General features: G+C 48.0%; 1 protein-coding gene and 2 long non-coding RNA genes across 3 annotated transcripts; 2 read left to right on the top strand and 1 right to left on the bottom strand.

The window, feature by feature from the left end:
* The first annotated feature begins 45,253 nt into the window (after nucleotides 1–45,253).
* LOC125128223 (uncharacterized) lies at nucleotides 45,254–53,451 on the top strand. The gene is made up of 4 exons (XR_007135182.1): nucleotides 45,254–45,457; nucleotides 46,002–46,195; nucleotides 49,316–49,508; nucleotides 52,547–53,451. It is a non-coding gene; the product is annotated as an uncharacterized LOC125128223 (long non-coding RNA).
* A 473-nt stretch (nucleotides 53,452–53,924) lies between these two features.
* On the bottom strand, nucleotides 53,925–70,047 carry RPN1 (ribophorin I). The gene is made up of 10 exons (XM_047782371.1): nucleotides 69,740–70,047; nucleotides 66,114–66,178; nucleotides 64,582–64,888; nucleotides 60,560–60,769; nucleotides 59,034–59,226; nucleotides 58,049–58,148; nucleotides 57,123–57,261; nucleotides 56,825–56,944; nucleotides 55,178–55,423; nucleotides 53,925–54,521 (listed from the first exon to the last, which is right to left on the bottom strand). The coding sequence occupies exons 1-10, from the start codon at nucleotides 70,001–70,003 to the stop codon at nucleotides 54,339–54,341; spliced, it is 1,827 nt and encodes a 608-aa protein (XP_047638327.1). The 5' UTR covers nucleotides 70,004–70,047; the 3' UTR covers nucleotides 53,925–54,338.
* LOC125128219 (uncharacterized) lies at nucleotides 54,515–56,212 on the top strand. Its single transcript, XR_007135177.1, has 2 exons — nucleotides 54,515–54,798; nucleotides 54,880–56,212. It is a non-coding gene; the product is annotated as an uncharacterized LOC125128219 (long non-coding RNA).
* Nucleotides 70,048–71,324: the final 1,277 nt, after the last annotated feature.

The raw sequence follows: 71,324 nt of genomic DNA, 5'->3' as shown, positions 1-71,324 counted from the left end.
TCTTGAGGAAGCTCCCTTCTATTCCAAATTGTTTTGTGTTTTTATCATGAAAGGTTGTTGCATTTTGTCAAATGCTTTCTGCATCTATTGAAATGATCATGTGTATTTTGTCCTTCATTCTTTTGGTATGGTGTATTATGTTGATTGATTGTCAGATGTTATACCAAATTTGCATTCTTGGGATGAATCCTTCATGGTCATTGTGTATAATTCTTTTGTACATGTTGCTGGATTCAGTTTTCTAGCATTTTATCTAGGAGTTTTACATCTATATTCATAAGAGACTGTAGTTTTCTTTTCCTGTCATGTCTTTGGTTTTGGTGTAAGGGTAATGCTGTTTTCATAGAATGAGTTGGAAAGCGTTCTCTTTTTTTTCTCCTTTTTTTCTTCTTCTTTTCCTTTTTTTTTTTTTTTTTTTTTTTTTGTCTTTTTGCTATTTCTTTGGGCCGCTCCCGCAGCATATGGAGGTTCCCAGGCTAGGGGTCTAATCGGAGCTGTAGCCACCGGCCTACGCCAGAGCCACAGCAATGCGGGATCCGAGCCGCGTCTGCAACCTACACCACAGCTCACGGCAACGCCGGATCGTTAACCCACTGAGCAAGGGCAGGGATTGATCCCGCAACCTCATGGTTCCTAGTCGGATTCGTTAACCACTGTGCCACGACGGGAACTCCTTCTTTTCCTTTTTATGGCCAAACCTGAAACATGGAAGTTCCTGGGCCAGGGGTCAGATTGAACTGCAGCCACAGCAACACTGGATCCTAGTTGCATCTGCGACCTACACCACAGCTTGTGGCAGTACCAGATTCTTAACCCACTGAGTGAGGCCAGGAATTGAACTGCATCCTCACAGACACTATGTCGGATTCTTAACCCGCTGAGCCACAGTGGGAAGTGTTCCTTTCTCTTCTATTTTTTGGAAGAATTTGTGAGAGATAGGCACTAACTACTCTAAATGTTTGGTAGAATTCACCAATGAAGCTATCTGGCTCTGGGCTGCCTTTCTTTGTGGGTAGGTTTTTTTTTTTTTTTTAATTATCATTATTATAATTCAACCTCTTCACCCATTATATAGGCCTATTCACATTGTCTATTCATTGTTGAGTCACTTTTGTTATGTCTATCTAAGAATTTGGTCATTTCATCTGAGTTACCTACTTTATTAACACACAGTTGCTTATAGGATGCCTTTATAATCCTTTTTGTTTCTGTGAGGTCAGTAGTAATGTCTCTTTCTTTTTTTTTTTTGTCTTTTTGCTATTTCTTGGGCCGCTCCTGTGGCATATGGAGATTCCCAGTCCAGTTGGAGCTGTAGCCGCCAGCCTACGCCAGAGCCACAGCAACGAGGGATCCGAGCCGCGTCTGCAACCTACACCACAGCCCACGGCAACGCCGGATCGTTAACCCACTGAGCAAGGCCAGGGACCGAACCCGCAACCTCATGGTTCCTAGTCGGATTCGTTAACCACTGTGCCACGACGGGAACTCCTCTCTGTCATTTTTGATTCTAGTCATTTGAATTTTCTCTCATCTTGTCTTGGTCAGATGAGCTGAAAGTCTACTAATTTTCTTGATTTTTTTCAAAGAACCAGCTTTTGGTTTTGCTGATATTCTCCACTGTTTTTCTAATTCTGTGTTTCCTGTGTGTGTCCTCTCCTTTTGTTCCTCTAGTCTTCCTTTCATCTGCATTGAGTGAAGGGAGCATTTATGTTTCTTTAGTGGTGTTTTCACTCTCTCTTTCTGAGGCGTTCCCTTAGTGGTTGCTCAGGGCTTACCAGCAGCCTCAGATGGATCCTAACTTATTTCCAGTGGTGTAGACATCATTCATGAACAGCTCTACTCCCTTGTCCTTTCTGTGGCATTATGTTATATATACTGCATTCTTAAGTGTTCTAAACCCAACATTAATAAGTATAGTTATTACTTTGTATGATTTCATGTCAGCCTGGCCCTCCTGGCCATCTCCCCCCATGGAGGCCCAGGTCCTTGCCCAGAGGGACTCTCACCACACTTGGATTATGCACTTGTCTGTAAGTACCTCCATATCTATATGTTTATTGATATATATCTATAGACTTGGCAATACTATCAGCATTTTATGTATCAATAAAGCTTCACTAAATTCCTTTTTTTAGATGAAGGTTTAAACAGAAACTCTGTGATTGTCTGCCCTCCCTTGTGTTTTACTCCTGCTTTAGAGACCTCAAGTTGGGGGGTGCTGTGGTGAGGGGGGCGGAGTGTGAATGGAGTGTGGTGGGAGGGGGAGTGTGGGTAGGGGTGAGATGGGGCCATGGCCTGGCCTCTCCTTCCCACTGCCCCCCACAGGCTTTCAATATTGTGAGTAAAAGGAGGGGACCTCCTGGGGGAGGCTGGTTGATTCACCCTGTGGAAATATTGGCGCCCTGGGCTGGGGGCAGGGTGGGCCCAGTTTCCAGGAAGGGCTTGGGCAGGAAGCCAGGCAGGAAGGGGCTGGGAGTTTCTGGAAGGGCAGCCTGGAGAGGCCAGGCTGGGCAGCCATCGGCCTCACCACGCTGGCCTTCTCTTTTAGAGATGGGGAATCATTGGCACTTCCTGGTACATGCCAGGAATGGGGTGGGAGGGCAAGAGGCTCTGGGCCTGACAACAGGAGGGAGGTGGTGGGCCACTCCTCAGCTGGCCTCTAGGGGTTGTGGCCATGGGTGGAGAGATGAAGGTGGGCAGGCTGAGGGCAGTGGCTGAGGACTCCTGGGCCTTACTGTTAGCCTGGCCCCCCACTCTCAGCCTGTGCTTTGGGCATAGGAAGGGTTGGCAAGGAGGGCCCAGGGGCTCTAATTGGTCAGGGGCAGGTCGGAAGCATCCTTGGGCAGAGAACCCACTGAGGTCTGGGCAGGAGCTGCTCTGTGGAGGCCCCATCTCAGCCTCTGTGCCCATGACATCCAGCCCTGGAGGTGCCTCCAGCCTATGGCCACTGAGGCCTCCTAAGTCCAGCCTGCAATCAGGGTCCTGCCCCCTCCAAACCTTGTGCTCCAGGCCGGTCCTACCCACCCCCCAGCACCCCAGCTGGTTCATGCAGGTAATACCAGCGCTCAGGCAGGCAGTGCAGGACAAAGATTTGAAACCTGGGAGAATGAGGGCCCTGGGGTATTCATCACACTGCAGAGAACTATACTGAGAGTGGACCTGCTGGAGAAGGAAATGAGTCCACGAGTCAAGCTCTGGTGTCTGAGCTCCTGGGAGTTGGTGCTGCCCCTGCAGCAATTTTTGTTCACAGAAGCTGGTTTGCTGTTACCTGTGATCCAGGTGGACTGCTGTCCAGATAAGGCACCAGAACTCTCAGGACCAGTGGGACAGCACAGCTGTGGTGGGCACGCCACAGGCTCCAGTCACACCATCTCCCAACCAAGATTCACCTGCCAGGGCCATTGGGTCACAGACAAGTCCCCAAGGCCTGTGGCTTTTCCAACTGACAACCAAGCTGTAAAGTGAAGGTTGACACAGACGCAGCCATGGGAAGATCTGAGGGAAGGACAGTCCAGACAAAAGGAACAGCCAGTGCAAAGTGCTCCGAGCAGGAAGGGATGTGACAAGTCCAGGGAGCTCACAGAGGCAGGACAGCCGTGACAGGGTACACAGGGGAAGAAGGGGGGAGACAGTCCCAGAGGCGGGCTGGAGAGGGCGCGAAAACTCTCACAACCAGAACCTCCAACTAACCAGAGGCAGCCCCCGCACCAGCCATGTTCACCAACAGAGCTCCTGCCATTAATCTGACAAATAAGTGAATAATGTGTTAAAATTCAGAACTTCTAAGTTCTGGTTCCCCAAAAGGGCAGGAACTGTGAACACTGGCCACCAGAGGCCAGACCCAAAGAAAGACAGGAACCAAACGCCAGACAGAGAGGCCAAAACAGGGCCTCTCAGATGACAGGGAGGGGAGGGTAAGGAAGGCAGTGAGGGAGAAAAGTTCCAGAAGGTTCCAGTTCAGCTTCTAGTTGAAGCAGGACTTTTCTATGGCAAATGACAGTGACCTGACCTGAACTGGCTTAACTAAAATGGGCATAAGCAGCTGGGAAACCCAGAGGTGGGCTAGGCCCAGATGAAGATTACTCCAAATACCATCACTGTCAACCAGCTTGGCTTCTCCCCACCTTTCAGCTTGGCTCGCTTCCTCTGATGACGTCACTTTCCTCCTGGTGGAGAGATAGTTGCTGCAGTTCCAGCCCTTACATCAGGAAATGGGAATGTCTCTGGTCAACTTTGTATCATGCCCAGCTCTGAGCCCATTGCTGTGAGTGTGAGGAGCAGGAGGGGCCGCTGTGGCTGGGGCGGGAGCTGAGGTCAGAGGGGAGGGGCAGGGAGGGAGGGCTTTCCCTCTGAATGACACAGGAGCCTCAATTTGGAGCAAAGGGGAGACATTGGTTTGAACAGTATCCTGCCTCCTGAGCCTGCTGTCCATGTGGAAAGAGGCTATGGTTGGGACAAAGTGGGCCTAGGGAAGGTTGAGACTGGGGGACAGCAGAGGGTCGGGCAAAGGGCCCACATTCAGGGGTGCACCTTGAAGGTAGAGCCAGCAGGATTTGTAGACAGCCTGGATGAGCAGGGAGGAAAAGAGATCCTCACATGCAGATGAGAAAATTGGGGCACACGATCTTAAGAAACTGGCTCTGGGCTCTGAGTCACCACAGCGGACTGTGTGCAATTACGGCACCTGCCTGGCCGTGGCGGCACCCAGAGAAGGCTGTCTATTTCTTATTTGCTGATGTGGCCCCCTGTCTGTGAGAGGTAGGGTCCTGCTGCCTGTCCTGCTGCCTGACCCCACAGGCTACTGCAAACTACCCCCGACCCATGGGCCAGTCATCCAGGGGGACCACAGCTGGAGGCTGAGTGGGGGTGTTTCTGGAGAAAAAAAGTATGAGGGACGGAAAGCAGAGGCTAGTATGTTTTTCAGGAAGGAAATCTTCGCTGCTGTAACAGTCTGGGAGTCTCGGCCTGGCCTACAGTCCGGCCCAGCCAGGAAGCACCCCTCCCACTGCCCTCGGGTCAGAGGCAAACACTTTTGAGGACAGGAAGGGAAGAGGTGAGCTGAGCATCAAAGCAGCTGTGGAATTTGGGGGCTGGTTGAGTGAGGGGCGTCCCCGCCATCTTATGTGCGATGGTGACTTCCAAGCCCCCAAATTGTGAACAGGCCCACTGAGGTGAGGGTGGGGGTGGGGTTGGTGCTGGGGAGGGCAGGGCACCCGGCTCTACACTGTGGCCGGAATTCCTGCAGGACGCTCTGTTCTCAGCCGGCAGCCCTGCTAGGCCCATCAGATCTGTGCCCTGGTCTCAATGGTGGACAAGAACAGGCCCCAGGAAGCCCTCAGCTGGCCACAGCCAGGCACTGCCCCACAGTGCCTGCCCGCCCACCACCAGGCACCCTGCATGCAACCCCACCCCATCGGCACCACCACCCATCCTGGGCCCTCCCACCCCTCCCCGCCCTGGAGCTGCCTGGAAATTGGGCCCTGTCCAGCCGGACGGTCTGTGTAGCTCCAGCTGGTGGGCTCCACTGAGGCCACCCATTTCCTGCAGCCATGCCCACTGCCCACAACAGAGACGATGCATCCTGCTTCTCCTCTGCTCACTAAGTCCCCCCAAACTGGGCCCCACCATGACCCCCTCCCCCCATAGCAACCTCCTAGGGACATTCCCTGGACGGTTCACAGTGGAAACTCTGCAGGCCTGCCCCGGTCTCTAGAATGCTGTGCAACATCAGGAAAGCGACCTAACCTCTCTGTTCTCCAGCTTCCTCTGCTTTCCGGGAGGCCTCAGGCTTCACAAGAAGACAAACATTCGGCTTCAGGGAACTGATTCAGAATGACGCAACCAGAAAAGTCTGGAGGATAATCCAGATTTCAGTATTGAGTTTTGATCTTACTTTGATTTGTTGGAATTTTTTTAAACAAACACACACAGCACTTACCCTGTACTGCCGTGCAAAGGTGGCAGCCACGGCCACTCCTCACCATTTAACAGAGGAGGAGACTGAAGCCCAGACAGGTGGACAAGTTGCTCAGAGGTGGAAGGTTATAGAGTTGGGATGCAGCCTTAGCATCTGGCTCATAAACAACTCTCTATTTCCCCAGGGCCTGAGGACCGCTGATGCTCTAAGCTGCCCCTGCCCACCTCAAAGGGGTAAGGTCCCCATCCTCAAGTAGGATGGGTCATTCTTCAGAACTGTGTAAGGGAGAGGTGTGTGAGTGGGTGTATGGGCGAGTGTGAATGTGTTTGGGGTGTGAATAAGTATAGAAAGTCATGGGGGGGTGTATGTGTATGCATGCATGGCAGCCTAGGGACTCCTGAGAAGAGCTGGCCAGGAAAGAGGGAGTGGGGCAGGGGTGAGACTTTGGGATGCGCCTGAAAAAATTAAAGAGCAATTAGTCAAAGTCGGATTGTTTTTCTAAACTCCTAGTGCAAACAACATGTGGGGCAGCGCCCAGATGGTGCCCAGGAGCCCCTGACAGGGTCCTCAGGAAACAGGTGCTCCTGGAATGTTTCCTGCCGCCGGGCTGTGGCGGGTGAGCGAGGTGGCCGTGATCTTTATTACCGTCAGGCGGGCCCAGCTGCAGCCCCGTCCAGCTGGGTGGAAGCCGTGGCCAGCAGTCACAACAGCACAGGCCTCCTCTGAGCCCGACCTCACAGCCCTGCATGCCGGCCTCACCGGCCAGCATGAGGGGCGTCCCTGGGCCGGGCCGGAATGTGGGAGCAGAGCTCTGTTCAACTCTGCAGAATTGCTGGCAAAAGGTTTATGGGTATCTTTACTTTGGAAAGCCATGGCCCATTAGTCTTCCCACATGTTGTACCAACGAATGATGCCACCAGCTATGAACACTCAAAGCTGTCTCCCTACACTTCCTATAGCCATGGGGCCTACTCTACCCTTTTTATCCTTGCTCGTCTGATAGAGGAACGCAGCATCTCCCAAGGGATAGATTTTAAGCAGAAGAGGAGCAAGTCATGACTGTTTCAGGAAGACCGTTGTGGGAGTTAAGCTGATGATAAACTGGGGTAGAGCCTGGATTACGCTTAGGCACAAAAAATATCTCAGCATGAGTATGTGGTGTTTAAAAACATGAGACTTAGAGTTCCCGTTGTGGCTCAGTGGTTAATGAATCCAACCAGGAACCACGAGGTTGCGGGTTCGATCCCTGGCCTTGCTCAGTGGGTTAATGATCCAGCGTTGCCGTGAGCTGTGGTGTAGGTCACAAACAAGGCCCTGGATCCTGCATTGCTATGGCTCTGGTGTAGGCCGGTGGCTACAGCTCCGATTAGACCCCTAGCCTGGGAACCTCCATATGCCGCAGGAGCGGCCCTAGAAAAGGCAAAAAGACAAATAATAATAATAAAGACATGAGACTGAGTGGGACTACCAAGATGATAGGTAGGTAGATAGGTAGGTGAGCAGGTAGACAGACATACAGACAGACAGGTGATAGATAATAGACATATAGAAGATAGATAGGTAATAGATGATACATACATACATATGCACACAGATAGATGCACTGACGTGCTATGTTTTCCAGTTTCCATGGGTAACACTCCCACCATGGTTCATTTTAAGCTACCATTGTGGTGTCACTGAACAGGTCATTGGCACACAACCAACACTTGCAAGCTGATATGAGCTGGCTCCTGCTCACCACTGCCTAGAAATCAAGTGAAGAAAGAGTCACAGGAAAGAATGAGAAGAATGGAAGAGTGATCTGCCATATTAAATGCTGTTGAAATGTCCAACTAGATGAGGACTTCTGCCGTGATGTATACAACATTTTGTCATAAAAAAATGTTACTTCATACAGACAAGATGCAAAAATAGCATGACCTCATACCCTGTTCATAAAGTCACGTTCTCTCAGTGCAACTTAAAAACCAGAGAAAGATAAATAACTGCTTAGTCTGTTTATTTCCAACCCTTTGCCTCTTTTCTAATATATATAATATATATACTATACATAATATACATTAATGTATATGCTATAATTTTCCCTTTAAGCATGGCTTTAACTGCATTCCACACATTTTTATATTTGGTATTTTATTTTTTATTTTTTTTAATTTTTTTGTCTTTTTAGGGCCCCACCCGCAGCATACGGAGGTTCCCAGGCTAGGGGTCTAATTGGAGCTGTAGCTGCCAGCCTATGCCACAGCCACAGCCACAGCAACTCAGGATCCGAGCTGCCTCTATAACCTACACCACAGCTCACGGCAACACCAGATCCTTAACTCACTGAGCGAGGCCAGGGATCGAAGTTACAACCTCATTGTTCCTAGTCGGATTCGTTTCTGCTGCACCACGACAGGAACTCCTATATATGGTATTTTAAATATCATTTACTCATAACATTTTTTTTTTGCTCTTTTCTTAGGGTTTCAAGTACAGCATATGGAAGTTTCCAAGCTAGGGGTCGAATCAGAGCTACAGCTGCCAGCCTGTGCCACAGCCACAATATCGTGGGATCTGAGCCACATCTGTGACCTATACCACAGCTCACAACAACGCCAGATCCTTAAGTCACTGAGCAAGGCCAGGGATTGAACCTACAACTTCGTGGCTAGTAGTTGGGTTCATTTCTGCTGATCTACAATAGGAGCTCCCTCAAAATATTTTTTTAACTGCCATAGTGTTTCTCTTTGGCCCTTGGGGTTTGGTTTTTGTCGTTGTCTTGATTAATTTTTTGCACAAAAAACACTTAATTTTTAAAAATTGAGAGACAGACTAACACAACTTTCTAAGTCAACTATACTCCAATAAAATCTATTTTTTAAAAAAATTGAGAGGAGTTCCCGCTATGGTGCAATGGGTTAATGAGCTCATGTGTCTCTGTGGCGTTGCCAGTTTGATCCCTGGCCTGGCCCATTGGGTTAAGGATCTGGCATTGCTGCAGCTGTAGCATAGGTTGCAGATGCAACTTAGCTTCAAACCATGGCCCAGGAACTTCCATATGCCAGGGGTACATCCAAAAAAGGAAAAAAATATTGAGATACAGATGGAGAGGAAATATTCAAAGAAATGATGGTTTGACCCCAGGCTGATTCATTTTTACCTGGGTCCACTTTTTTCTTCAGTTTCCTGAAGAAACCATCTCATACACTCTTTCTTTTATATGGAATTTCTCTTAGAATCTTGTACTTAGTTCACATATGGAATTTTTAGTCAGATTTAGAATTATACGTTCAATAATTCTCCATAATCTTTAGATTGTTTTAGGATGTATTGTTTTATCATTGCAAAGGCTATGAACTTTTTTACTGTAAGTACTAACAACATTTCTACTATATAAGTATCCATATAATAAATGCAAAACTTTTTCTTTTTTTAGCTATTTGGGGGTTTTGGGGGTTTTTTGTTTTGTTTTGTTTTTGTTTTTGTTTTTGTTTTGTCTTTTTAGGGCTGTACCCATGGCATATGGAAGTCCCCATGCTAGGGGTTTAATCAGAGCTGCAGCTGCCAGCCTATGCCACAGCCACGGAAACCCCAGATTAGAGCTGCATCTGTGACCTACACTGCAGCTCACAGCAATGCCAGATCCTTTACCCCCTGATCAGGGCCAGAGATTGAACCTGCATCCTCATGGATACCATTTGGGTTCCTTTCCACCGAGCCACAATGGGAAATCCCTTTTTAGTTATCTTTAAAACCATTATTTCTGGAGTTCCCTTGTGGCCCAGTGGGTTAAGGATATGGTATGGTCACTGCAGCAAATTGGGCCACCACTGTGACATGGGTTTGATCTCTGGCTTCCACATGCCACAGGCATGGCCAAAAAAAGTCATTATTTCTAATTAATTATATCATCATATGGGAACACGTCCTAAATTATTTCCATTCTTTGAAACTTTTTTCAGTATAATTTAATTTTTATTTTATATTGAAGTATACTTTATTTACAATGTTGTGTTAGTTTCAGGTATAGAGCAAAGTGATTCAATTATACATATATACTTTCCTTTTCAGATTCTTTTGCCATATAGGTTATTACCAGATACTGAGTAGAGTTCCCTGTGCTATACAGTAGGTCTTTATTGATTATCTAGTTTATGCATAGTAGTGTGTATATGTTGGTCCCAAATGCTTAATTTATCCCTCCCCCTAACCTCAGTCTTTCCCCTTGGGTAACCAGAAGTTTGTTTTCTAAGTCTGTAAGTCTGTTTCTGTTCTGTAAATAGGTTCAATTTTTTTATATTCCACATATGTGATATCATAAGTATTTATCTGTCTTTGTTTAACTTATTTCACTTAGCATGATAATCTCTAGATCCATCCATGTTACTGCTAATGGCATTATTTCATTCTTTATTGTGGCTGAGTAATATTCCATTGTGCATATGTACCACATCTTCTTTATCCATTCTTCTGTTGATGGACATTTAGGTTGCTTCCATGTCTTGGCTATTGCAAAGAGTGCTGCAGTGAACATTGGGGTGCATGGATATTTTCAAATTAGGGTTTTCTCCAGAGATACACCTAGGAGTAGGATTGCTGGATCATATGGTAGTTCTATATTTAGTTTTTTAGGGAATCTTCATACTGTTTTCCATAATGGTTGTACCAATTTACATTCCCACCAACAGTGTAGGAGAGTTCCCTCTCCTCACACCCTCTCTAGCATTTATTTGTAGCCTTTTTGATGATGGCCATTCTGACTGGCATGAGGTGGTAACTCATTGTAATTTTGATTTGCATTTCTCTTATAATTAGTGGTGTCGAGCATCTTTTCTTGTGCTGTTTGGTCATCTGTATGTCTTCTTTGGAGATATGTCTATTGAGATCTCTTGCCCATTTATTGAACGGAACTTTTTTTATGTTAATACTGCATGACCTGTTTGTCTATTATGGAGATTAACCCCTTGTCAGTTGGCTCATTGGCAAGTATTTTCTCCCATTCTGTGTGTTGTCTTTTTGTTTTGTTTATGGTTTTCTTTGCTAAAGCTTTTAAGTTTAATTAGGTTCCATTTTTTATTTTGTTTTAATTTTCATTACTCTAGGAGGTGGATCCAAAAAGATACTGCTGTGATTTATGTCAAAGAGTGTTCTGCCTATGTTTGCCTCTAAGAGTTTTATAATATCTGGTCTTACATTTAGGTCTTTAATCCATTTCGAGTGTGTTTTTGTATATGGTGTAAGAGAATATTCTTTCTTTCTTTTTCTTTGTTTTTTTCTTTTCGGTCTTCTTAGGGCTGCACCAATGGCAAATGGAGGTTCCCAGTCTGGGGTCAAATTGAAGCTGTAGCCACCAGCCTAGGCTACAGCCATAGCAACTCCAGATCCAAGGCGCATCTGTGGCCTACACCACAGCCCATGACAATCCCAGTTCCTTAACCCACTGAGCAAGACCAGGGATTGAACTTGCATTCTCATGGATACCAGTCAGATTTGTTTCCACTGAGCCATGACGGGAACTCCGAGAATGTTCTAATTTCATTATTTTACATACAGCTCTCCAGTTTTCCAAGCACTACTTATTGAAGAGACTGACTTTTCTCCATTTTATATTCTTACCTCCTTTGTCATAGATTAATTGGCCATAGATGCATGGGTTTATTTCTGAACTTTCTATCCTGTTCCATTGATCTGTATTTCTTATTTTGTGCCAGTACCATACTCTTTAATTACTGTAGTTTTATAGTATAGTCTGAATTCAGGAAACCAGATTCCTTCAGCTCCATTTTTCTTTCTCAGGATTGCTTTGGCTATTTGTGGCCTTTTAGGTTTCTATACCAATTTAAAAATTTTTGTTCCCGTTCTGTGAAAAATGCCTCTTTTTTTTGGTATGCCCTTCCATTTATTTAGACTTGCTTTAATTTTTTCATAATATTTTATAGTTTTTATGTAAAGGTCTTATGTTTCTGTCATTAAATTTATTCTAAGGTATTTTTTATTTTTTATTACTCAATGAACTTATTTCATTTATAGTTATATAATGATAAATGCCATTGATAATTTGACAGGATTGCATTGAATCTTGTAGATTGCCTTGGGTAATATAGTCATTTTGACAATATTGATTCTTTTTTCTTTCTTTTTTTTTCCATCTTGAAACTTTTTTTTTTTGTCTTTTTGCTATTTCTTGGGCCGCTCCCACGGCATATGGAGGTTCCCAGGCTAGGGGTCTAATCGGAGCTGTAGCCACCCTCCTACACCAGAGCCACAGCAACGCGGGACCCGAGCCGCGTCTGCAACCTACACCACAGCTCACGGCAACGCCGGATCCTTAACCCACTGAGCAAGGGCAGGGACCGAACCCGCAACCTCATGGTTCCTAGTCGGATTCGTTAACCACTGCACCACGACGGGAACTCCCGACAATATTGATTCTTCCAGTCCAAGGACACAGTTTATCTTTCTGTCTATTTGTGTCATCTTTGATTTTTTTCCTCAGCATCTTACAGTTTTCAGAATACAGGTCTTCAACCTTCTTAGGTAGGTTTATTCCTAAGTATTTTACTCTCTTTCGATGCAATGGTTAATGGGATTGTTTCCTTAATTTCTCTTTCTGATCTTTTATTGTTAGTGTATAGATATACAAGAGATTTCTGTGAATTAATTTTGTATCCTGCAATTTTACTGAATTCATTGATGAACTGTAATAGTTTATTGGTATCATCTTTAGGATTTTCTATGTATAGTATCATGTCATGTGAAAACAGTAAGAGTTTTACTTCTTCTTTTCCAATTTGGATTCCTTTTCTTTCTTTTTCTTCTCTTTTTCTTGCCATGGCTAGGACTTCCAAAACTATGTTGAATAACAGTGGTGGAAGTGGATGTCCTTGTCTTGTTCCTGGTCTTAGAGGAGGAAATACTTTCAGCTATTCATCATTGAGTATGATGTTAGCTGTGGACTTGTCATATATGGCCTTTATTATGTTGAGGTAGTTTCCCTCTATGCCCACTTTCTGGAGAGTTTTTATCATAAATGGGTGTTGAATCTTGTCAAGAGCTTTTTCTGCATTTATTGAGATGATCACATGATTTTTACTCTTCAATTTGTTAATGTGGTGTATTACATGATTGATTTTCAGATATTGAACAATTCTTGCATCACTGGGATAAATCCTACTTGATCTTGGTGTATGGTCCTTTTAATGTATCATTTGATTCGGTGTGCTAATGTTTTGTTGAGGATTTTTACATCTATGCTCATCAGTGATATTGGCCTGTAATTTTCTTTTCTTTGTGGTGTCCTTGTCTAGTTGTGATATCAGAGTGATGGTGGCCTCATAGAACAAGTTTGAGAGTGTTTCTTCCTCCGCAGTTTGTTGGAATAGTTTCAGAAGGATAGGTATTAACTCTTCCCTAAATTTTTGATAGAGTTCACCTGTGAGGCCATCAGGTCCTGGAATTTTGTTGGAAATTTTTTTGTTGTTGTTTGTTTTGTTTTATTTTGTTTTTTAGCTATGCCCACAGCATACAAAAATTCCTGGGTTCCTCAAACCTGAGCCACCACTGTGACAACACACAATTCTTAACCCAATAAGCCACAAGGGAACCCTTATTGGAAGTTTTTAAGTCACAGTTTCGATTTCAGTACTTGTGATTGGTCTGTTCATATGTTCTATTTCTTCCTGGTTCAGTCTTGGAAGATTGTACCTTTCCTTTATTTATTTATTTATTTATTTATTTATTTATTTAGTCTTTTTGCCTTTTCTAAGGCTTCTCCCACAGCATATGGAGGTTCCCAGGCTAGGGGTCTAATTGGAGCTGTAGCCGCCAGCCTACATCAGAGCCACAGAAACTCGGGATCTGAGCCACGTCTGTGACCTACACCACAGTTCATGGAAACCCTGGATCCTTAACCCACTGAGCAATTCCACGGACTGAACCTGCAACCTCATGGTTCCTAGTCGGATTCATTAACCACTGAGCTACAACGGGATCTCCTCCTTTTTTATTTATTTTTTAATGGATACACCTACAACATATGGAAGTTCCTGGGCCAAGGATTGAATCTGAGCCACAGCTGCCACCTATGCCACAGCTGCAGTAATGCCAAATCCTTTAACCCACTGTGCCAGGTTGGGAATTGAACCCACACTTCTGCATCAACCTGAGCCACTGCAGATTCTTAACCCACTTTGCCACAGCAGGAACTCTTTCTAAGAATTTGTCCATTTCTTTTAGTTGTCCATTTTATTGGCATATAATTACTTGTAGTAGCCTCCTATGATCTTTTGTATTTCTGTGCTGTTGGTTGTGACCTCTCCTTTTTCATGTCTACTTTTATTGATTTGATATCTCTCTCTCTCTCTCTTTTGGGAGGGGGGAGAGTAAACCTGTGCCACTGCAGTGACAATGCCAGATCTTTATCCCACTGTGCCACAAGGAAACTCCTTTTTTCCCCTTTTATTTTGATGAATTTAGCTAAAGGTATATCAATTTTGCTTGTCTTTTCAAAGAACTTGCTTTTAGTGTCATTGATTTTTTTCTATTGTTTTCTTCATTTCTATGTCATTTATTTCTGCTCCAATATTTATGATTTCTTTTCTTCTACTAACTCTGAGTTTTGTTTGTTCTTCTTTCGCTTGCTGCTTTAGGTGAAAGGTTAAGTTGTTTATTTGAGATTTTTCTTGTTTTCTGAAGTAATGAGAAGAGAACTCTTAGAATTGCAACTGCTGTGCCCCACAGATTTTGGATCATTGTGTTTTCATTTTTGTTTGACTCTATTTTTTTATTTCCTCTTTGATTTCTTCAATGATCCATTTGTCGTTTAGTAACATTGTTTAGTCTCCATGTGTCTGTGCTTTTTACAGTTTTTTTTTTCTTCTTATAGTTGATTTATAGTTTCATAGCATTGTGGTAGGAAAAGACACTGGATATGAATTCAATTTTCTTAAATTTATCAAGGCTTACTTTGTGGCCCAGGATGTGATCTATCCTTGAGAATATTCCATGTGTGCTTGAGAAGAATGTGTATTCTGCTGCTTTCAGATGGAATGTTCTATAAATATCAATTAAGTCTATCTGGTCTAGTACATTGTTTAAGACTTGTGTTTCCTTATTGACTTTCTCTCTGGATGATCTATCCCTTCCTCTAAGTGGGGTGTTATAGTCCCCCCAAATTTTATGTTACTGTTTATTTCTCCTTTTATGGCTATTAGCATATGCCTTATATATTGAGGTGCTCCTATGTCAGGTACATATGTATTTATAATTTTTATATCTTCTTTGGATTAATCCTTTGATCATTAGGTAGTGTCCTTCTTTGTCTTTTGTAACTTTCTTTATTTTCATGAGTTGTTTGTTTGTTTTCCTGCTGCCCCCATGGCACATTGAATTTTTGAGCCACAGCTGCAGCCAAGAATTGAATCAGTGCCTCCACCAAGACAAGCGAGATAAAAAATCCACTGTCCCACAGCAGAAACTCCACATTCTTTTGTTGTTGTTGTTGTTTCTTTTTAGGGTCATGCCCCTGGCATATGGAAGTTCCCAGGCTAGGGGTTGAATTGGGGCTACAGCTGCCAGCCTACATCACAGCCACAACAACACAGGATCCAAGCTGCATCTGTGACCTACACTACAGCTCATGGCAATGCCAGATCCCCAACACACTGAGTGAGGCCAGGGATTGAACCTTCATTCTCATGGATACTAGTTGGATTCATTTCCCTTATATCATGATGGGAACTCCCACATTCTTTATTTTAAACTCTATTTTTGTCTGATATGAATATTGCTACTCTAGCTTTCTTTTGATTTACATTTACATGGAATACTTTTTTCCATCCCCTCACTTTCAGTCTGAATGTGTCCCTAGATCTAAAGTGGGTCTCTTATAGATAGTATATATACAAGTCTTATGTTTATATCCATTCAGCTGGTTATATCTTTTGGTTGGAGCATTTAATCCATTTACATGTAAGTTAATTATCAAAATGTATGTTTCTGTTGTGATTTTGTTAATTGTTTTGAATATTTTTTGGTAAATGTTTTTTCTTCCCCTCCTCTTTTTCTCTCTTCTCCTGTGATTTTTTTTTTTTCCTCTTTCAGCCATACCTGCAGCATATAGAAGTTCCCAGGCCAGGGACTGAATCTGAGCCACATCTGCATCTCAGACCTAAACTATAGCTGCAGCAATGCAAGTATTTTTTTTTCTTTTTAGGGCCACACTTGCGGCATATGGAGGTTCCCAGGTTAGGGGTCCAATCGGAGCTGTAGCTGCTGGCCTACACCACTACCACAGAAACACCATATCTGAGCTTAACCTGCAAACTACACCACAGCTCACAGCAACCCCATATCCTTAACCCACTGAGCGAGGTCAGGGATCAAACCTGCATCATCATGGATGCTAGTCAGATATGTTAACCACTGAGCCATGACAGGAACTCCAGCAATGCCAGATTCTTAACCCACTTCATTGTGCTAGGGATCAAACCGGCAATGCCACAGAGACAAACTCACTGTGCAGTGGGAACTCCCTTTTTTGAGGGATATACATTAGTGATCCCATTTTTTTCTTTGTGTTTTTTTGACTATGTTTAATGTGGTGTTTGGATTGCTTTTTCTTTTTTGTGTATATATGTATTTTAAATTCTTGGTTTGCAGTGACCATGAGGTTTTGATATAGCAATCTATATCCATGGAAGATTGTTTTAATTTGCTGGTCCCTTAATTTTAAATGCATTTCCAATATACTGCCTTTGTACCCTCCTTTTCTCATGATTGATTGTTTTGATATCATATTTGCATGTGGGTGACTTCCTATGTTTGCTGTATGTTTGCATTTACCAGTGAGCTTTCTCATTTATAATTTCCTTGTTTCTAGTTGTGGTCTTTTTCACATGGAGAAGTTTCTTTCGCATTTGTTGTAAAGCTGGTTTGGTGGTGCTAAATTCTCTTAGCTTTTTCTTATCTGCAAAACTTTTGACTTTTCTATTGAACCTGAATGAGAGCCTTGCTGTATAGAGTATTCTTGGTTGTAGGTTTTTCCCTTTTCATCACTTTAAGCACATCATGCCATTCCCTTCTGGCCTGTAGAATTTCTGCTGAAAAATCAGCTGATAATTTTATGGAGATTCTCTTGTAATGTTGTTGCATCTTCCTTGTTGCTTTTCATACTTTGTCTTTAATTTTTGTCAATTTGAATAATATGTCTCAGCATGTACCTCCTTAGGTTATAATGTGTGGTACTCTCTGTGCTTCCTGGACTTGAGTGAGCATTTCCTCCCCTATGTTAGGGAATTTGGGGGCTGGTTCAATCCCCAGCCCAATGCATTGGCTTAAGGATCTGGCATTGCTGCAGCTGTGGCTTAGGTTGAAGATGAAGATATGGCTCAGATTTTATCCCTGGCCTGGGATCCCTTAGGCCTTTTCTCTCTCTCTTCTCCTCCTGGAACCTCTATAACACAGATGTTTGTGTGTTTAATGTTGTCTCAGAGATCTCTTATACTATCCTCATTTTTTTCTTTTTATGGCCACACCCATGGTATATGAAAGTTCCTGAGCTAGGGATTGAATCCAAGGTGCAGCTCTGACTCACTCTGCAGCTGTGACAACACTAGATCCTTTAACCCACTTTTCTGGGCTGGGAATTGAAACCACACCTCCACAGTGACTCAAACCACTGCAGTCAGATTCTTAACCTACTGTGCCACAGTGGGAACTCCTGTCCTCATTTCTTTTCATTCTTTTTTCTTTATTCTTTTCCACAGCAGTGATTTCCACCAATCTGTCTTCCAGCTCACTTATTTGTTCTTCTGCTCATTTAATATGCTGTTAATTCCTTCTACTATATTTTGCATTTCAGTTATTTGTTTGTTTGTTTGTTTTGCTTTTTTAGAGCTTCATCTGAGGCATATGGAAGTTCCCAGGCTAGGGGTCAAATCAGAGATGCAGCTGCCCACCTATACCACAGCCATAGCAATGCCAGATCTGAGCTGTGTCTTCGACCTATACCACAGCTCATGGCAACAACAGATCTTTAACCCACTAAGAGAGACCAGGTATTGAACCCACATCCTGATGGCTACTAGTCAGGATTTTAACCTGCTGAGCCACAATGGGAACTCAGTTATTGTACTCTTCATCTGTTTGTTTGTTCTTTAGGTCTTCTAGCTCTTTGTTAAACACTTCTTGTATCTTCTCAGTCTGTGCCTCCATTTTTTTTTCTGGTCATGCCTATGGCATGTGGATATTCCCAGGCCAGGGATTGAACCCTCATAACAGTAGTGACCCCCACCACAGCAATGACAATGTTAGATTCTTAACCAGCTAGGCCACCAGGGAACTCTGGTGCTTCCATTCCTTTTCCAAGATGTTGGGTCATTTTTACTATCATTACTCTGAATTCTTTTTCAGGTAGATTGCCCATTCCCATGTCACTTAGCTATTCTTCTGGGGTTTTATCTTGTTCTCTTTTTTTTCTTTTTAGGGTCACACCCATGGCATATGGAAGTTCCCAAGCTAGGGGTCAAATGTCACAGCACAGCAATGCCACATACAAGCTGCATCTGTGACCTACACCACAGTTTGTAGCAATGCCAGATCCTTAACCCACTGAGTGAAGCCAGGGATCAAATCCACATCCTCATGGATACTAGTCAGGTTCTTAACCCACTGAGCCACAACAGGAACTCCTATCTTATTCTTTTGTCTGGGACATATTTCTCTTCCATCTAATTTTGTCTAATTTTCTGTGTTTGTGCTCTCTGTTCCACAGGTTGCAAGAATGTAGTTCCTCTTGCTTCTGGTGTCTGCTCCCTGGTGGGTGAGGGAGCTCCCCATTGGTCCCTGGGCTTCCAGAGACTTCCTGATGAGAGGGAATGGTGCCTTCCCACTGGTGGGTGCGGCTGGGTCTTGTCTTTCTGGTGGGCAGGGCCATGTCAAGGGGTATGTTTAGAGGTGAAGCAGTTGTGGACCCAGGGAAACTTTAGGCATCTGTGTTCCCACCCTGTTGGTTGTTTGGCCTGAGGCCATCCCAGCACTGGAGCCTGCTGGTTGTTGGATGGGCCAGGTCTCGGTATCAGAATGGCAATCTCTAGGAGAGCTCACACCAATGAATATTCCCTTGGGCCTCTGTGACCAGTGTCCTTCTTCCCATAGCGAGCCTCAGCTGATCCCTGGCTCCCCAGGAGACCCTCCAGGACCCACAGGTAGGTATGGCCCCGGTGACCATGCAGTCACTGCTTTGCTGTGGGTCCCAGTATGTATGAAACCTTGTGTTCGTCCTCCAAGAGTGGAATCTCTCTTTTTTCTAGTTCTGTGGAGCTCCTGCACTCAAGTTCCACTGGTATTCAACAACAGATCATCTGGGAGATCCTCCTCCCAGTGCCAGATCCCCAGGACAGGGAGCCTGATGTGGGGCTCAGAACTCTCACTCCCATGGGAGAATGTGTGCAATATTATTATTCTCCCAATTTGTGTGTTGCCCACACAGTGGGTATGGGATTTGATTATATCACAAAAGCACCCCTCCTATCATCTCATTGTGGTTTCTTCTTTGTCTTTGGATGTAAAATACCTTTTGTGGTAGGTTCCAGTCTTTTGGGTCAATGGTTGTTCAGCAGTTAATTGTAATTTTGGTGTTTTCATGAGAGAAGGTGAGCTCAAGTCTTTCTACTCAACCATCTTGTCGCCAATCAATTCCAGCTGTATTCTTGAGGTTTCATGTACTTCCTGACCTACCCTTCTTTCATATGTAGGATTCATCCTGAACTTCCACAGGGTTATTATTATTATCTGTCATTTTAGGGCCACGCCTACATATGGAAGTTCCCAGGCTAGGGGTTGAATCAGAGCTTCAGCTTCCAGCCTACACCACAGCCATAGCAATGCCAGATCTGAGCCGCATCTTAGACCTATACCACAGCTCATGGCAATGCTAGATCCTTAACCCCCTGAGCAGGGCCAGGGAATCGAACCCACATCCTCATGGATCCTAGTTTGTTACTGCTGAACCATGACAAGAACTCCTGCCACAGCATTATTATTTTGGTAAATTTATCTTGATTCAGGATTTTTCTTCAACCTTAAAAAACACCAGCCTAGGAGTTCCTGTCATGACTCAGAGATAATGCACCTGACTGGTGTCCATGAGGACACAGTTTTGATTCCCTGGCCTTGCTCGGGGGGTTAAGGATCCAGCATTGCCATGAGCTGTGGTATAGGTCACAGAAGCAGCTTGGATCCAACATTGCTGTGGCTGTGGCATAGGTCAGCAACTGTAGCTCCTACTCTACCCCTAGCCTGGGAACTTCCATATGCCACAGGTGCAGCCCTAAAAAACATAAGGAAAAAAATCACTAGCCTGTAGTAATCACATTCCACATCAATAGGGCTTCTGAATAATAACAGGGCATTGCAGCTGAAAAGAATTCCAAGGCTCAGACTCTAAGGATTCTCTAGGAAAACTAGGTCACTGATTTATTATATAAAAGGATATAATTCAGGAAGATCCAGATGGAAGAGATGCATAAGTTAAGGTTTGGGGACAGGGTGCAGAATTCCTACACCCTTTCCAGTGCACCACTCCCCCAATCTCTATAGCTCTTTGAAACTTTTTGAGAGTTGCTTCCCAGAATGAGTACATTTTTGGTAAATTTCCAATTTGTACTCTAAAGTAGTCATGTGTTCAATATGTTACACATGTTCATTAGGTCATGTTCACTGATCATGTTATTTGAATCTTTTTTATTCTTATTGATTTTTTTTCTGCTTGTTCTATAGGTTACTGATAGAAGTAAGAGATGAATTAATACTTCTCACTATAGTTATGGAGAAGCAACAGACAATAACAGAAAACAGAGCTTCTTCTCCTTGTCTGTTTTCTGTTGTCTGTTTTTTCTCCTAGTATCCGTTAATGTGGTCTTTTCTCTTTCTGACCTAGTTACTTTCTTTCTTTTTTCTTTCTTTTTTTTTTTCTTTCTTTCTTTCTTTCTTTCTTTCTTTCTTTCTTTCTTTCTTTCTTTCTTTTATTATTTATTTATTTTTTATCTACACCACAGCATGTGAAAATTCCCAGTCCAGGAATTGAACCAATGCCACATGAGTGACCTAAGCCTCTGCAGAGACAACACAGAATCCTTAACCTGCTGCACCATAAGAGAACTCTGGCCTAGTTACTTTTGTTGTGTGCTTGATATTAAAATTTTAAACACTGTAAGGAGAAATAAGTTGAGGCCTAGAGGGCTATTATCTTCCCTCAGAAAGGCATTTAAAGGTATTAAATACCTCCAGAAATTTTCTTCTAATGCCTTAGCCTCTAAATCACAAATCTAGCCTTGGGGTTTGAGAGTACGTGAGACTCAACAGCTGTTCCTAGGGGTGGTCAATGTCTGCTTGCAGGGCACCCTCAGTCCCAAGAGTACTGCTTCAAGACCCTGAACTGCACACCGGTCCTACACTAGTTCCACCAGTCCTTCCCTTCCTCACCCCACGACTGCCAAAGGCAGCACTTAGCTCTTAGCCACCTCAGCCAAAATCAGCGAACAACCCCAAGGAAAAGGTGGTCCCAAATGTTGAACTCACATTTTTGGAATTTTTACTTTGTACTGGATTCCTGGCCCAGTAATTCTTCATGATGTTTTTAGTTCTTCAGGGCCTTCAAGGAGGTGTTAAGCTTTGTTTTGTTTTGTCCAGCTCTTCTTTTCTTTTTTTTCTTTTTTTTTTTTTTTTGCAGTGCTGTGGGATTTTCTTTTTTTATATAGTGATTCTTATTTTTTCCATTATAGCTAGTTTACAGTGTTCTGTCAATTTTCTACTGCATGAAAAGGTGACCCAGTCACACATACACTTATACATTTTTTTTCTCACGTTATCATGCTCCATCACAAGGACTAGACATAGTTCCTGGTGGTATACAGCAGGATCCCATTGCTTATCCATTCTAAAAGCAATAGTTTGCATCTATTAACCCCAAATTCCCAGTTCATCCCACTCCCTCTCCTTCCCCCTTAGCAACCACAAGTCTGTTCTCCATGTCTATGATTTTCTTTTCTGTGGAAAGGTTCATTTGTGCCATATATTAGATTCCAGATATAAGTGACATCATATGGTATTTATATTTCTCTTTCTGACTGACTTCACTTGGTATGAGAGTCTCTAGCTCCATCCATGTTACTGCAAATAGCATTATTTTGTTCTTTTTTATGGCTGAGTAGTATTCCATTGTGTATATATACCACATCTTCTTAATCCAATCATCTGTCGATGGACATTTAGGTTGTTTCAATGTCTTGACTATTGTGAATAGCGCTGCAATGAACACGCGGGTGTGTGTGTCTTTTTCGAGGAAAGTTTTGTCTGGATATATGCCCAAGAGTGGGATTGCTGGGTCATATGGTAGTTCTATGTAGAGTTTTCTAAAGTACCTTCATGCTGTTTTCCATAGTGGTTGTACCTTGTCCAGCTTTTCTAATTGCCCTCAGTGGAAAGGTTAGTAGAAATCACTCAGTCATCTTTATGAAAATCTAAACTCTTGCTTCATTTTTTTTTTAAAGAAAAAGTCATAACTTCCTACTCCTCTAGAAGAAGGAGTACCTTATTTTAATTTCCATAAAGTTCTCTTCCATGATGAATATATCCATAGATGAGAATTTGAGGGAAGGGACTTGCTAGTCAGAACTCTTAGAGGCAGACAGTACTAAGGACAGAGTTGGTGGGAGTTCCCACCGTGGCACAGTGGGTTAAGGATCCAGCATTATCTCTGCAGCAGCACAATTTTGATCCATGGCCCAGCACAATGGGTTAAGGATCCAGCATTGCTGCAGCTATGGCATAGGTCGGATTTGATCCCTGGCACAGGAACCTCCATATGCTGCGGGTTTGGGGAGGGGGGGGGATAAAAAAGAAGAGACTTGGCAACTACCAGCCAAAGTGCTAATACATATTTCTGTTTCCACACACACAAAAATTGTTAGGCCAATATCTTCAATTCCTGTAAACCATAAAACTCCCAAGGATGTAGGCAAGATAGAAATGGCACTGCCACTTGCTGACAGCATGTCCTAATTATCGGAAATACACCCAAATAGGAACCAAAGGTGCAAAATCAAGTCACAGGTTAAGATAGTATCACTGTAGGAGGTTTGAAAGCCAATCTGCTGCCTCAGAATCTGACAGGGAAGGATGATATAGAAGACAGATTCTGGAGAAGAAAGACTGAGCCCCTGGCCAGCACCTTCTCTCCCTACACTCAGCTCAGCTGGTTTGCCCACTGTCCTCGCACCAAAGGGAGTGATTTATTTGCAGTTGAAACCCTAGTATCTCAGAAGAAATCTTGGTCAGTTTTAGCCATTTCCTTACATTTAGCCTCATTCAAGGTCTTTTCATGACTGCCTTGTCCTAACCCGCTTTCCCACTGATAAAAATGCTATTTCTGGTTCTTGTCCTAACACTCAGAGGAACTTAGCATTGGAATTACTATCAGAGAGTTACTAGTGGCCCTTCACGTTAAAGAAGGAGGAAGGGGTCAAAGAGGCTGACCGACTTGCGCACAGTCAGAGTCCTTGAAAGCAGGGCTAGGAGAGCTGCTGTCTCCTGGCCACTCTCCATGTCACCTCATACCTGTCCAGGCTCAGCCACCCTGGGCAGTGGGTGCCCACCTGGGGAACTAACTTCCCAGGGGCTATTAAGTAGGGCCTGCCGAGATAGAAAAGGGGGGCAAGACCAAAGACCCTGAGGCAGGGAGGGCCTTACTCTCCCGCCAGCCTGCAGCCCGGCCCCACCCCAAGCCACCCACCAGCACTGCAGAAGGGATGCAGCTGGACATCAGACCCTGGCAGTCAAGCCCCATGGGAGTCTATGCACCGACCCTCCTGACCTTTCCCGTCAAACAGCAGCCTGACTTGGCCTTTAGCTTGTGGACTCTAGGCAGGGGCTTCCCCCTGCTGTGGAGGGGGTAACAACACCCATGCACCTCTGCGGCGAGACTCATGTGAGTTACAGTAGGTGGGTCACCTGGGGCCGGGCTCAGAGCACGCAGTACACGGTGGCTCTGCTGCAGAAAATGAACATTGAGGAAGCTTTAATGGCTTTGGCTAAACCTGGAAAATCACTGGTCAAGGGCCTACTCCAGGCCAGGTATTTCTCTCAGAGGCTGCTATGTGTTCACTTTTTCAGTAGCCTCTGCTTCAACACGCTCAGTGACAGGGGTGCTCACTGCTGGATGTTCTGTTTTCGAACAGCCTTGATGGATTAGGTCTACTTCATGAGAAAGTCACCACCAACAACTCACTGGTCCCAGTTCTGCCATCCTGAGCCACACAGATTTTGCCTCCACATGAAGCAACAATCACAACAATAATAATACAAGGGTAACTTTTTTGGAGTTGGTCTGATGTGCCTGGCACTGTGCTGCAGGCTTCTTAATGTATTATCTCACTTAGTGTGGAAACCAGCTACCCGCCCATCCCCCCACCCAACAAAGACAGGAAGCTCCCAATTTATGAACTAATTGTGTTCTTAAAATTCTTTCGTAAGACTCTTGTTTGGATGGCGGAACCGCTTTCCCACATAAACAATGTCCTAACGGGCTGTGGGTGCCCCAAGGAGGCCCTGAAGCCCAGCTCACCCACCACGCCTGGCGGACCACCAGGCATTCACGGTGACAGAGAGCAGATATAGTCAGGTTACAGTTCCAGCCATGAAACAATGCAGGAAACACCGATGTCAGGAAAGAGATGTTTGTTCTTCAACACAGCTGCTTGAGGAAGCGCGGGCCTGGGAGACACAGCCAGCTGCCCATGCCAGGGCAGGCATGGCCTGGGAACCAGCCTGAAGCCAGCTCTCTGCCACAGAGAGACCCACAGAGCTATGGCCAAGAATTTTACCCAAAGACTGGCCCCTGGTGGCAGGGATGGTGTGGGGTCTTGGAGGAGTTGGCTGGCCTGGCTTTGCTGCATCCTGCATGTGTGGCCCTGAGCAAACTTCCTGTCATCTCGAGGTTCCCACATGGAAAGTGGGGCCACCATGATCCTTCCTGGGGGCAGTGATGATTCAGAGACAGTATGTGTGTCAAAAACTTGGGGAAGATTTGGCACAAAGGAGGTTCTCAATAAATGGCAACTCATGTTGTCAAAAATAAAAGTTCTACAAGGTCTGTGTGGAGGAGGAAGGAAGAAAGAGGGAGGGAAAGGAGGTACCCCAAGTGCCCAGGGCAGTGGGCAAAGCCCATCATCTGAGGAGAGGTTTTCTGATTTGCACCTGGCCCAGCAGTGACTGAGGACCCAAAGCAGGAAAGCAAGGGCTGAACAGTAGTCTCAGAGGGACTCAGGATTCTAAAACAGGACAAGCAGCTGGCCTCAGGTAGCCCAAGGTGATTGAGAGGCAGGAGAGCAACTCTAGGCAAAGCTAGCATCACAGGCCGGAGGAAGCTGCCGAAACAGGAGGTCAGACCAGGAAATCTCAAACTGGGGCCTATGCCAAAAGCTTCAGATGCTTCTAGTTCCTCAGGAGCTTCTAACTTTCAGAATTCATCTCCATAATCAAATATACAATTTCCTAACCAAGGGCAGCCAGAGAACCAGTACCAGTGATTGAGTTAATCATGGTCTTATAGCCACTGGGTACAACTTCAATGGCCACAGGCTACCAAGGAAACAGCCAAGGTGGGAATAAGATGTAAGATGACAAGAGAAAGGCAAAGAGCATTTGTGTGTGATACAAAAAAACAAAGTCTTTGCAATAATTCAAAATAAGAAAAGTGTAGGCAAATTGAATCCTTACAAGTGGTTAAAGAACTTGCCAGATTCCACAGAGCCTGCGTGGAAGCAGCCAGCACCCTCTTCCTGTTTTAACCAGGATTCAGCAAGACAACATCATCCAGCTGTAAGTTAATGTTGTTCATTTGAATTTCTTGGAGTTCCCGTCATGGCTCAGTGGTTAATGAATCTGACTAGGAACCATGAGGTTGCAGGTTCAATCCCTGGCCTTTCTCAGTGGATCCGGCATTGCTGTGAGTGTGGTGTAGGTTGAAGATCCGGCTTGGATCTCAAGTTATGGTTGTGGTGTAGGCCAGCAGCTGTAGTTCCAATTCGACCCCTAGCCTGGAGGAACCTCCATACGCTGCCGAGGGTGCAGCTCTAAAAAGCAAAAAAAAAAAAAAAAAAAAAAAAAAGACAAAATACTATACAATTCCACTTGTATGCAATTCATGAAGTAGCCAAAAGTTGTAGAAATATAAAGTAGAATGGTGGTGGCCAGGGGTTGGGGGAAAGAATGAGGAGTTAGTGTTTGATGGGGACAGAGTTTCTGCTGGGTAAGATGGAAAGGTTCTCAGGGAGGATGGTGGTCATGGCTGTACAAGAATGTGAATGTGGAGTTCCCATCGTGGAGCAGCAGAAACGAATCCAACTAGGAACTATGAGGTTTCAGGTTCGATCCCTGGCCTTGCTCAGTGGGTTAAGGATCCGGCGTTGCCATGAGCTGTGGTGTAGGTCACAAACGCAGCTCAGATCTGGCATTGCTGTGGCTGTGGCGTAGGCCAATAGCTCCAGCAGATTAGGCCCCTAGCCTGGGAACCTCCATATGCTGCGGGTGTGGCCCTAAAAAGACAAAAGACGAAAAAAAGAAGAATGTGAATGTACTTAACACCGCTGAACTGGACAATTAACAACAGTTAAGGTGGTAAATTCTGTTACGTGTATTTCACCATGTTAAAGATAAAATATAGACGAAGTCAACACTGGGAATGGGTGAGTTTTTTGTTTTGTTAAAAGATGGCCACATGTAAGAGTTCTTGGGTTGTCTCAGCAAAATAAACTGGGTGCTAGAACTCATCCTCTAGGTGAGATTTTTGAGTTACTCTTCCCCCAGCACCATGATCTCAGCTGGACCACAGAGGAAAGCAAAGGCCAGGAGAGCCGGTGACACAGTGAGTCATCTTCCAGTGACTTGGAGAGCTGTTTCTCATGGCAGTTGCCTGTATGCTGTTGGAGTGAAGGTTCCTGGGGCCTGCTGTGTCAGAATCTCCAAGGTGAGGCCTGAAACCTATGCTTTCACACACTCTCTGAGACCCTCTGACGCCCAGGTCTTTGTGACTCCAGTGGGGCATCCAGCCTCTCTGGGCCTCAGTTTCCCATGTCTGAGCCAGGCACAGATGTGCTCTTCTGCAAATACCTGGTCGCAAAATGAAATACCTACCTTAGAAAGCTGTGGTCAGGCAAGGGGGCCTCCATTGACTTTTTAGCACCAGAATCCTGTGTTCAAATTAAGTCTTACACAGAAAGTGGGCATGGAAAATAGATCAAAGGGAAGCTGCTTGGAGGGTCCCAGGGGTTTGTCTGGGACCCCAGGCCTTCAAAGAGCATGGCTGGCAATGGTGCTGGGGGGGGAGGGAGGCAACATCTGCAGGTAACTGAGCAGCTCCAGCCCTGATGTTGTCACCTCTCTCTAGGAGAGAAGAGGGCACCATTTCAAATGGTGGGGGCAAGACACTGGGGCCTGACTCGGCCCTGGACCCTGGCGTCACTCAGTTGGTGGAGCCCCCATCCCAGCTGAGGATGCCTGGGGGGCTGTGAGTCAGGGTCACCGGGTGGCGGGGACACGTTGATACTGGGGCACTCATGCTGGAAACCGGCTCGCTGCAGTGGCCGATTATCTGATGGAGCGCTTCCTTCATCAGTGCTAATATCCATGTAGCGAAACAATGAGAGGGTTTCCTATCAGCCCCAAATAGGACGTGAAAACTCTCGGTGCTAAGAGTAGAGGATGCTAGAATAGGGCAATGGGAAACGCCTGAGTCACCAGAGGGCCTCTTTGATTCCAACGGCCAATCGTTGAAAGGAAAGAGAGAGAGTGGTTCATTAGAGGGAGGGACAGGAAGGACGGCCCCTCACGTGGGACCCTACCTCCAGGGAGGAGAGCTGGAGGAGCCCGGCTGTGGAGATGTCACCCAGAGAAAGGCGTGAGGTCCACTGTCCACCCAACCCCACCCCCACCCCCACCCAGCCTCAGAGAACGTTCTCGAGCCACACTCCATGGCATCTCCAGTTTCTCCAAAGAGAGGCTTCTTTAAGAGGAATTTCCAGATACATTAGTCTCAGAGTGCTGCTTGCCCAGGAGCTGGGCAGCTGCTGGGCTGACCCAGGGCAAGGAGGCCTGTCCACCACCACCTCATCCTGGGGCTCCAGCAGCCCCCCAGACCCCACCCACAGCTCAGATTTTCTGCAGGCAAAATGGGAGAGCACCTCGGGCCCAGGTCCTGCCCAGACCTTTCAGAGGATTCCCCAGCTCCCTGTGGCTGGACAGGGCCTCTTCTTCCTCTTCTCTGTGAAGGCACTGGGCCGTTTTGCTTGAAAGGATGAGGGGCGCCTGCCCAGGGAGGGTGGAAAGGCTCTGGGCCTCGTGGCTGGGGCGTGCGCTCATATCTCTCTTCCTCAAGTTGTCTTTTAACGTCAAACCGCAGGCCAGGTTGTCAGCCTTGGAAGGTAACGGAAGGGAGTCTGGCGTCTTCAAGCTTACGGGCGTCTAGGCCTTCACTCCACTCCAAGGAGCCAGCCTCACCGGAGCTCACAGGGCACAAGGAGTCGACTCAGGCCTGAGTTCTGCTTCCTCAGTGATGTTCTCCGGAATCAGAGATTATTGTAATGGCCCTCCCTCACTTTGCGGGTGATGTCAGACTATATGTATCTTAAAGCTTCCCACTGAGACGTGAATGTTTGAACCTGTCCTCATGCATATCACTTGGGTGAGGGGCCGGGAGCCCGGGCTAGGGGAGGGGGCACACCAAGCTGTGGTCTCTGAGCTGTGGTAACAAGGCTGGTAGAAGCCCATTGATGATCTGCCAGCACGGGTCCAGGTCCTGTGCACCGAAGGGAACAGAGCCGAAGGAAGCTTACTCAACGTGTGTCATACAGGGGTCCCTTTCCCCGGGAAATGCGTGTGTCAGGGCGGAGTGAAGGCTCCTTGGGCTCCATTCCAGAACGAGCTAGAGGCTCCTGAGAGAAAGGGGCCCAACTCAGCTCCAAGCTTAGAACAATGCCGAGCGCTCAACATGCCGCAGGTGTGTGTGTGTTGGAAACTTCTTCCTGAAGTCTCTGAGGTCAGGGGCCAGGGCCCAGAGGGCTGGCTGCGTTTATTGTCCATTGTCCCAGGCTGGGACAGGAAGCACTTTCTGTTCCCAATTGCCCGGGTGGATTAATTTACAGTGGGGAGCTCGGGGTTGGCGCACCAGCACCTGTTTTCCCTCCGCGGGGCCAGCTTCCGGGCTTCAGGGCTTTCAGGAGGGGTCCCCCTCTGCACAGGCCCAGCCTCCCAGAGCTCCCACGGCTGCCCCTCTGCTATGCTGGCCCATGGGGCACCCAACTCCTGGGCTGCTGCTGCAGGCCTGGGGGCTGTGGGCCTGCCTCAGCTCTGTGCTACCCTCCAAGCCCCCCACCACAGGGGACAATTTAGCCCATGGGGTACATACCACACTGGTCCAGTGACAGACAAGGACAGCCAAACCTCAGTGACCATGTCCTCCCTTTTGTTGAGAACGCTCTCTCCGTGCCAGGTGCAGAGTGAAGTGACACTTCCTCTTGTTTTCACTTGATGGGGATTGTGCATCCCATTCTACAGATGAAGCAACTGAGACTCAGAGAGGCTGACTATCCAGGTCGTAAATAGAAGTGGCGGGGAGCTCTCTTGTGGCACAGTGAGTTAAGGATCCACCATTATCACTGCAAAGGCTCAGGTCACTGATATGGCATGGGTTCCATCCCTGGCCCAGGAACTCCCATATGCCATTGGCACTGCTAAAAAAGAAAAAAAAAAAGTGGCAGGGTCCAAACACAATTCTGTCCTGGGCCTCAGAGCTCTCTTGCAAACTCAAACACCTTCAGGGTCCCAGCAAATCACAACATGAAGTGTGCTGGCCACAGGCAAGTGAGCAAATGTGGGGGTGGGTGGGGGCAGTGGGGTGAGAGCCAGCTGCAGCCTTGAAGCAGGGTGGGCTCTGTGTGACCAGATTTCTATATGGAATCTCCACAATTTCCCATGTTAGTAACTCACGCTAAACAGTGGCACGTCAGAGCAAAGCTGTGTGCAGGCCATGCAGAACACCTCTGCTCTGTGCACCATAGCAGTGATAGCAGTGAGCACCTACTGTATGCACAGAGGTCCCCCAGTCTCTCTGTGTCCCCTCTCCAACAGATGCTGGTTCCCTACCAGACAGACCAGGGGACTGAGGCAGAAGAGGCAAACCAGCTGACTATGGGCACACAGCCAGTCCTGCCCGGTCAAGTGGAATCACATCCATCTAGAAAGAGGGGACAAGTTTAGGAGTCTAGTGGAGGATGGGGACACTGACCTGCTTTCGTAGGTTGTTTTCACATTTCTGTGATGGCCCTGAGACTGCCACTGAGACTGACCACCTGCTGGGACCTCTGAGGTTGGCTGCTGTCCCAGACACTCAGCCACGACACCTTCCCAGCATAAGCTCGGCTCCCTGACTCTGGGGCCCAAGATAGCTGCAGCCCTGCCTCCTCCTACCAAGACAGGGTGGATGCATCCCTGCGTCCCCAGATCCAGGTTTGCCCGCTTCCCCTGAATGACAGGGCTGCCCTTTGCAGAGGGGGAGATTAGAGGCAGGTGGGGGGCGGCACAGCCCTCCCTAGATGACAGGAGCCATCAGCCCCACACGCTGCATGGCCCAGAGCGAGGAGAGCCTTGACAGGCCTGGAGGGGATCCAGGAGGGAGCGTGAGGGGGGCTCACTCCTCACACACAAAGGCCTGGCCTGTCTTCACACCTGCGGGAGGAGCTGGGGCGGTGGGCCGGGGGGGCATGAATAATTCGCTCTGAAAGAAGCATGTCACGGGGAGATAGCTCAGCCAGACACTTCAAATAAAGGCAAGCAGTCGTGGTGACAGGGGACATTCTTTGCCACCGATGCGCTGCTGGGACCTAAGTGCTGAGATGCCGTGAAAGAAAGGCATCTCGAAACCTTCACGGTTATTTTTATTACAGAAAAATGAGAGTAAGAGAGAAAGAATGAAAAATACCACCATGATGCGGGGATGTGTTTGCAGCCCTGAGAAAGGACAGACAGTGACCCTGGTACCTTATTCTACCTTTGCTGGGGCACTTGGGGCAGGGTTAGGCCTGGAGAACCAGGTCTGCTTGCCCCCTACCCCGAACCATGCCACCCTGCCCCACCCACCTGCCCAAACCTGCAGACTAGCCTTGGTGAGGCCCACCACGGCCGGCCAGCCCATTCTTGCCCCCACCTCCCCAGACTCCTGTAGTGGTGCTCAAGCAGGACCTCAGCCAGCCAGCCAAGCCCTCAGAGCCAGGACCTGCCCAAATCTGCTCCAGGTCTTCATCAGGGCAGTGTCCTGTATACCTTGACCACCACTAAACATCAGCCGATGAGGATAATGACTGTGGCTTCTCTTGGGAAAAGGAGGCAATGAGGCTATAAACAATAATATTGTGGAGTTACCATTGTGGCGCAGTGGTTAATGAATCTGACTAGGAACCATGAGGTTGCAGGTTCGATCCCTGGCCTCGCTCAGTGTGTTAAGGATCCAGCATTGCCATGAACTGTGGTGTAGGCTGCAGACGCGGCCCCAGACCCGGTGTTGTTGTGGCTCTGGCGTAGGCCGGTGGCTACAGCTCCAATTAGACCCCTAGCCTGGGAACCTCCATAGGCCAAGGGAGCGGCCCAAGAAATGGCAAAAAGATAAAATAAATAAATAAATAAAATTGTAGTTAAAAAGTGACTCTCTCACTGCCCACTTGTAGCAGAATAAGTAAGTAAATAACACTAGAGCCAGCGTGGGGTGATGCTGGGATCCCCCAAGGTGGAGGCCGACCTGTGTGCGGCCAGTCGATGGAGGCCACAGAATTCAGCAGGAAAGGGTTCAGTGCAGCAGTTGTGCGCAGAAAACGTGGAGGGCTTCACCCCAAAATGTTAACTGGAGCTGCCTGGGCAGAGTCAGATTTAGGGAAAAGGGGCTTGAGGGACTTTCACTTTTTACTACACATATTTGGGTGTATCTGGACTTTTTACATTGAGTATGCATTACTTTTGTAACTAAAAACATATATATATACACTTTTTTTGTTCTTTTTCCCTTTTTTAGGGCCACACCTGGGGCATATGGAGGCTCCCAGGCTAGGGGTCAAATCGGAGCTGTAGCTGCCAGCCTACACTAGAGCCACAGCAATGCGGGATCCGGGGCCGCGTCTGCGACCTACACCGCAGTTCATGGCAACGCTGGATCCTTAACCCACCAAGCGAGGCCAGGGATCGAACCTGCAACCTCATGGTTCCTAGTCGAGTTCGTTAACCACTGAGCCACGAAGGGAACTCCAAAACATATATTTTTTTAATCCATGTGGTTTAGCAAGAGCTAAATGCCTTTCCAAGCTGTGCCACAAGCATGTCCTTGCTGGAGGAAGAAAGAAGAGGGGATGAAAACAGTTGACCCGGCCTCAGGATCCTTCCCCGACACCTCCACTCAGGGGGCGGCTTCTGTCCCATTGGCCAGAACCCTAGTTGCAAGGGAGGCAAATGGCCAAGCAAGGCTCAGCCCAAGACTGCAGCTGGTCTCAGGGATGCCCTCCTGCAGTCCAGACCCCCTCCCGCCCCCTCACTTCTCCTCTTGCCTCAACTCACTGCAACTGGAAAGCAGGGTCCAGCTCCAGCCAACCCCTGTCCTGCACAGGGTTCTGCTGGCATTATTCAGCAAGATTTCCTTGTTTGTTTCTAATTTCCCAACACTTCAAAATTCTGCATTTCAGTCTCACAGCCACAGGGTGGGCGTGGAGGGACACCTGCTGAGAACATGGCCAACAGCAGAAGCCTGGGGTGGGGGCCTGAGCCAGCCATGCCCAAAATGACCCTGGCTTTTTAAGTGAATAAAAATAAATTACTTTCCCCGCTCCTTATGTCAGTTTGGGTTGTTTCTGTCTCTTAAAGGCAAAAGAAGCCCTGACTACCATGGAGGTAACGGTGCTGACACAGCAGCCTCACCCATGCGGGTAGGCGTATACAGTGAGCCCTCCTCATGTCCTCATAAAACCCAGGTATCTGCCAAGGTTGCCCTCCCCTCAACAGAAGTGTGCTGGGCTGTCCGACTCTCTCCCCCAAATTTCTGTGGGTCCCAGGAGTTCCTCTCCTCCTGACAGTTCATGGTTCCACGCTGCCTCTTGTTCTCCCCCATCTCAACCTGGACCTCGAGGTGGGACTGCACCATCTGCCCTCACCCTGGGGCTCCTCAACCATACACATGAGATGCCGGGAACACTGTGAGGTTTACTGAAACCCTAGGGCAGTTTAAATGACAGACAGCAATGGACATGTCCTCAATCACACAGGAACACCCTAAGGGTAATTAATAGAAGTAATTAAGAGGCCAGTGACGATCCCATCACCAGCAATTTCTTGTCATCTCCCTTTCCCGTGGGCCCCAGTCCTCCCTTTCCCATCTTCTCTCAGCAATCTGCACATCCCCCCCACCCCCAGATTTCAGCACAATTCTTAGCTGACTCTGTGCTCTGCCTATTTTCTCATCTCCTTCCACAGGGGAGCAGGGTGTGCACAAAAGCCCTCCTCCGGTGGAAGTACATAGCTGGCTGTGAACACTCAAAAAACCAAGATCGGGAGTTCCCGTCATGGCGCAGTGGTTAACGAATCCGACTAGGAACGATGAGGTTGCGGGTTCGGTCCCTGCCCTTGCTCAGTGGGTTAAGGATCCGGCGTTGCCGTGAGCTGTGGTGTAGGTTGCAGACACGGCTCGGATCCCGCGTTGCTGTGGCTCTAGTGTAGGCCAGTGGCTACAGCTCCGATTCGACCCCTAGCCTGGGAACCTCCATATGCCGCGGGAGCGGCCCAAGAAATAGCAACAACAACAACAACAACAGCAAAAGACAAAAGACAAAAAAAAAAGAAAGAAAAAAAAAAGAAAAACCAAGATCGGCCTGGGCCGTTTGTCTCTGGAGGACAGAAGGGTATTGTGAAGGGTCCTGAGTAAGTGCCCGTGGGTGTCAGAGTCTCACAGGGACCGCCCAGGTGAACCAAATCAGAGCCTGCCAGGGAGCAAGACCTCCAGGTGGATGGGAGGCAGTGAAGTTTAAGCAGCCCTGCCCTGACCTTGAGAATGCTGATACCCATGCTCCTGGCCCCAGAATGAGGTCCCCAGGAACAGGCAAGAAGCCTAAGTGAGAGGGGTGGCCACAGGGGGTGCCCAGGAGCCCTGGGCACTATGGCTAAAAAAGGGCCTGCTGCGGCCATGCCCACCCCTCCAGGCTGACTGAGAATCCTGAGCTGGCTTCCTTTAGAAGACACCTGCTTGCTGCCACAGACACCCCTTATTCTGCTCCCCTTTTCACTATTTTCAGGGCACACAACCCAAACAGGTGTGGGATGGATTACCTGCTGCATTTACTTTTCTTGTTGGCCCAGAAAGGAGAAGAACATGGGGCTGGCTGCAGCACATCTCTGCTGACCTACAGCTGGCCTATCAGCAGTTCCACTAGCCCTGTGGGATCACAGGTATGGGGCCCTGGGGAGGGCCGTGGGATGGCCAGTGTGAGCCCCTGAGGAGAGCGCTTATGGGAACCAATGGGCCAGTCTGTGAGGTGAACCCCAGGAGGTCAGGGGTGCTTTTTATCCAAGCCTTGCTTTCACAAAGCACCTCCAGTTTAGACTTTCTTATATTATCTCCAAATGAAGTTATAGCTACAGAAGCCCTTTATTCTTAGGTGTGAATCTGTGTGATTTAAATACTAGCAGGATCCCACAATTTGTCACATGTTGTTCTATCTTGTCTATGTTCATGTTCTAGAAGGCTCTCCCGTTCCTGAAGGGAGGGGCCTTGGGACAGAGGTCTCAGGGGTCCTAGGGGACACTTTCTGCTTGTACTCAGGAGGCCATCATTGGGTCTTAATGCCGCGCCCCCGAGGCCAGGCCCAGAGCCTCCAGGCAGCCCCCTGGAGAGCTGGAAGAGACCCTCCCATGTGGAGTCCTGCCCAATCCTTCTTTTATTTTTGAGGAAGCTCATCCCCAAGCCACTGTTCCATCAAGGGCCACTAGGTCTGCCCCAGACGTAAAAGGTGGGGCCCTGGGCAGTGGCCTCCAGGCCTGAGCTCCCAAGCTGGCAGCTGCACTGGGGCGGGGCCATCTCTTCCCTGAGCCGTGGCTGCCCCCAAGAGGGCAAACACAGTGGCCAGGCATTCCAGGCCAGGGAAAGCTGCCCTGGGTGTCATGTAGAAACCAGAAGTTTCTAGGGGCTGCATGGAGGGGTGGGAGGGGCCAGGTGCTGAAGTGGCACAGCCCTATGATGTCACCAGGGGGCCTTCTTGAGCTGCTCTGTAACCTTAGCAAAGTGCCAGATTCCTTCACAAAGACCAAATAGCCCATACCATCCCTGGCGCTTTAGCAGTCAGATGCTAAAAGGGCCAGTAGCCAAATGCAAGTGTTAGGTTCTATGTTTACTTATGCCCAGGCATCCTAAACATAAATCCAGAATCCAAATTCAAGCCATTCCTAGGGCCAAGGCAAGGGGGGTGGTACTCCAGGGAAACCTTCACTTAAATATTCCCTGACTTGACAAAATGGGCTGTTTTAAGGACTTATGTGAAATTTTTGGATCCCACCACAGGCACAGCCAACAGAGCAAACTTCCAGATCTCAGTCGGGTCCCCAGGCATGGGCTCAGGGTCACCCTCTGTGTGATCCACACTCGCCCCCTATGGTGTGCATCTATCTCTCATGAGAAAGCCCTGATCAAGCCCCAGTCTCTGCCAGGCCCTCGCACTTCCTGAAAGGGCCTTAGATAACACCCTGCAGATGACCATAGTGATAGCGATGCTGGGACCCAGCACTTCCCATCAGCCTCTGAAAAGTGAAGAGTGATCTAAGATACAGCTTATGATCACTGACACCCAACATGCAGCACCCACACATGGGGATCCCCTGGTGGAAGGCTGGGCTTCACACAAAGCTGCCAGGAACCATTTAAAAAATTTTTAAGTTATTCCCCTTGGCCCGTTTCCCCATTTCTGGAAATCTAGCCTCAGAAAGTCATAAAAAGAGAGGAAGAGAGAATGGCGGGAGGAGGGAGGGAAAGTTATATTTCATGAAAACATCCCCTGAGCAAAAGCACACCCCCCGGCCAGGCGGGCCTGCAACTTTTGCTGAGAAAGATTTTGTTTGTTCATTTTGTCTGCTATTTTGAAAACTTTCTTCAGTGTTATGTTAGTTTGATAATTCAGACTAAATTGATACAAATTTAAAACCTGACATGTCTTAAGGTTCCCAGGCCCCCCATGATTTCCATGGTCATGTCTGGTGTCAAGGGCAAGTCTGCAGAGCAGGACCGCCTGGGCCCAGTGCTTCCTCCACCCCTGGCTGAGTGTCTCCAGCAGCTCACTGATCTCTCCTTGGCTTAGTTTTCTTATTTTTAAAAGGGCACAGTAACAGTACCTACTTTGTAAGGTTGTTGCAAGGATCGAATGAGTTAAAGGTGAAAGTTGGTACAGTACCAACCCTAATAAGTCCTTCTCATTGCTATTAGTGGCAGTATCAGTGGGTTGTGACATCATTTCTGACCTACTGGCTCAGCCCAAAGCCCCATCATTCTCTAGAACCAGCTTGGCCATCTTCCAGCCACCAGTGCTGCCCAAACACAGCTCTTCCATGAACTGCCATACTACTGGCCTCCAGCCCCAGATGACAGGCAGAGGAGGGAGGACTGGATGTGCAGGCCACCCCCACCCCAGCCACCCTGCAACCCCTGTCACCTCCTGCAGGACCCTTTGCCCTTTCCCGACTCCCTTTACCCACCTCCTAAGCTTGCCTTCGACCAGCCCCTTCTCCTCAGTGCCACCTCTTCCTCAGCCTGTCCCCAACCTCATGACCATCAAGCCTCGAGGGTGACAGTAAAGACCAGAAGAATCTTTGTCTTTTTTTTTTTTTGTCTTTTTGTCTTTTTAGGGCCACACCCACAGCATATGGAGGTTCCCAGGCTAGGGGTCAAATCGGAACTGCAGCTGCCGGTCTACACTGGGGCACAGCAACGCAGAATCCGAGCTGCATCTGCGACCTACACCACAGCTCGTGGCAACGCCGGATCCTTAACCCATTGAGCGAGGCCAGGGATCGAACCCTCATCCTCATGGATCCTAGTTTGGTTCGTTAACCACTGAGCCACAACAGGAACTCCCAAGACCAGAAGAAATCTTTAATTCATTTTATTTTTTATGCTGAGGCATTTCAAAGGGAATCACATGGAATTCCTACCGTGGCTCAGCTATAACAAACCTGACTAGGATCCATGAAGATGCAGATTCGATCCCCAGGCTTACTCAGTGGGTTAAGGATCTGGCTTAAGTTGTGGTGTGAGTTGTGGCTGTGAGTTGTGGTGTAGGTCACAGACATGGCTCAGATCCCGCATTGCTGTGGCTGTGGCATAGGCCACAGCTGCAGCTCTGATTTGACCCTTAACCTGGGAACTTCCATATACTGCAGGGTAGCCCTAAAAAGATTTTAAAAAAGCAGGAGGGCAGGATCACAGAGCTCACCTCACCTCCACACAGTCCAGGACACTCTTGAAGAAATAGAAACTTTTTCCTACATAGTCAAAATATGTTACAATTGTTAACAAAATAATATTTCATGAATGCCATTTAAGAGTTGATTCCCAGGCAGATTCAGAGGCAGTATTTTTAAATGTGTAATGTTATGGGCAGAGCTGGAGACTCACGGAGTACTTGCCAGGGTCCACTGCTGGCAGGTGGAAGGGCCAGGAGTGCACCCCACACCTGGGTGCTTCCCCTACCCTGCCTCTCCCTATCCAGCCTTCCTGTCCCAGGGCCTAGCTCCCTGCTGCCTCTCCTGAGCCGCCCCCCCCCCACAATGCCTGCAGGACCTTGGGTTCTGCTGGGGGGGGGGCCCAAGGTGGGTGGGGACTTACCACCCCCCAGGCAGTGGACGGGGCCTCCCTGCATCCGTTACTCCCCCCAGCTCAGGCTCTGCCCCGCAAACAGCAGTGATAGATAGTTTGTGAAATACCCCAAGCTTGCGGTTGACCAGAATTCTGAAATAATTCCATTGAGACCGGAATTCATGCAATGTTCTGTATCCTGATGTGGTAAAGAAGGCAGCCCGCGGTGGGGGGGGCGGGGGATGTGAAGGCCAAGGATGGTGAGGAGGCCTCCAGGGCCCACAGCAGGGCTGCCACGGCCCCCCCTCACCCACGGGCTCCGGAAGGCCCATCTGACAAGAGCGGAACCCTGATAAGCACCACCTGACCAGGAGGCCCAGGCAGAGAGATTAATGCAGAATTGTCAACAACCTCCCCTGCCCCCCCCCACCAGAGGTGCAGGGGCAGGTGGAGGGGCACGCTGGGAAAGGAAAGACAGGGGGCCTCAGCCAGAGATGGGCAGGAGGGCTGTGTTGCCTGCCCCAAAGCCTCGGCCCCACTCCCCGAGCTGCAGCACCAAGTCCTGGGCACCCAGAGCGGGAAGAGGCCAGGTGTGAAGCCGGATGAGCATCGTGGCAGCCAGGCTCCCTGCCAGTTGGCCCTGGGCTGATCAGGCCCTTGCTGTGCATGAGGTGGGTGGGAGCCTGAGGAGACCCCTGTGCCTGGAAGCCCCTGTGCCCAACACTGGGGCCTCGGGCCAACTGCAGCTCCACCAGGTCCTGCGGGCTCCTCAGCCCAAGTGCTGGAAGGAGATGGGAATTTCCTTGGCTGATGTCTCCTCCCAGTGCTGCAGAACACCTTTCCACCTCTGCAGCGGGGTGGGGAACCCGTCCGGGGTGGCACTGGGGTCACACATTCGTCCCCCCCCACCACCAGTCCACAGGTTCAGGCCAGTGAAGCCTCCCATCTGCAATGGGAAAATAGAACCTGAGGGAAACCCAGTGGGTTTTCTATAGAACAAAACATGTTCACTGAACAGGCTTTCCCATCATTGGAGATGATGAGCATCCCGCTCTTGAGGGAAAAAAAGAAAAGAAAACCTTTTCTCTGAGGAACTGAGGGCACTAGCCAATCAGACATGGCAGGAGAAGGCCTTCTGGTAATGGAGCATGCCACATGGGATGCCTCCATCTCCAGCTCTGAGCCCACGCTTCAGCGGTATTCCTAGCTCCCTTTTGGAAGTGCTGAGCCTAAGACCCTACCTCCCACCCTCCTCACCTAGAGCTCTGCGGAGGCAGCCGCAGCACACCTGTCCCACCAGGTCAACCTGCCCATAAGCCAGGGATCTCGCCAGGTCACTGCCCTGTGTGTCTGAACTCCTCCTCAGCAGGGGGCACAGAGGCACCTGTCCAGGCCACTTGCATCCAGGGTGGGGCAAGGCAGGCATATCCCTGCCACACTTCTATGTGCTGAGGAGTCCCTGCCCGCAGAACTCAAGGATCCAGAGTGCAAGCCCAGTGCTATCCTGGGTGACATCAACCCGGAGGACATCCTGGCCCCACATGGTCTGGGTTCCCTCTCAATCATTCCTCCACCTCCCCAGGTACTCAGCTGCTGCAGTGCTTGTCACCGATGATTTCCTGCAAATCACCTGCCTCTGTAGCTGCAGGTACAGGGCCACAGATCAGCGGCCTCAGGGCCAGGCAGGGGACGGACACCACTGCAGGGGCCAGAAGCAGACGGAAGCAGGGGCTGTGCAAACTGGCACAGAGGGTGGGTGATGCTGCTCATGCCCAGGGCCCATTGCTGGAGCACAGGCCCCATGGTCTCTGATCATCTGCATTTTCTCAAAAGGCATAGAAAATTCAAGGCTTTAGGAAACACCTCCTGAGTCTTAAATGTCGAAGACCAAGTCAACTGTTCATGATGATAATAACATTCTGCAAGAAAAGAAAATGTATCTGTGCCTGCAGCAAGGCGATTCACCAGTTCCCAGGCTACACACGGCCAGTCAGTGATGTAAGAAAGCAAAGGCAACCCGGGCAACATCTTCCGAGCATCTTGTGAGCAGCCCTGGCACCCCCAGAGGGCAGGTCCCCTCCTAGCCTTGGGAAGTGCATGCCTGGAGAGCTCCCTGAGGAATTCACAAGTAACTGCTAACAAAGTTTTCCTCTGGAAGGAAGGATGACACCTGGGGCCTGGTAGGAAGGTGGAAGCCTCCACTTTGCCTTTCAACCCGCCTGATTTGCTTGAATGTTTACCACAAGCAAATATTACTTTAAAATTTTTCAAAATGCAGGCTACATTTTTTAATGAATATAAATGTAAACCAAAGCAGTGATACTATTACATCGCTGTAACTCAAACATACGGACAGCCCAGCAAGGAAGTAACCATCTCTGTCTAGGAGAGAGAAGGAGAGTGGCATTAAAACCCCTGGGGGACTGGGCTTTAGTGAATGCATAGGAGTTTTCCCAGGCAGACAAGGAGAGAAGCTTCCTCACAGAGCAAGGACATCAGTGGCTTTTTTGGCCACTGGACAAGGTTTCATGTAGTGTGTTGAGGGGCAAACTTCAACTGGACCTTGGAGGGTAGAGAGGATTTGACAGAGAGAGGGGTCAAAGTGGTGGGTGCAGCCCAGGCATGGCCACCGGGAGGTATGGGCCTGGCATATGGCGGCCTGTGGGTCCAGCTGGGATTCCAGGAAGGCCATCTCTCAGTTGACATTCCATCACTGGGCCACGATACCAAAGGGCAATTCGAGAGGAGGGACCACAGCCTGAGGTTGTCCCCAGGTCCCCACAGAACCTGGTCCAGAGCTGCCTTGGCCCCCTGCGCACAGTGTGTTTGCAGGCTCTCTGGCATTGGTTGTTGCAAAGGCCTGACCAATGTGGCATGACTGGCCCCCAGCTGGAGACCATCACTGGGATTGAATCCCCCTGGGGCCTAGACTCACCATGCAGAACCCTGAGCTGACTTTCCTGAGCCTCCAGTTTCCTCAGCAGGGACCTCCTGCCATGGGGCAGCCGTAGGGACCCAGAGCCATGAGGATCCGAGTCCCCACCTCAGGCACTGGGTCCCCACTCCTCTGAGAGCTCCACCACCATCCTCCTGCTCAGTCTGCACAAAGACCCGTGCAGTAGCTCCAGTGACAATCCTAGTGACGGGGGATCTAAGGCAGACATGGCTGCACAGCCAGCGAATGTGAGAGGACTCTGCTGGGGACCTCCCCCATTGGGCAGGCACCAAGGGGACTGACGTGGATTTCCTGGGCAGGGGTGCCCTCTGGTGGCAATGGAGTCACAGTCCCCACTGGCCTCAGAGGGTCTTTAGAGCAAAGCAAGGCTCTTAGAGCCTCTCTCCCCACTGAGGGGTCAGGGCACAGCTGCCCCACATCGCGAAAGGTAGACTAAGGCCCTGAAAACAGAGCTGGAACTCTATTAGAGCCACAAAACTCATCCACAGAAGACGTCCAGTGGCCACCTGGGGGACAGAGTGGGAGATTTACTGCATACCTGCTGTGTGCCCCACAAGGGTAGTCCCCCGTGACCTCTATTATTTTATACTGTTAATAAGGAAAACTGTATCAAGGGGGGGCCTACTTTAGGGTTTTGTAGAGGGAGCATGATGGGGCTCAATCCTGAAGACAACAAGGAAAGGGGAGTTTACCGCCAAGGAGCAGATGGGAGCAGTGGATGGAAATGACTAAGAGGGAACAGCGGGGGTAGGGGACATTCTGGCTAAACCAGCCCCACAGGACCCCCGCTGCAGGTGAGCTAGGCAATCAGACATCACCCAGGGGTTGGCAAGAGGTGAGGGACACACCCAGATGTGCAGGGTGGGGGATCTAGCTAAAGTGACTTAGCAGGACCCTTGCTAAAATTGGGCAGTGCAGAGAGGAATACGGGAGTGGAAAGTCAGAGCCTAGTTGAAAAGAAGTTTTGGAGAAACCCAGCTAGTATCTGGTCAGGGAAAGTCCTTGTCACCCTACAGCAATCTTGGGAGCACCCCACCCACTCTAGGTTTGAGACCTGAGGGTGGCTGGCCTCCCAGAGAATGGCCTCTTAGCTGCCCCCGAGCTCCCTGAGGTCATAGGGGGTGTGACTTAAGACAAAAGGGACTCAGCGACCCCTCTCAAGTGGGAGCTGGATCAGATGGGTGTTTGGCCAGCTACCTGCTTCACAGGGGCCAGGGGCTCACATCACCCAGGCTAAACGTTCCCATAACCATGGACCCCTATCCAGCACTTACTGTGGGCCAGCACCCATTCCATCAACTCCTTTGAGCCTCACACCAACAGTGACTCAGAGTTAGGAATTAAAATCACCCCATTTTATGGAAACAGAGTTGTAGGGCAGCCTTGCCATTGGTCACACAGCTAAGAAAGGACTAAGCCAGCTGTTGAGGGCTCTCTGACAGGTGCCCCCCCCCCCCACTCAGTTTGGTCTCATCATCTAATTTGGTTTCACCCAGTTAAATAAAGAGTGAGAAGCAGGACTGTGCAGCTGCCGGTGTTAGATCACAACTGTGCCACCGGGCATCTTCTCTGGTGACCCACCCTCTGAGTCAGGGTTTCTTTTGTGTCACCAAGGTGCCATGTCCCCAGACCCTCCTGTCTCCAGCTGCTCTCTGGGGACATCAACACTTCAGAGAAGCCCAGAGCTGTGCAGGGGGGGCCTCCTTCTTGGGGCCCAGCCCTGGGAGGGTGGCACCACAAAACCATCCCTTCTGCCAACCTGGTTTGTCCCTGACCTGCCTGATGGAAGAGTGACCCCCAAAGAGGCACTTCTCCTCCCTGGCTTCCTGTCCTTACTGGAAATGGAAATGAATTACACCCTCTCTCAGATCTGCTATAGGGACTCAACATACAAACTGCACAAAGCCAGGGGGACACCAGTGAGGGAGGAGCACACTGCAGCCATCCTGCCAGAGCCTGTGACCTGCCAGTCTCCCCAAGCCGCCTGCAGGGGACAACAGATGGGACAGGCCTTCAAGTCCAGTTCCACCAGGGCCTACAATTCACAAGCATGGAAAGGGCCCCAATATCCTCCCCTGACACATACACAAGATGCCGGCTTTACTTGATCTTTATGTTTTTTATCCTCGTAACACAGGTAGTATGTGGCCATTGTCTGAGTCAGGAAATGGGTAGAAGGAACCTAAGTGATCTCGGAACCAAACAACCCTGGGCAGGTCTGACGGTCCCTCTTCCAAAGGGCCCCGCTGCCACCCACATTTCAGCCAAACACACAAACAAAGCCTGTCCTCCTCTCTCCTTAACAGACGCTGGTCCAACAACAACTCCAGAGTGTCAGGGTCAGAAGGGCTCTCACATGTTGGCTGGCGCAGGAAGACTTCAGCCCCAGACAGAAGGTCTTGTCCCAAGAGAGGGAGCAGGGACCCCTGGGCAAAGACTTGGAAGCAGGAGGTTCTGCAGCCGCTAGGGGCTGGGTGGTGGGGCAGGGGAGATGGGGGGTGCTCAGCAGGACTTGGGGACTCACTCAGCCCTACAGCCAACCCAGCCGTGCCACCCTTCTCTGTGCCCTGCTTCCTCCTCCCAGGGAGCCTGCAGGCTAAATCTGTTGATCAAACCACCCTGTCTTATTTCCTTTATAGCACCCATTGCCACCTGCAAAGGTTTATTTTCTAGTTTCTGATCTCTCTAGGTCTCACACAACTTTGTCTATGTACTGTATCCTCAGTGCCTAAAACAGTGCCTGACACATGATAAAGATATTTGTTAAATGAATCGCAGGCCTCCATGTGCTGCCTCTTCAGCTCTGCAGAGAGTGTGCTCTGAATCTAAGGAGGCAAGGGAGCAAGGCAGGGGCCTCCTGGCCACCTGGGATGTCAGGAAGGCCATCCAGGAGGTGAAGCTTGATGAGGTTTCCTCCACAGAGCTGGGAATAGGGGCACAGCCAACTGCTCAGAGACCACCCTTAAAATTTCCCTTTGGCCTGCAATTCCCTCCAGCCCCACTCTTCCGGACTCTCTCACCATGGGCCCCTTCTCTCCTGGATCTACAACTTCTCCTTCCCTACGACCTCCTTCCTTCCCTCCAGCATTTAAAGAGGCTCTTGCCTTTCTCACCTTAAAAAATATCTTTCTGTATCCCACCTCCTGAATGGATGGCAAAAGGGCCTGGAGTCTGGGCTCCTCCCTTCCCATCATAGCCCACCTGCAAATCCTCCAGACCCTGTGGCTGCTCCTCTTAACTCTGTCCCACTCGGCCTGCTCTTCCCCACACCCACTGCTGTACCCTTCTATTGACTTATGTTTCCTTGCACTTGGCTCTGGACCTGTCACAGTGACTCTGGGACCAACAACCCCACGGAAGCTGGGAATGTATCCGGGCCACCACGGAGGGTGACTTGGGAGGGGAGATCTCCTCTGCTCTGGCTCAAGTCTGCAGGCTCCGTCTTCTCTCCGTGTCACCTCCCTGGCTCCCCAGGTAAGTGACGGGTAGGTCCCGACGTCTGGGTCCCTGGCTGCCCGGCTCTGGCCTGGCCCCACCGCGCAGGCAGCAGCCGGCGCAGGGAGACCACGGGCCGGGCGCGGGGGCCTTTCCTGTCTGGGCGGCGGCCCCAACCGCTGGCAGCGCTTCCGGCGGGGCTGCGGCCCGGCTGCACTATCAGCTGGGCGCCAGACGCCCGGCCAGGATACTTGTGGTGAAACTGTGAGGGCGCACTCGGCCCTCTGGGGTTTCTCCGTGTCAGCCTCCAAGACAAATGGAGGGGCAGACTGACACCTGGCTCTCTTCTTCAGCCGCCTTTTCCTCCCTGCGACCACCCGCGGCCGTGGGGCAGCTTGAGGCCCAGCCGTGGAGGAGCCAGGGTGGACAATGGGGCTGGACGGTGGGCTGCCCTGGGCGCCGGTCTGGCCTGGGCACCGAGACCGAACGTGGCCCGGGAGCTCCCACTATGGGCTCAGGAAGGAGGCTGGTCCGTGACTAGTGGACGTGTCTGTGTCACCTGGCCGAGCGCCATGAGCCAGACCACATCTCCCTCACCTCCGGCTTAGAGGGGAGACCAGACCCCACTGGCCACTAGGGAACCCAGGACCAGGGAAGCGCAGGGCGGAGGGAACCCGAGTGCTGGGAATGCGCGGAGCTGGGGCGGCGGGCACACAGGCCTTCCCCCGACGCTTCAGGGGTGATGGACGAGGCCAAGCCCAGCTCTGGTCCAGGCCAGGCGGCTGCTCCAGACCCTCGCCCCTAGGTGGCGCCACAACTGTAGCCCTCGTCTTCACGCAGGGTGTGGCCATGCGCATGCGCGGCTTCTCTCCGCCTGGCCCGGGCGGGCCCTCTGCGCCTGCGCACTAGGCTCTACCTCCTGGAGCCTCTAGTGACGTGTACACGGGTTTCAGAAAGGCACTAGGGCGCCTACGCAATTCCCTCTCCGGCCTGCGCTCGGCCCGCCGGCCCAGCAGAGGGCACCCGCCGACCCGAGCTCTAGGGTTTTCGCCTCATGTTCTTCCTGTTCCTGCCCGGAAGTGAGGGGTTTATCCGAACTAAGCTGGCGGGAAGACTGAAGGACCCGCTGTCCCGACGCTTTAGGGGCCGTAGCCCCGGCCCAGGGAAGAGCAGCACTGAGGCACCGGCGCGGCCAAAAGCTCTTCGGAGGAACCAGTGTGCATGCTGAAGGAGCAGCCATGAGGTAAGTGCCTTCACGTGTTAGCTCTTGGGACCCTCATCGCGGGTGATAAGCTCTGCCCGCCTCAAGGGTGATGGACCGAGGACCCCGCCACCCCCGCTTTGCAGCGAGCGTCCTCTGTACCCTCCCGGCCTCGGAAACCTCCGACTGTACGCCATTATTTTCATCCTCTTGTGAGAAGTAAATATGTCTTTTCTCTCAAAGGAAGCTTTAGTTGCTCCATTTTGTTCCTGCTGTGCCTAAGACACCCTCCTCCTCCACCCCTCCACTCTTCCCTCTCCTCCCAGTTACAGTTTGTTTCAAATTAGCCAATCTAGTAGAATTTGCGCCCTGGCCTGGCCAATGGGAAGGGGGCAGATGTACCACCTGCATTGAGGATGAGTAGTGGTTCTTCCCTCATGTGAGCTTGCTCACTTGCTTGCTGGTCACGAAGGGGAGCACTTGCGCCCTTCTTCAGAGGTAAAGAGCCTTGTCGAGATCTCCCCGTGTTCGTGTGTTTTACTTTCCAACACTGACAATCTGAGCCGGGGTCACTTTTCCCCAACAGTTTTGGGGGCTCATCCAGGATTCGAGGTCCACCTGAGTGCGTATTTTCGAGGAGGGGAGCCACATCCCACGGCCCTGAATTGAGAGGTCCGTGCCTGTGAACTTCAAACTCGTGGAGGGTTCTCGACAGTGCAGGAGGACAGTCTGAGGAAAACAGCAACCGCAGCGACCAGGCAACTCCAGGCACAGACCAGGGTAGGCAAGGTCGTGTTGTGGGGGCAACTGAGTCTCTCCTTGGTGGTCGAAGAAAGGGATCGGTAAGCCTCAAAAGGTCTTAGGGGAGGAGTTCCTGTCGTGGCTCAGTGGTAAATGAATCCGACTAAGAACCATAAGGTTGCAGGTTGGATCCCTGGCCTTCCTCAGTGGGTTAAGGATCCGGTGTTGCCATGAGATGTGGTGTGGGTTACGGACGCGGCTTGGATCTGGTGTTGCTGTGGCTGTGGTGTAGGCTGGCAGCTACAGCTCTGATTAGACCCCTCCATATGCCAAGGGTGCAGCCCTAGAAAAGACAAGAAGACCAAAAAAAGGTCTTGGGTAAGACCAGAGATTTTGGGTGAAGTCAGAGAATCAGGGCACTATCCCAGGCACATGGGAAGTAAAACTTCCTGACCCACACCTCCACTTGGAGGCTTTCTGGATGGAGGAGGATCCAGATTCCTTTGGACAGTCCTCTGGGATTGATGTTAAAAGTATTGGGGTGACAATCCACGGACGAAGAACAAAAAGAAGGGAAGAATGATTAAATGTTGTTTTATCTGAACACAGACAGCTGTTCTCGCCACATCTGTCTTCTGGCCAAAGTTTAGATTGGACGAAGATTGGATCTGTTAACTGCTCATTCAGTTTGTCCAGGACAAGACATAGGGGTCCCAGGAGGAAACTGACTATACTCTCTGTTGGCGGCAGGGACTAGTCATCTTATTTCCTCTCAGAACACGGGAACAGAACGGAAATGAGGCAGAAACCCAAGAACATTCTGAGACCTCCTCCCTTCCATGGGACCCCCCCCCTTGACTCCCTCCACCTTACAGTCCCCAAAATGGAGCTGGCCTCGATCCCACAACAGCTGCCACTAGGGGCGCACAGAAGGGAGAGGGGTCTAGGACCCACTGTGCAGACCCGCTGCCGCCATCCACAAGGTCAGAGTCCACCGCCTCAACAAAACCAAAGGATGTGACAAGGCCTTGTTCCAGGCTTAGGCGAGAGTTAAAACAATGTCAGGACATTTGAAATTTTCTGCTTCCCTCCAGTGCCCCTGGGGACCAACAAGAAGAGCCACAGCCACTATTCCCACTACCAGAGGTTCCCTTGGGTGGGGGTGGAATAGGATATGTAAATGCCCCTTTAACCAGCACTGGGGTCCGAAATTTTAAGAGGGAATTGCGGCCATTGTTGGAGGACCCATACAGGGTAATGGATCACGTGGGTCAGTTCCCTGGACCACAAGTCTATACATGGTCCGAATTAATGTCTATTTTGAGCATTCTATTTTCCGGGGAAGAAAGGGGGATGATTTGAAGGGCAGCTATGGCCTTGTGGGAGCGAACCCACCCTCCCCAGGCTGGGGAAGTTCTGGCAGAAACTAAATTTCCCAGCGAGGACCCCGGTGGGACAGTGATAATGCCACCCACCAGGAGCATATGATAGACTTGAGAAATAATTCAGGGAATTAGAGATGCCTACCTTGGACTCAAAATGTATCTAAGTCGTTTGAAGTACAGCAAGGTAAAGAGGAGGGGTCAGCTGAATTTTTGCAGACTCAAAGCTCAAATGAGAAGATATGGTGGAAGAGATTCCACTGACCCTCTAGGACAGGGCATGTTCAAACTTCATTTCATAGCTAATAGTTGGCCAGATATTTCCAAAAAGTTACAAAAGATAGAGGATTGGAAGGATAAACCATTAGAGGGCTTATTAAAAATAAGGGACAGGGATTAATACATGGAGAATTAATCACACAGGTACTTGACAACCTCCAGCTCCCAGAAGAAACAGCGGTAGTACATGTGCCAGGCCACCAAAAGGGGGTCTCATGTGAAGCATGCCGAAACTCCCTTGCAGATGAGGAAGCCAAGAGGGTGGCATTAGAATCAGAGGTCCCTATCTTTGATCTTACTCCCTCCCTTCCCAAAATAATTCCCTCCTTTTCAGAAAAAGACGGAAGAGCTACATCAGCTAGGGCTCAGCCTGATGCTCGGGGAAGATGGTTCCTCCCAGACAGGAGGGAAATGCTATCCAAACCCCTTAGGAGAGAAACTCTATCATACCTACACCAAGGGAGCCACTGTGGACCCCAAGCCATGTGTGACACAGTCTTAAGGGTCTATGGGTGTGCCAGTATTTACATAGTAGCTAAACAGGTAATAGAAGGTTGCTTAAAATGTTCAGAAAGACCAATATTTAAAAGACTTTATAGAAAACAGTTACCATAGGAAGGTCTCTCAGTTTAAGGCCTTTCCAGAGTAGCCAAGTCGACTACACTGAAATGCCCCAAACAGGGCGACTCAAATATCTTAGTCGTAGACCATCTAACTCATTGGGTGGAGGCTGTCCCATTACCCACTGCCACAACCAGTTATGTAACAAAGGCCTTATTAGAACAGATTCTCAGATGTGGGATGGTTGAAAACATAGAGTCAGATAACAGAAGTCATTTTACGGCTCAAATAATAAAGGGACTACCCAAAGAATTACATATTAAATGGGAATATCATATCCCGAGGCACACATATCCCCTTCTGGTCAAATTGAAAGAATGAATCAAGCTCTTCAAACTCACCTAACTAAGCTAATGCTAGAAACCCGGCTACCCTGGACCGAATGTCTCCCCATTGCTTTACTCAGAATTAGAACCACTCCCTGAAAAGACATCGGTCTGTCTCCATATGAAATGTTATATGCACTTCCTTATCTGGGTAGATAATCCAATCTGCCTACCTTTGAAACCAGAGATCAATTTTTATTTTTTTTTTTTTTTTTCAGAGATCAAATTTTTTTTTTGTCTTTTTTTGCTATTTCTTTGGGCCGCTCCCACGGCATATGGAGGTTCCCAGGCTAGGGGTTGAATCGGAGCTGTAGCCACTGGCCTACGCCAGAGCCACAGCAACACAGGATCCGAGCCACGTCTGCAACCTACACCACAGCTCACGGCAATGCCAGATCGTTAACCCACTGATCAAGGGCAGGGACCGAACCCACAACCTCATGGTTCCTAGTCGGATTCGTTAACCACTGTGCCACAACGGGAACTCCTCAGAGATTCAATTGTTAAAGAATTAATGCACTTGGTCTATCTTCCACTCTTCATTTTCTCAGGCAAAAGGGATTACTAGCCCAGACTCCACCACTTGATTTCCCAGTCCATCCACATCAGTCTGGAGACTATGTGTTAATCAAATCATGGAAAGAAGACAAACTCCAACAAACCTGAAAGGGACCTTTCCTCATGTTGCTGACCACCAAAACTGCAGTTCAAATGGCCGAGTGAGGATGGACTCACCACACCCAGGTAAAAAAGGGGGGCGCCATAACAGACAAAAGGCTATGGGTGACTTTTCTGGAAACCACTGAAACCTGGTTGGTTCAAAAAGGGTTTAAACTTATTCCTAATATGAATGACTATTTGGGGATCATTAATGTCTGGTATTCAGGGTGGATCATAGGATCCCCTAACCCTGAGATATTATTGGGGCCTGGGATTATGGGCACGTTATCCACCCAAATTAATTATTAACTTGACCCAGACTCCTAACCCAGTAGTCATAAAATTTGATGCTTGTCAGGTCCTAGATTGTGGAACTCTAGAAAATCAAAAACAGCTGTCATCCATAAATAAATATCTTTGTCCAGAACTTAGCCCACAAGAACTGTATAGACAAGGGGGAAGACGGGAGTATACGTACCCATGTATACAAGGGAGTGATATTTGGTGGACCACCAGTACCAGGGGTGGACATTCCCCCATACTCATGACTTACAGGCATTAAAGGACAAGATTCATCTCTCAAGGGGAGAGCCTCCAGTTAATTGTACCCACTTAACATGTAATCCAATCTTATTGACTATCAACAATCCAGCTACACTAGCCCAGCCACCAGAAGTGGCAACTTGTATATACAGTTTAGGAGCTGATGTTTCTGGAACAGACCCAGTGTGATGAGTGGCTCTTAGATTGGTACCTTCAACCCAACCAAATACTCTTCCTTCCCAGTCTCCAAGCTCTACTCCTTCCCATAGACCCTCACCTTCCCCCAACCCCATGCCCTCAAAATAATCCTAACACAGCTAAAGTAGTCAAAATTATCAATCTCAAACAAACAATTCAGATAGAAACAGGATAAGGGACACAAATGCCTGGTTGGAATGGATAAAATATTCTGTGGACACCTACACAAAATCGACTGTTAATGTTTGTGCCACAGGGAGACCAGAGGCCCAAGTGGTTCCCTTTCTTCTGGGATGGTCATCAGACCCATGGGATCTTGAATATATGTTGGCCCTCTTCCAGGACAAAACAGCTTAGAATAACAAGTCCTGTCGGACTTTGTCACTGCTATTCTCTGAGGTCGGAAGTTCTGCGGGTTAGCCCCCAAGAACTGTTCAGCCGCCAAATGAAAACATCAACTTCTCGTGTCTAGATCAACAGGCAAAGGCAACCTTCTTAGGCAGCGTGACCAGGTGCAGTGATAGCCATTCCTACAACACTCTCCACAATAAATCCCAGTTCTGAGTGCCTCAGGCAGATGTCTGGTAGTATTGTGGGGGTCCACTAATGAGCACCCTTCTGGAAAACTGGAGTGGCACCTGTACTTTCGTGCAATTGGCCATCCCTTTCACCCTGGCATTTAGGCCCCAATTGCAAACTCAACCAATCCAAAGAAAGTGAGACATCACCCCTGGGGGTGGTCCTTTGACCCCAGGTCTATATTGACTCAGCTTTCCAAACAAATTTAAGGCAAGAAATCAAATAGCCTGGTTTGTTGTCTTTTAGTGGTCAACCATAAACAAAACTGTTTATTGGATAAACTACATCTATTACAATCAATGATTTCATTATTTACACTAAAGATGCCATTAAAGGAATAGCCGAACAGCTGGGACCAACCAATCAGATGGCATGGGAAAATAGACTTGCCTTAGACATGATGCTGACAGAAAAGGGTGGGATCTGTGTAATGATGGGTATCCAGTGCTGCATCTTCATTCCCAATAACACTGCCCCAGATGGCACCACCACCAAGGCCCTGTGCAGACTAACGACCTTAGCAGATGAACTTTCAGAAAATTCTGGTATTAATGACCCCTTCACAGACCTTTTAGAAAATTGGCTTGGAAAATATAAGGGACTAATAACTTCAGTCCTTAGCCATCTAATTGTCGAGTGATCAGTGTCCTTGTCTTAGTTGGATGTTGTATAATTACTCGTGCCAAGGGACCTACTCAACAATTAACAAACAAATGGGACCTAACAAAACAAATGGGACCTCCTCCCTACCAAACCAATATACTATTAGTGGACACAATGAAAGTCAAACTATGCTCACAGAGTTTGAAGAAAAGAATATCTGATAAAAAAAAAAATGAAAGGGGGAAATTGTGAGAATTAACATGTCTTTTCTATCAAAGGAAGCCTTGTTTACTCCATCTTGTTCCTGCTTTGTCTGAGACACCCTCCTCCACCCCTCTCCCCTTTTCCCTCTCCTCCCAGTAACCATTTGTTTCAAATTAGCCAACCTAGAAAAGTGTGCACCTTGACCTTACCAATGGGAAGGGGACAGACATAGTGCCTGTGTTAGGAATAAATAATGGGTTCTTCCTTCTTCGTGTGTGCTTGGTCGCTTGCCTGCTGGTCCTGAACTGGGAACACTTGCGCCCTTCTGCATAAGTAAAGAGCCTTGTCGAGATCTCCCCATGTTCGTGTGTCTTACTTTCTGACACTAACCGTATGAGCTGGGATCAGTTTTCTCCAACACTCTTGAGCTTCCCCTTCCCACTGCATACTTTCCGAAGGCATTTAACACTTGAACCTCTTCCATCCTGAACCTTTCAGCTGCACCACCCTCCCATGGTTGGCTTGGAAGGAAGCCTCCCTCAGCCCCACGCCCATTCCCCACCTTACCCCCCAGTGACCAACCCCTAAATCCCACAACCTTCCTTCTGCTTGTCCTGAAACACTACATGGTCCTGCTCTCTCACCTCCTTTTCAGCCTGGGGGTAGCGCCATGCTCCAGGTGGCCGATGTGTCTTTCGAGCTGCAGGCTAGAATACCTAGGTCTCATAGACACCCCACTTGGACTTTTGGGCACATCCCCCTCCCCATGACTGGAACAGCTTATCATCATCATCCTCACAACCGGCCTTGTATGGACTTTACCACATTGAATGAATGTTACAGCCATCCTTCCACTCACCCCACCCATGTTCAAGGCACACATTAAGCCACTGGGTACCTGTCATACACTGGTCTGAAAATTAACTGACAGCACGGGGGAGCATATCAGACAAAACCTCTGCCCTGTCATAATTGCATACTTTCTCACTGTGCAGTTGGGCCTGAAGGAGGGGTGCAGGGAAGAATGAGGACGTGACGGGATGGTTCTGCAAGTCATGGAAGTCTTCCCAGAGACAGTACATTAAGCTGTTCCTTGAAGAACAAGCGGGACTTAACTAGGTAAGGACGAGGTGTACACTCCAGGTGCAGAGTTGGGGAGGAAATAGGGCACTCACTCCCAGATCTCTCCCCGCCATCCATGTCCCTACACCAGCCTGGCCCAAGCCTTCAACTTCTGCCTGGATTGTAACAGGCTCTCAGGTTTTCTCCCACATTGACCTATGGCCTTCAGTTCGTTCTCAGCAAAAATCAAATCTAAGCATGTCTGTCACACACTTGTCAGTCTTCCCTTGATACTAGGGTAAGGGCAAAAGCCTTGACAGACCTGCAAGAGCCCTACCTTGTCTGGGCTCTTCCAGCTCTGCAGCCCCATGTCTTACACTCTGTACTATATTCTGTGCATTCCCTCCAGGTCCTCAAGCCCCAGCCTGCCCCAGGGCCTTGGCAAGTACCATGCCACTTTCTCAGGGAAAATTTCTCCTTAACATTCCTATCCTGTGCTCTCCAGCACATCCCATCAGGGGACCATGTCCCTTTGGCTCACAGAGTCTGCTTGTGATGGTTGATCTGTGAAGCTGTTAATCTTGTGGCTGCTGGTCCTCCCATGGGAGCCATCTCTGCTCAGTGTTTCCTTAGTGCCTACAAGAGCCCAACACAAGTATTCCACCCCACAGCTCTGTTCTGGGACCTTGATGTTTGTGGCCTCAGTATTATGTAAAATGTAACCAATACTAGCCATGCAAACTAGCTCTCAGAAGCAAATCTATTATTTAGTGGATTAAAAAGCACTTGATAAAGGAGTTCCTGTTGTGGTAATGAACCTGACTAGGATCCATGAGGACTTAGGTTCGATCCCTGGCCCTCTTTAGTGAGTTAAGGATCCGGTATTACCATGAGCTATGGTGTAGGTCACAGATGAGGCTCAGATCCTCTGTGGCTATGGCTGTGGCTGGTAGCTGTAGCTCCAATTGGACCCTTAGCCCGGGAAGCTCCATATAATGCAGGTGTTGATCCCCCCCCATCAAAAAAACCACTTGGGAGGGGGAGGGAGTGGGAGGGATCGGGAGCTTGGGCTTATCAGACACAACTTAGAATAGATTTACAAGGAGATCCTGCTGAATAGCATTGAGAACTTTGTCTAGATACTCATGTTGCAACAGAAGAAAGGGTGGGGGAAAAAATGTAATGTATACATGTAAAGATAACTTGATCCCCTTGCTGTACAGTAGGAAAATTTAAAAAAAAAAAAAATTAAAAAAAAAAACCACTTGATGGAAGTACCATCCCCAAAGTTAAGAATTAAGTTACAAGAGATTTTCAACAGAACAGATGTTCACAGTCCCAACTTTATTTTCATTTGGCCACACACACTTTAAAAAACACAAATGCTTGTAAAATACCCAAACATCAGAAATTAGAAGGGCATAAAACAAGGGACTTACAGGCAAAAAGAATATCCTAGGCTTCAGAACAAACAAAACCGACTCAAAAATTTCTTTTTTCAAAACACAAAAATATTTTGTTTTTAGTGGGATTTAAGTGGTGGTGGTAGTTTTTTGGAAAAAAGAAAAAAGAAAACTCTGGGGACAACAACTAAGCTTCTTGTGTTGCCTGAGGCAGGGCCTGGCTTCCCTCTTCCTTGAAGGTCTTCTGCAGGACACAGAAGCCAGCATTTGCTGGCCTGGGTGGTCACCACCCCCATTCTGCCTTCTTAAAGTAAGTACATGGCTACAGTGCATCCAGGATATGGTCGATCTTGGTGACCAGCTCCTGGCGCTTTCCCGAGATAAGCTTCTCATTCTCAATGTATGTGTCTTTCTTGAGCTTGCCAGCCACCAGCCGCTCGGCCTCCACCGCTGACTTCAGTACCAGCTCCTTGACCTGTGCGTCCAGTTTCTGCATTTCGCTTACCTGGCCAAGGCAAGAGCAGGGCAGAGCTTGAGATGGGTCCTCCCCCTCCTGTGCCCCTGCAGGCCCACCACAACCCGGGGCAAAGGGGCTGCTGTGCAGGGAGATGCCAGCCTCACCCCTACAAACTCTGGCCCCTGTGAGCCAGTGCCTACACCATTCCCACCAGGTGTCAAGAGACTGGAAGGATCCAGTGTGAAAATACACAACCCCATGGCACGAAGACATGCGTATGTGGGCACTATGAACATTTGTTCCCTTCCCAAATTAGGCACACAAGGTAGGTAACTTACCCAGGTTTACAAAGTCTGAACCAGAGCCTGGATTCAAACCCTTGATTCTAAATCTAAATCCCAAACAGCCTGGAGCCTTGTCCAGTCTGGTCTCCAGGAGAAGCAGCAGCTGCTCTTAACACGGGCGGCCACGTGGACAGACAGTGTGGTGGAGCCGGCAGAATTCCTCCAGACCCAGCTCCTCAACTGAGACCCCAGAACTTCTCATCTCACCCCCAGAGGGAACACCAGGCAACATGGCCATGACCAGGCGCTCATCCCACAGGCCAACAGCAAGCAAGGGCAGGTGCTCCAGACAGTCACTACACTCCCAGAGCAGGCATGGCAGGCAGCGAGCCTGGTGACTCGGCAAAGGCAGACACTTACTTTGTCACAGAGGTCAGAACCTTCTGTCTTCAGCCTGGACTGTAGCAGTGCCACCTCACTGGTCAAGGCCTTGTGCTCCAACTCCAGGCTCTTCTTGCCGCTGTTGAGGGTGGACACATCCCGGGACTGTTTGTATCTATTGATCGTCTCATCAAAGTGGCGGTAGAGACCTATTCTCTTGTTGACCAGGGTCAAGACCTGCTCTGTGATGCAGGCCACCTTCATCCTGGCCTCTGCAGCTGGATCCTAGGGGAGAGACACCACATCCAGGCCTAGGTCCACTCTGACCTTCCACCTCCCAAGGAGCACAAAGAGCTGTGCACATAAGAAAGTCCATCTTCTGGGAAAGAGAATCAAATTTGCTAACACTGACTCTGGACCCATTCAGCAACAGGGAGGATGGGACAGAAAGTGAAGCAGACATTCATGCCCAAGTCCAATAGGTCAGACAGACGGTGTGAAAGGGAAACTAACGCCAGAGTGTGCCATGAAAGGGGTAGTGAGGGAGGAGAGATCGCAGCTCAGCCAGGGAAAGTTTTCCAGGACCTTTACTATGTCCTGTTCCCTCCTTAAAACCTTCAAGGGTTTCCAGGGCCTAAAAGATGAAGGCCAAGCTCCTTAGCCAGCTGGGGCCCTATATACACTACAGAATCTCTCTATCTTCTACTGCAGAAGCTCTGAGCAACTCAAAAGGCTAAACCTGGTCTGCAGACGGCTGATTTGGCCCACAATGCTTTCAAATAGAGATGGCGAGTTCCCATGTGGCTCAGCAGATTAGGGACCTGATATCCCTGTAAGGATGTGGGTTTGATCCCTGGCCTTTCTCAGTGGGTTTTCACAGGCTACAATGTAGGTTGCAGGTACAGCTCAGCTCCCGCGTTGCCTTGGTGGTAGCGTAAGCCTCAGCTGTAGCTTTAATTCAGCCCCTAGCCCAGGAACTTCCGTATGCCATGGGTGCAGCCATAAAAAGAAAAAAATGATAAAACAGAGTTGTATACATAGGAAATTGGTTAAATAAACTATGACCCATCAATACTATGGAAATCCTCTGAAGCTATTTAAAAAAACACCATGGCTGGAGTTCCCGTCATTGCTCAGTGGAAACAGCCAAAGCAAATCTGACTAGTATCCATGAGGACGCAGGTTCAATCCCTAGCCTCACTCAGTGGGTTTAGGATCTGGTGTTGCCGTGAGCTGTGGTGTAGGTTGCAAATGCGGCTTGGTTCTGGTGTTGCTATGGCTGTGGTAGGCCAGTGGCTACAGCTCTGACTCAGCCCCTATCCTAGGAACCTCCATGTGCCTTGGGTGTGGCCCTAAAAGACAAAAACACCATGAGAAGTTCCCTTGTGTCTCAGTGGGTTAAGGATCTGGTATTGTCACTACAGTGGCTGGGTTCAATCACTGCACGGGAATTTCCACATGCCTGGAAGAATGCTTTCTATGAACCAAAAAGGGTGACTTTCAGGATATATCTGTTAAGTGAAAAATAAAGTAAAAAATATGATATATACTGTTGTTACTGTTTATGAACAAAAGAAGAAAGTAAAAATTAAACTGCCTATGTTTGCAAAATAAATCAGGAAGGCCACTTAGGGAACTAATGAAGTTGGACAGGTACTGGCAATGTGAGTGGTGGCGAGCAGGTACCTTTGTGATGGAGAAGTCCAGCCTGACGTAGACAATGACGGTGAAGAACAGGATGTAAAAGGCGGCCACCACCAGCAGGGGCTCCTGCAGCATGAGCACCTTGTTGAATGTGTAGTGCACCTGGGGGCCAGGAACATGCACTAGACTCAGAATCAATCCTGGGGGCAGAAGGCCCTCACCAGGCCTGCACTGTCCAGGCTGCCAACACCATCTGCCACTACCCCTGTCCCCAGAGGCAGTTGTGCCCATACCACCCCAGGCAAGGCAGGGGAGGCGGGCAGGGCTGTGGAGCTCATACCACAATGTCCTGAATATGCTGTTCCACCAGGTTCTTCTTGTGGGCCACGATCACAGGGCGGCCAAACGTGTCCAGGTAGGTGTAGTGCAGCTCGTCAGGGGCTCGGCTGATCTCGTAGGGACTATCCACCTGGATGTTCCTGGAGGCAGTTAGGATGGAGCTGAGCCTCATATGAAATGCACTGACCAACCAGGTTCATGGGGTGGATACCAAGGCCCAGGGGTTCTTCCAGGGTCATGATTCAGCTCTACTCTGCTCCCCACACCCAGCACAGGGAACACTCAACCTGGAGACAGCAGAGCTACTGCCTGAGTACGAGCATGTGTTTGTCCCCCACACACAGAGCATGTGGCCCCGTGAATGTCCACGGGTTTCTGCCAGCTGGATTCCTGGAGATGCTCCAGCTCTGTCTTTTCTCAAGCCTGGTTCTTTAACTTAAGCCATCATTTTATGAGATCACATACCCTTCCAAATACATGAGTTTCTGCTTAAACTGGCCAAAGAAGCTCCCTCTCTGTGTAACCATGGAAACTTGATACAGTATCTGAGACCCTTTCTTCACTTCTGAACCTGATCTGCAAGCCCAGGATAAGACAAAGCCATCGCACCATTATCCTTCCTCTTTCTATGAACACAGCACAATGCACCGGCTGTCTCATCTCTGCATTCTTTCCTATTTTTGGTCACCCCCCAGACCCAGGCTGTCAGTCTGGCCTGCTATGAGTACTGCCTCTGTCATAAAGGCAAGGTGCTGGAGTAGCTCAGAGATTATCTCTGCCCTCACTGAGTCCTACTCCTCTGCTCAAACTCTGCTGGAAGTCTCCAGGCTTCTCAGTCGGCGCCTCTGTGTTCTGGAATACAGTGTCCCCTTGGGATACCAAGAGGCCAGCACCAGAGGGGGACAGAGGAAGGGAAGTCACACTCACTTGGCCCCTTCAGGCAAGATGATCTTCACAGTCAGAGAGTCTATCACTTGCTCATCAAACACATGGTCCACAAGCCTCATCTTCAGTGCATACTGGTCTCCTGAAGGGGTAAGCAGACACAGGAGTGACATGAAAAACAAAAAGGGGGCAGGAGCAGAGTGCCCTCATCTTACACAGAGAAGTGATGAGATGCTGTCTCAATGGCTGAAGACTGGAAGACAGGTGGTGGCACAGAGATAGAGCCACCACACTTAAAACAAGCCTCAATAACAAGGCATCTCTGTGAACCCCAAATCCAAGGAGTAGGGGCAGAAAACACCCAGACCACGGGACCTGTGGTGTCAGTGTCTGTGAAGGTGAAGGCGGAGGCAGGTGGCAGGGCAGCTGGCCGACCTGAGACCAGAAGGGCCACCGAACAGACAACACTTCACTAGAGAGCAGGGCAGCCATGGGAAGTAGCTCAGAGTGGACAAGCCATCAGAGTGCCTCTTCCAGGACAGCACCCCGCACAAGGACAGCATGCTGGGGAACAACATGGTGCTAACAGGGGCTACAGAGCTCCAGGAAAGCCCAGACTTGCCAGCATGCTTGTCCACATGACATCATGGCAGCAGGGCACTGGTTACACTCCTCCCAGTTCACGTGCAAAGTGAGCAACAGAAAAGAACAGAGACACCCCCACACAGAATGAGTTATGTAAAGTAACAAAAAGGAGAACATCCCTAGAGAAAGTGAAAGCAGGCCAGAAAGACCCACAGGAGCAGTTATAGCTATTGCCATTATTTCCAAACAGCTAAAGTTATGAAAATAACACAAGCCATGAGAGAGCAATATAAACCAGAACTAAAAAATTCAGTAAAGTGATAGAACTTGGGAAAAAATTTACAAACAACAGTGTGACAACAAACCAACAGGAAATTAAAAAATAATTCTCTTCTATAGAAAATTAATAGAAAACTCTATTCTCTAACTATTGAAGACTGACCCAAATTATAGAGGTACTCGTAGCTTGGGAGGTTGTAGCCAACGATGTAGTGGGTCTTCCACCCGCCAAAAAGAGGGAAGCGAGGCCGGATTTCCATCTCTACAGAGTCGTCCAAAATAAGAAGGTGGCTGGTGGAAACATTGCCAATCTCATCCCGGTAATAAACATCCTGGGCAGCAGCAGGAAGGATGGTCTGCAAGAGTGAATGTACCTTCTGAAGACTCAGGAAACCCACTCAGAGGAAAGGACCCTAAGTCCAGAAAACACTTCCTGCACCAAGCTCCTCATCACGGTCCCATTTAAGCCACTAGTCTCCAAACTGTTAACACTCTGAGAAAAATCTAACCCCCCTAACATAAAGGCTTCAGAATTTCTAGCTATCTCATCTACTTCTCAATCAAGGTTAGTAAGTAGCCAAATTCTTCTAAGCAGTAAATAATAGACTCATAAATACCTCTGTAAATGCTAAAGACTTAGTAAAAAGGTAAAAATAAACTATAACTTATTTTGTAGGAAGGGAAACAAAAGATGTAAGAAATGACATAAAGGAGTTCCCGTCGTGGCACAGCGGAAACGAATCCGACTAGGAACCATGAGGTCGCTGGTTCGATCTCTGGTCTTGCTCGGTGTGTTAAGAATCTGGCATTGCCATGAGCTGTGGTGTAGGTCACAGACATGGCTGGGATCTGGCATGGCTGTGGCTGTGGTGTAGGCCAGCAGCTATAGCTCCGATAAGACCCCTAGCCTGGGAATCTCCATATGCTGCAGGTGTGGCCCTAAAAAGCCAAAAAAAAAAAAAAGAAAAAGAAATGACATCAAATCACTAGGTGGTTTATGGGGGTTTCTCCACCTAATATTTTGTGTTTATTTTTAAATTTTTACTTTTTCTTTTTTTGTCTTCTATTATACATAAGTACATGAAGATGCCTATAAGATTTCATTTATAAGACAAAAAAAGAAAACTGTATAATATCAATTTTTTTAAAAAAACAGCATAGAAAAAGGAAATACATGAGTGTTAGCAATACTATTTTCTTGCCTGTTTTTGCTTTTTCCAATATTCAAAATTTCTTCTTTTTTTGCTTTCTAGGGCCGCACCCACGGCATATGAAGGTTCCCAGGCTAGGGATTCAATAGGAGCTGTAGCTGCCAGCCTACGCCAGAGCCACAGCAATGCAAGATCCGAGCTGCATCTGTGACCTATACCACAGCTCAGGGCAACGCTGGATCCTTAACCCACTGAGTTAGGCCAGGGATTGAACCTGCAACCTCATGGTTCCTAGTCAGATTTGCTTCCGCTGTGCCATGAGGGGAACTCCCTCCAGTATTCAGAATTTCTTTTAAAAACATGGCTTACTTATACAAATAGGGTTTTTTAAGATTCTCTTGGTTCTACCACCATTACTCAACTACTTGAACACTAATCAACCCCAACAACTGTCAGTAATTAGCTACTTTCAAAAAGCAAAGGCAAGGACAGGTGATAGTCATAGTCTCTCCCACCATCCAAGTCACACACTCCATACCTTAAAAGAACGGATGGAGGAGATCCCACTGTCTGGCTGTCTCTGATAGTCATAGCGGGAAAACGGCCCCTTCAGCACAGCCCCCGTGTGCTTCAGGTCCACATTTTCTTCCACAGCAATATTACCCCAGTGGGAGACTTCAATGACTCGTGTCATGCTGGTAATGGTCAGGAAGGGGCTGTTGTTCTCGGAATGTACTTTAAAGGTATCCTGGAGAGGAAGGAAACAAACACTTCCAAGTTTTGGTGACAGAGTAATCAACACAAGCTTAAATCAAATTTGACCAGAAACAGTCTATACATCAGTTCTAGAATGGTTTAACGCAACACATCTAATGTATGCAACAAAATGGTTAAATTATGATGTATCTAATGTAATGACATGGAAAGAGTCATGATATATTATTAATTGGAAAGATTACACAAAACTGTTCTAGGTTCCAACATAAACATGACTTGTTTTTAAAAAAACCTCTCTACCATTGCTGTGGCTGTGGCGCAGATCGGTAGCCATAGCTCGGATTAGACCCCTAGCCTGGGAATTTCTATATGCTGTGGGTGTGGCCCTAAAAATTTTTTTTTAAAAAGGCAAATAAATAAAAATTTGAAAATTAAAAAAACCTCTCTATGTGTATTATAGCAACTATATGAGAAAAAAGACAACCTGAAATGATACACATGAGAATTTCATCAGAGACAGGAAGCAGAAATTATAGATTATTTCTAGTTTGTCCTTGTAGCTTTTATTTTCCAAACTTCTATGATGAGCTTGCCTTTTTTTTTTTTTTTTTTTTAAATGACTGCACCCATGATAAGTGGAAGTTCCCAGGCCAGGGGTTGAATCTGAGCTACAGCTGTGGCAATACTAGATCCTTAAACCCACTGCACTGGGCCAGGGATTGAACCCCATGTCTCCACAGCGACCCAAGCCACTACAGTCAGATTCTTAACCCACTGTGCCACAGCAGGAACTCCTACAATGAACTTTTTAAATTAATTTTTTAACTAATTTTTACAGTTTTACAATAAAATAAAATCATTAAGTTGTAAATAAAAAATAACTAGAAAATTTATATAAGATCTAATGAAGAAATAACTCTCACCAATGAGCTAACAAATAATTCAAAACTGAGGGAGACACACAATATTCATTACTGGATTTTTCTAACCAGGAGAAAATTTTAACTAGAAAAATTCACAAAAGAGATTTTTTAGATAACATTTATGCAGCTAACATGTACATATGTGTCAGACATTCTTCTATGAGCTCTAAATAATTACATAATTTCATTTAATCCTTGGGAGTTGCCACTGTGGCGCAACTGTAATGAACCTGACTAGTATACATGAGGATGTTGGTTTGATCCCTGGCCTCAATCAATGGGTTAAGGATCTGGTGTTGCTGTGAGCTGTGGTGAGGTCGCAAACATGACTCAGATCTGGCACTGCTATGGCTGTGGTGTAGGCCAGAAGCTGCAGCTGATTTGACCTCTAGCCTGCGAACGTCCAGATGCCGCACCTACAGCCCTAAAAAGAATAAATAAATAAAATAAAATAAAATAAAAATGGGCAGAGGACCTGAAAAGACATTTTTCCAAGGAAAACATACAGATGGTCAAAAGGTAAGTGAAAAGATGTTCAACATCACTCATCCTCAGGGAAATGCAAATCAAAACCCCAGTGAGGTATCACTTCACACCTGTGAGAATGGCTACTATCAAAAGATAACAAATAACAAGCATCACTGAGGATGTGGAGAAAAGGGAACACTCGTACTCTTGGCAGGCATGGGGCAGTCAGTATGGAAAACAGTTGGAGATTCCTTTAAAAATTAAAACTGCAGAGTTCTCTTGTGGTACAGTGTGTTAAGGATCCAACATTGTCAGTGTAGTGGCTTGGGTTGCTGTTGTTTTGATTCCTGGCCCAGGAACTTCCACATGTGGCAGGAAAGGACAAATAAATAAATATATAATATTTAAAAAAACTAAAAACAGGAGTCCTGCTGTGGTGCAGCAGAAACAAATCCGACTAGTATCCATGAGGATGTGGGTTCGATCCCTGGCCTTGCTCAGTGGGTCAAGGATCCTGCGTTGCCATAAGCTGTAGTGTAGGTTGCAGACGAGGCTCAGATCCCTCGTGGCTATGACCTAGACCAGCAGCTATAGCTCTGATTAGACCTCTAGCCTGGGAACTTCCATATGCCACAGGTGCAGCCCTAAAAAAAGCAAAAAAGCAAGAAAAAAAAATTTAAAATACTACCATATAACCCAGCTATTCTATGCTAGGTATTTATCCAAAGAAAATGAAAACATTAATGAGAACAGATATGTGTACCCCAAAGTTCACATCTTTTACATTAGCCAAGATATGGAAGCAGCCTAAGTGCCCATCAACAGATGAGTGCATGAAGATATGAGAGACACAGACACATACAATGGACTAAAAAAGAATTAAATCATGGAGTTCCCGTCTTGGTGCAGTGGAAACGAATCCGACTAGGAACCATGAGGTTGTGGGTTTGATCCCTGGCCTCACTCAGTGGGTTAAGGATCCGGCGTTGCTGTGAGCTATAGTATAGGTTGCAGATACAGCTTAGATCTGGCATTGCTGTGGCTGTAGGTCGGCAGCAATAACTCCGATTTGACCCTTAGCCTGGGAACCTCCATATGCCACAGGTGCAGCCCTAAAAAGACAAAAGACAAAAAGAAAAAAAAAAGAATGAAATCTTGCCATTTAAGATAACATGGATGGCTCTAGAGGGTATTATGCTAAGTGAAATAAATCAGAGAAAGACAGATACTGTATAATTCCACTTAAATGTGGAATCTAAAAAATAAAACAAATGGACAAATAAAATAGAAACAGTTATAGATTTAGAGAACAAACAGGTGTTTGCCAGAGGGGCGGGGGACTGGAGGAGAAGTAGGTGAGGGACATTAAGAAGCACAACCTTCCAGTTGCAAAATAAATGAGACAGGTATGAAATGTATAATGTGGGGAATATAGTCTATAAGTGTGTAGTAACTCTGTAGAGTGACATCAGAACTGGACTTACTGTGTTGATCATTTTGAAATGTATAGAAATATTGAATCATTATGTTGTATAAGAGGAACTAACATAGTGTTGCAGGCCAATTCTACTTCAAAAACCAAAGTCATAGTTATCAGATATCAGATCTGTAATTACCAGGGCAGGAGAATTGGCTGAAGGTGGTCAAAAAGTACAAACTTCCAGTTATAAATAAATACTAGATATGTAACATACATGATAGAATCAACACTGCTGGAGTTCCCGTCGTGGCTCAGCAGTTAATGAATCTGACTAGTATCCATGAGGACAAAGGCTCAATCCCTGGACTTGCTCAGTGGGTTAAAGATGTGGCATTGCCATGAGCTCTGGTGTAGGTTGCAGATGCAGCTCAGATCCTGCGTTGCTGTGGCTGTGGCGTATGCCAGCAGCTACAGCTCCAATTTGACCCCTAGCCTGGGAATCTCCATATGCCATGGGATCCTGAGAGTACAGAGTGAAGGAGAGAGAAAGAAGAGGCAGCTAAAGCAAGTGTCGCCAAAGCTTGGTAACTGCTGAGCCTCAATGATGGATGGATGTGAGCCTGCAATTCTCTGTACTTCCACATGTTTGAAATTTTCCATAACAACATCTTTTTTAAGCCAGAATTGCTCCCTCTTCCTTTAGGGCCCACCCCCTGCCCTGGCCACAAGGACAGCACAGCTTGGTTTTCCCATCTCGGGGCCTTTGTCTCACTCGTGCCTCTACCCAGAATGCCTTGTTTCCTTCTCCCCTCATGGAAAAGGAAAGGTCCTCACCTCCATGAAAAGGTCCTCACCCCTAGCCTCTGTCTGTACTCCCAGAATGAGAACAGTGAGGCCTGAGGAGTCATTTCACAGCAGGTTAAATACTGGGGATAAACTTAAAAAGAACATTTGTGTTTCTACCCATGCTTCTCAACTAGTCCGCACTCCAGGAGATGCTCTGAAGCAGACACGGGTGGGCTGGATGCCTACCTGACTATAGGGAGGGACATCTCGGAAAGGCCCGTAATCCAGGAGGTCCTCAGAGCGCGTGGGGTTCCCCAGCTTGGTGTAGCTTTCCACGTTTCGGGAGGCGAGCTTCACACGCATGCTTTGTGACTTGGTTGGGTAGGGAGAATAGAAATAATGGTTCCCCTCGAAAACCACAAACTGTTTCTCTGACTGGGTGATCTGTGTTGGATATGGCTGAAGCACGTGGGTGTAAACGGTTTCCACAGTGACTGAAATCTTGGCCCCAGGATCAAGAGCAACTGGGAGTGTGACTGTGAAGAATCTCCCGCTGGAGGAAGAACCAAGAGAAATAATCAAGAGGGATTAGGGAAGTGAAAAGAGAGCAGCAGCTCAAAGTCACAGCAAAATTCTGTACCGAGATAAAAGCAGTTAGCTTTAAGAGATCAGCTTTGATCTGATAATTTAAGCATTTTAAGGGAGTCCCATTGTGGCTCAGAGGGTTAAGAACCTGACATGGTGTCCACGAGGATGTGGGTTTGATCCCTGGTCTTGCTCAATGGGTTAAGCATCCTGCATTGCTGCAAGCTGCAGGAGATATGGCTCTGATCTGGCGTTGCTGTGACTGAGGTGTAGGCTGGCAGCTGCAGCTCTGATTTGACCCCTAGCCTGGGAACTTCCATATGCTGCATGCATGGCAGACAGAAAGGAAGGAAGAAAGAAAAGAAGAAAAAAAAAGCACTTTAAGACAGATGTCTGGACATACATCTCAAGAGTGCTTTTAATAGTAAAAGAGCATTAAAAAAAAACAAACATCCAACAATAGGTAACAGTTGAAAACATTCCATTAGAGCCACACAACAGAATGTTCGCAGTCATGAAAAAGATGCTTGCAGGTATGTACACACACACACACAAAATTTCCACATACAATGTAAAAAACAGAAATCAGGAGTTCCCATCGTGGCGCAGTGGTTAACGAATCCGACTAGGAACCATGAGGTTGCGGGTTCGGTCCCTGCTCTTGCTCAGTGGGTTAACGATCCGGCGTTGCCGTGAGCTGTGGTGTAGGTTGCAGACGCGGCTCAGATCCCGCATTGCTGTGGCTCTGGCGTAGGCCGGAGACTACAGCTCCGATTCGACCCCTAGCGTGGGAACCTCCATGTGCCACGGGAGCGGCCCAAGAAATAGCAAAAAGACAAAAAAAAAAAACCACACAGAAATCAGTTTACAGATGACACAGTATGATTCCATTTTAAAAGACATACATGGCCAGATATCCCTTCAGGGGAAGGTGGGGGACCCAAAACTTAAAACACACTGCCACTCTCACAGGAATCCAGTGTCAGCATGAGGAGTTTGGAAAAGACATGATACCTGGGGCCCAGAACCCGGAAGCCTGTTGCTTGCTATGGCACTGTGTAAACTGAAACGGCCTCTAAGATGCCAAGCATGTTGTAAGCAACTCTCCCAGTTCTGATCCCAACCCTGATATGATGATAACCTCCCAACCAAAGAAGGCAAGACAGACACAGATATTCTGACTGTCAGCTCACCTTTTACCCTTAATTTTGGTTTCTCTCACTTCCAGATTGTTCTCTTCCTCATCCTCTCCCTTCACCTGTAACAGGACAAAGGAAGTTATTCTTTTTTGTCTTTCAGCCTGTTTTAAGTCAGCAATTAACTAACTGCCTCAGAATGTACACATTAAAGTATTCAAACTACCAGAACTTTGTAAAGATTGTATTCTGGTTCCGATAACAATTTTTCAACTGAAATACACACATAAAAATTAAAATTACATTTCCAAGTACACTTGACTTTATTATTTTATTTTATTTTTTGTCTTTTTGCCATTTTCTTGGGCCGCTCTTGCGGCATATGGAGGTTCCCAGACTAGGGGTCGAATTGGAGCTATAGCCGCTGGTCTACACAAGAGCCACAGCAACGTGGGATCCAAGTCGCACCTGCAACCTACACCACAGCTTATGGCAACGCCGGATCCTTAACCCACTGAGCAAGGGCAGGGATCGAACCCACAACCTCATGGTTCCTAGTCGGATTCGTTAACCACTGAGCCATGACGGGAACTCCTCTAAGTACACTTGAAACAAATATAAAAGCCGGAAAGATTTCTTTTTGAATGTATTCCTCATATACAGTCAAATATGCATATGCAAATGAAAAAGCAGTATTAATTTATTGCAGTAGAAAAGTCTCAGGCGTGACCAAAACTGATTCTACTTGCACAAAAGAAGGTAACAGGGGGAGTTCCCAACATGGCTCAGTGGTAACAAACCTGACTAGTATCCATGAGGATGCAAGCAAGGTTCGATCTGTGGCCTTGCTCAATGGGAAAATCCGGTGTTGTCGTGAGCTGTGGTGTAGGTCACAGATGTGGCTCAGATCGCACGTTGCTGTGGCTGTGGGGTAGGCTGGCAGCTACAGCTCCAATTCAACCCCTAGCCTGGGAACGTCTATATGCTGTGGGTAGGAACTTAAAAAGACAAAAATAGGAGTTCCCGCCGTGGTGCAGTGGTTAACAAATCCGACTAGGAACCATGAGGTTGCGGGTTCGATTCCTGCCCTTGCTCAGTGGGTTAAGGATCCGGCGTTGCCGTGAGCTGTGGTGTAGGCTGCAGACGCAGCTCGGATCCCATGTTGCTGTGGCTCTGGCGTAGGCTGGCAGCTACACCTATGATTGGACCCCTAGCCTGGGAACCTCCGTATGCCATGGGAGCGGCCCAAGAAATGGCAAAAAAAAAGACAAAAAAAAAAGCCAAAAATAATAAATTAACCCTTAAAAAAAATAGTTAACAATGGCAAAAGCAATGGCCACTGTGTGGCACACTCCCTTATTCTTTTTTTTTTTTTTGTCTTTTTAGGGCTGTACTTGCAGCATATGGAGATTCCCAGGCTAGGGGTAGAATCAGAGCTGTAGCCACTGGCCTACACCACAGCTACAGCCAGGGATTGAACCCGCAACCTCATGGTTCCTAGTCAGATTTGTTTCCACTGCGCCCACAACGGGAGCGCCTCTCTCACCCCCCTTATTCTCAACCTTCATTGCAGCCAGTGTGCAACCAGGGAAAGGATGCCAATGCCAACAAGCTGAGGGTCTTTCTGAGAAAGAGGAGACATCTTGAATGAGATTGTGGAACAGATTATAAGGAAAAAACTTATGCACACACCACTGATCTCTTTGCCAACCTAAGCTCCACCAAAGAAAAAAAATTAAGACCACCTTTTAGGACTGAAACATTGATTTCCAAGAGGGTATACAAAGCTATAATGAGGAAGCTATGTGTAATACTTCGAAAAGCCTAAAAGTAATCATACAGTCATTCTCAACAAAGTTGTATAGCCTAATAAAAACAATAAATTTCATTACTTCGACTAGAATCTTATCATTATGGGAACATTCTAATATATTCGTGCTTATCAGGAACTCTCACTGTTCAGTAATATGTTGATTTATTTCTCCTAAAAATATCGTTATTGGAGTTCCTGTTGTGGCGCAGTGGCAACGAATCTGACTAGGAACCATGAGGTTGCGGGCTCGATGCCTAGCCTCGTTCAGTGGGTTAAGGATTCGGCGCTGCCGTGAGCTGTGGTGTAGGTTGCAGACAAGGCTCGGATCTGGTGTGGCTGTGGCTGTGGCATAGGCCAGAGGCTACAGCTCCAATGAGACCCCTAGCCTGGGAACCTCCACATGCCACAGGTATGGCCCTAAAAAGACAAAGAAATATCATTATCACCTCTAAATATGTAAACCAGAAAAATTAGACTAATAAAAGATTAAAAAGACAAAATATTTCAAATGTGGATCCAAATGGGTGTAAAAATAATGTTTTAGGTAGTAAAAAGATGAGGAACCACTGGCTCCTAGTCAGTAATCACCATGGTCCCCTTCACCAGCTCCTAAAGTGCTACATGTAGGATTGAAGATAGGTCACTGAAAATTTTTCTAGCAACCTCACCACAGCCTCCAAGTCAGTTGTTGGAAAATATACATCCTCTTGGTTAAAGTTATCGCTGTTATGCTTCCCTCTGAGATAGGGGCAAGGAAGCACATACATCCATTTAACGTCTCTCTCTTTGACTACAAACTAAAAAATGACTCTGAGCAAAGCTGGTGATGAGACTGCAGGTTTTATACTCCAACAGAACCCTACCTTTGAACCATCTAGTCCAGAAGAGACAACATGAGACAGTGAAGAACACACAGAGTCTTAAACCAAAGCTCAACTCTTTGTTCGAAGACCTCACATAGTGGGTTATACAGCTTCCGCTCCCAGACTTCAGACTCCTCAGGTGCACTAACAGTATACCTCAAAGGGCTACCATGAGAGTTAAATGAGGATGTACTTAAAATATCTACCATAGTACCTGACATAAAGTCTCAATAAGGCACCAGTACAATCACCCAGCCTGTAAGACTCTCCAGCATGAAGGGCAGATAGTTATCCTGTGGCAACCTCACTAAATCAGCACTAGCTTTTATAAAAGAATGCGATTGAACCTTCAAAACATTCAAATGAAGTTTTAATCTTTCCACAAACCTTTAAGCAAAACTGTGTTTCAAGTTTTAGACAAGGCATGAAAGGTACAGGAGTCATTTCAGAAGCATAATCTCTATAAAGGTAGCTTTGTATCTCCAAACTCAGTCAGACAGAGGCGTGCTTGGAAGAAACACGACACTGTAATGACTATTCTCTCAACCAATAACTGGGTAATGACTTAATGGCTGCTATTTAATGAAAGCAATAATAAAAAGCAAACCTCTGCATAGGTATATTCCCTCTATTCCCAAAGCCAACAGCTTCCTCAAGAGGCGTGAAACTGATTAGGCAAACTTGGGAGCCATTTACTGCTTCAGCGTGAGAATGACAACCGGTCTAGGGGGAGAGAACCGGACTTCACTTTCTGTACTGTATTACTTGTATGACTCTTTCAACTAAAAGAAATAAACCCTTTAAAGAGTTAAATCGCGACCAAAAGAAATGCGTTACATTAACAACGGTTTCAAACGATTCAGACGTGAAGCAGGGGACATGCTGCTCCATTTCCGATCGCACTGGACAGAGTCCACCCTCGCTCGCCAATCGCGCTCCGGCCCGGCCAGCGGCACCCCAAGCCCCGCCCGCCGGCCTGTGCTGACGTGTCCCCGCCGCCAGCTCACCTGCACGCCGAGGTGCGCCAAGCGGGCCTCCAACTCGGGCTCCAGGGCTAGTAGGAAGGAGGCGGCGCGGGGCGAGGAGCTGCTGCCCGCGTGCGCCAGGACCACCTCGGCCGTCACCTTAGCCAGGTGGCTGCTCAGATCCACCGTGCGCTTCACGTCCTCGTTGACCAGCGGCAGCGCCTCGGGGGAGGCGCGGCCCGGCGCCGGGGCCCAGGCCCAGAGCAACAGCAGCAGCGGTAGCAGGCAGACTGCGGGCGCCTCCATGGCCGGGATGGAGCTGAGCCTCAGGCCGCCCGCCAGCCCGCCCCTGCGCCCCGCCTCCGCCACGACGCAGTTGACCATTGGGTCCGCCAGCATCCCAAGATGGCGGCGCCCAGGGGCGAGGACCCCCCCCCCTTCTCCAGGGCAACAGGCGACCCGCCGGGCGCCTGCCTGCGCGCGCACTCCCGATCTATTCTCGCGGGAAGGAGCCCTGGCACTCCGCCTCTCCCGCCACCCGCCGACTCCCCACCGAGACGGTGGCCTTTCTGCTTCCTGATGGGGTAGACTATAGCCCTAACGGAGAACGTAAAAGCTTTAGCAAAAATTTAAGCAGAAACAGGACATCTGCACAGTCTCAAAGTATCTCCCCTACAATACTTAGTAATTACAAAGGGGTAAATAGTAAATTGATGTTCCAGAATCACACCACCTTGACCAAGGTTAACATCACCGACCGAAGGACGTGGTGACGTCACGTACCACACCCAGAAGGGCACCTCACTCCTGCGGTACTGCCCACAGAACTGAAAATGCACCTCAGGGAGACCACAAGAAACGTAGGACAAACCAAAAGCACCTTGTCTTTATCCCAGTGACGCCCGTTTCTGACTTCTATCCTAGGAAACTATAGATTTAAGTTGGTGTTATTTTAAGCCACTGAGTTTGCAGTAATTTGTTACAGTATCGATGAGGAACTTATACAGAAGTTTTGCTCTGCTGGGCAGGGACGTTGTCTAGACTGTTCGTCCCAGGACCTCAGCATGTGGGGCATAGTGACCAGTTAGCACTGATTGGATGAATAAATGAATTTTTTATTATAAATGCTATTTACCCCTACTCTATAGATGAGTAAACACACAACAAAGTCAGTAAATGTCAGGTTGTTTGGAAACCTAGACTGACCCTGAACTGGAGCTCTTTGGACTACTCCAGGCTGTGAATAAAACCCCAGATTTTCACAGACAAAAAGAAGCATTAGCTATCCCAATACAATCCTTATTTTCTGAAAGTGAAATACAAGTCCAGGGAGGGTAACTTATCCAAAGATACACAGCTATTTAAGAGCAAAGCTGGGGCTAGAAACCTGATTTCCTAACTCCCCGTCACCCATGCCAGGATGGATAGTGTCAAACATCTAACAGTCACTATTAAAATGCTGTACAAGGAAGTTGTTTTGGCAATAGCCAGGTGCAAATCTAGGGCCATCCACCAGACCTGAAATGAATGAACCATTTTGATTTTTTTCCACTAAGTGGCAATTATACAGCAAAGACATGCCTCAAGTGTTCTGGCATGGTTTTTGTTTGTTTGTTTGTTTTTTGGC

Source organism: Phacochoerus africanus, chromosome 1, assembly GCF_016906955.1.
Source record: "Phacochoerus africanus isolate WHEZ1 chromosome 1, ROS_Pafr_v1, whole genome shotgun sequence".
Lineage (NCBI taxonomy): Eukaryota > Metazoa > Chordata > Mammalia > Artiodactyla > Suidae > Phacochoerus > Phacochoerus africanus.
The sequence above is the reverse complement of the archived record's forward strand: the minus strand, read 5'-3'. Positions and strand labels throughout refer to the sequence as shown.

Coding starts and splice junctions, on each gene's coding strand:
- RPN1 (XM_047782371.1), bottom strand. CDS start 70,003: ATGGAGGCGCCCGCAGTCTGCCTGCTACCGCTGCTGCTGTTGCTCTGG. Junction 60,770..64,581: donor ATGTCCCTCCCTATAGTCAG/GTAGGCATCCAG, acceptor CTTCCTCTCCAG/GATACCTTTAAAGTACATTC. Junction 54,522..55,177: donor GTTCTGACCTCTGTGACAAA/GTAAGTGTCTGC, acceptor TGCCTTGGCCAG/GTAAGCGAAATGCAGAAACT.